The sequence below is a fragment of the Acomys russatus genome, chromosome 17 (genome assembly GCF_903995435.1).
Source record: "Acomys russatus chromosome 17, mAcoRus1.1, whole genome shotgun sequence".
Classification (NCBI taxonomy): Eukaryota; Metazoa; Chordata; class Mammalia; order Rodentia; family Muridae; genus Acomys; species Acomys russatus.
In genome coordinates, this window is record NC_067153.1 from 47,486,485 (window position 1) to 47,537,125 (window position 50,641).

Sequence of the window (50,641 nt, forward strand, 5' to 3'; positions counted from 1 at the left end):
CAGGACGGCCAAGGCTACAAAGTGAGACTGGCTCAAATTAAACACACAAATAAAACCCCAGGATATTATTATTTTACAGGAAGTGTTTGAAATATTTACATGGGGCTGTGGCTATAGCAGGAGCCGGGGGGTTGTGGAGGCTGCTTCTTCTTTCCGTCTTTTGAGGTGCTCTGGCATCAGTCACATTTGGCTAGGGATCTTCTCCTCATTAGTCCCCCACTCCTTTGAGATCAGCACCGGTGACCACCAAATGAACTTGCTGACACCATTGCTACTAAATATCCCAGCCAAGCACCAGAGTCCCAGCAGCCTTTGAAGAGGAGACTTGATTACAGACCCAGGGAGTTTCTGCTTTATTTATTTTGCTGAGTATGCTTGGGCCTTTGCCGATTATTATTTAAACATCCCCATCCCCCCCCCCCTCCGCAAGCTCTCTCCTTATTTGGGCAGAGGGGCAGATGAGAAGATGCTCTGTTTGTTTTTCTCATAGGAAACAGCCGGACCTGGAGAAAACAGGGGTTGCAGGCCATGTTCTCTGTCACCAGTGAACTCAATCTCAGGACCCCGTAGGCGCCCAGGTGAACAAACAACCACAAGGCAGGCGATGTCAGCCCCTAAAAACCCCACCCCTGCTCTGGAGTGCCAGTCTTTCTAGGTGCCCAGGGTAAGCTGTCCACCCTGCAGGTCAGAGCCCAGGGTTGTCCATCCCCGCCCCATGCACAGAAGGGAACAGAGGCCCGGAGAGCGGAGAACACAGGACTGCCCTCCCCACCGCCCCCCCCCCCCCCCCCAATTTTTTTTTTCTGAGAGTTAACCCAGAGTCTCCTCTGCCATCAGGCTACACACCCAACCCTTCCCCACCCCAGCATTTGTACACTGGAAATGTCAAGTCTGTAGAAATGCTGCAAGAACAGCAGTGTGTAAGCTCATATCCGTTTACAGCTGTTGACACAGGGAACGGCGCACTTCCTTTATCCTCTTTCCCATCTGGGCTGACTCGGGGCTCTTCACCCCTGTGTTCTCCCAGCGTGCCCTCCCTTTTGCACAACCACATCATCACTATAGAAACTGAACTTCTTTAAAAGAATAAAGAAAAAGTATTTTTTCCAGGCTAAGGCATGGTGGTGTGCGCTTTAACTGTGCACACCTTTGATCCCAGCCCTCAGGAGGCAGAAGCGGGTGGATCTCTCTGAGTTAGAGGCCAGCCTGCTTTACACCACAAGTTCTAGGCCAGCTGGAGTCCCATGCTGAGACCGTCACATGTATTTATTTGGAGTAAGAGGTATATATGCTTGTGTCACAGTAGTATTGTGGGAGGAAGTTCTCCCCTTTTACTGTTACCCCAACAAGTCAGACTTAAGCACCTGTCATTCATAATCATCTAAAGCTGGCAAATTAATATCAAAAGGCAGAAACTGATATTTATTAACATGACTGCAGTGAAGGGGGTGGTGGTGGGGGCTGGGGGGGGGGAGATGCAGTGGCCCCAGACTCATCTTAGGGGTCCTGAAATAAGGTTAGAATTTGAGTAGAATTTAAGTAGTAGCTAATCCTGTGCAGATCTAAGTAGTCTAGGTCAAATATGGCCCCTCACACCATTGATGCATCTTGCTCTTCTATAAGACAGGCTGAGACGTTATGAACCTCTGTCCTGGAGAGAAGTGTCCCCTGTGGTCAGCCCAGGCTAAGGCTTTCTCATCTTCCAGCATAAGATTCCTGGGGGAATTCCGGTTTCCTGGAGTCCATTGTTCCAATAGTACTACTGTCAAAGTGAAGGACACAAATCGCAACTTAGAATTTCTGCATCTGGCTTGGTGGCGGCGGTGGTGGTGGTGACAGCGGTGGCGGTGACAGTGCAAACCTTTAATTGCAGCATTCGGGATGCAGAGGCAGGTGAGCCTCTGAGATCAGCCTGGTCTACTCAGAACAGCCAGGACTACACAGAGAAACCCTGTCTTAAAACTGCCAGGTGGTGGTAGCATGCGCCTTTAATCCCAGCACTTGGGAGGCAAAGGCAGGAACATCACTGTGAGTTCGAGGCCAGCCTGGTCTACAAAGCGAGTCCAGAACAGTCAAGGCTACACAGAGAAACCCTGTCTCAAAAAACCAAAAAAACCAAAACCAAAAACCAACCAAGTCTCCAGTTCCCAAGGGGACCCCCTCCTGCCAGAAGCAAGACCTATAGGTTTTACTTTTGTTTTGTTTTGGTCCTTTCTCACGAGACACAAGTCCCTGGCATGTGTATTTTTAATTAAAATGAGAGCAAGTGCAAAAAGAAAACCAAAACCAAAGAATAAATAAATAAATAGCATACCTGCATCCCTGATGGGCCCATTTCATCATTATACAGATCCCGGGAATCAGACTCTGTCAGGCTTAGCAGCAAGCACGTTTGCCTGCTGCTCAAGCCATCGCACTGGCCCAGACATTTAGTTTCTCTGCACTACTGCTATCTAATATGCGTTATCTACTAGTCATTTCCCTTGGTACATCTGTGTGGCACCAGAGGCAGACCCAGGGCCTTGTATGTGCCAGGCAAATGCTCTGCCACTGAACTACAGTCCCAGCCTCTGGATTTGGAGACTCAGGCAGCCCAAGCTTGCCTCAGACTTGAGATTCTCCTAGTTTCTTTTCCCAAGTGCTGGGACTCAAGTGTGAGCCACTGGGCCTGGTTAGGCCACTTGTTATTTTGATGAATAAAACTAGAAGTTTGCTTGGTGTCTGTCCGCACCGGGCACCCTCAGTGCCTTTTAGTCAGCCTCTGTTCTCAGCATCTGTTTTGGTTCGTCCTTTGTCTTTTGGGACTGACACTTTCAAAGCAGTGTGACCCTGTTGTGTGGAAGACGCACCCTCAGTTTGGATCTGTTCGCTCTCTGCCAAGTAGACCCTGCTTAAACTTTGGGGACAGGACACTGCATGGCACCTTTGAGTCCTTGTTGCTGTGAGTCCAGGAAGCCAATGCAGTCTGTCCATCTGGGGACACCCGGCTAGGTCACTGTATTAAGCTAGTATCTCTCTCTACATCTCTGTGCTGAATCAGCATTGACTCACAGACTTGTATTTTATCAAATGGGGTAAATGTAAAATATTACTGCCTTTGTTTATTTTGTGCTTAAAGTTCTCCAGATCAGGTGGTGGTCAAGCCGGTCTAGACTGGCTCCTTTGACATGTGCTTACCATTCCTTTTTTTTTTTTTTTTTTTTTTTTTGGCTTTTCGAGACAGGGTTTCTCTGTGTAGCCCAGGCTGTCCTTGATTTGCTTTGTAGACCATGCGGGCCTTGAACTCACAAAGATACAATTGCCTCTGCCTCACAAGTGCTGGGATTAAAGGCATGCACCACCATGCCCAGCTCGGCTCACACTTAATCATTCTTTAGCGGATTTCAAAAGTCTCGCTCTTCCTGCTTTGCCCTTCCCAGCCTGGAGTTAGCCCCTCTCCAAGGGGACAAGGGACCTTTGCCAGAAAGTGGGTTTTAGAATGTAAGTGTTTTACCTTTGCTCTCTGCAGGGGTAGGACCTGGAAGGTAGGAGTGGTAAAGCAACTAGGCTCTTTAAGTGGTCAGAAAAAGTAGAAACATTTTGCTAATTTGTGTGTGTGTGTATGTATGTGTGTGTGTGTGTGTGTGTGTGTGTGTGTGTGTGTGTGTGTGTAAGCATGTACATGTGTGTTTGAATGTGCGGGCCAGAGTTCAACATCAGATGTCCTCCTCTATATACCATTTTGTTTTGTTTTGTGTTTTTGTTTGTTTGTTTGTTTTGAGACAAGGTTTCTCTGTGTAGCCCTGGCTGTCCCAGACTTTCTTTGTAGACCAGGCTGGCCTTGAACTCACAGAGATCTGCCTGTCTCATTGCCCTCTCCTCCTCACTACCACCAACTTACCAGTAAGATCTTGGCTTCCGCCTCAGGACTCAGCTTGTAGAGTTTTCTCCAAGAAGGGGCTGAGACAGCTGCCTGCATATTCACCCAGATCCAGTTTTCACACAGATGATCGTATTATCCATTCCACACTTTATTAGTTTACTGGTCCCCTACCCATGTGTGTTGATTCCTATGTCTTACATATAAAACTGATTAAGATGCATTTGGAGATGTGCATCGAGTCCTGCCATTGGAAGGAACTGATTAATTTAGGTGAGGGCCTCACCATCTTTCTTTTCATTTTTCAAGGTCTTAAAGACTTGCTTTTCACTATATTCAGACTTAGACATAGAAGCTCCCAGCGAGGACAGCCTACGTCTCTTGGCAATCTGTTCCCGGCGTTTTTCTTTGGCTTCCTTCATTCTCTCGCCCGAAAGTTTAGCACATATTCTGCAGTCACCTCCTTGTTTTCCTTAGTGTGTTTGTTTCTTTAGTGCAATACGTCGGCGTTTGTGTTGCAGGACACGTAGAGTGACAAGACACTGAGTCTCTTGGGTCCTTTGGTCCTGGGTTTCTTACCTTCTTTGGTTAAGGGCTTCCTGCCAACATGTTAGCAGGGATCATCCTCTTTAGCGAGATCAAAAGTTGGCAGATTTTGCTAGCTTCTTTGGGCCCTAACTGCAGAATCACTGTAGTATCTGTCAGTCCAAAAATAATATTCTCTCTCTGTCTCTGTCTCTGTCTCTGTCTCTCTCTCTCTCTCACACACACACACCAAGTTGAGAACATTCAGATTGGCAACCTTCCACAAGCTATCTGCGAACACACTTGCGAGTCCTCTCTCGCATTCTCCTTGGTCTATAAAGAACGGCCCTTACTCAACAGCAGGAGCCCTCTGCCATGGGTCAGAACGCCTTGCTTCATGGGAAAATCTTGTTTGTTGTTCCCACCTCTGAACAGAAGCCCGGAACCCTTCCACCCCTCACCCAGAGCATACCGAGGGCATTGGCCCTATTTGTAGGGCCATGTGTTTCCCATAGGACCAGTGAAGTGTACATTCATGATCTACTTTAATGAGTTCTGACAGCACTGGGCTGGGTAGATGGTCAGCTTCATCTTGAAGGAGCCATTAGCTTAAGAGGCGGCAGGAAAAAGGGCACAGGGCAGAGGAGTGGGAGTTCTTCTATTCCCTGCCCCCTTCCCCTGCCCCCCCCCCCCCGTCAGTTTTGCTGATGGGACCCCAGGGTCTTACATGGCCTAGGCAAGCATCTACCGCTGAGCTGCACTCCAGTCCACCGTCACTATTGTCCATCTCCTCTCAGGAAGAGGTTCCTGCCCCTTCTCACCCTCCCTGGGCCTCTGTTTTACATGGTCTGTGAACAGAAAGAGCCATCATCCAGGACTTCATTTTTCCATGATTCCTAATTTTACCAGTATATGGCACGTAGTACAGGCTCATGCTTGTCAGAATTAGCATCTCTACTTTACAGTGCGGACAATGAGGTACCAAAGATTGGGCTGGCTCAGATGACATTGTGAAAACATCAGCGGGGCTTCAGCACCCAGTAGGAGCTTTGCAGAAGGCTCAGAGGACCTGCACGTTGGTTGTTAGTCCCTAGCACAGCACTGGTGGGAGGAGGCCAGGGCGGGGCTGTATACAAATATAGCACTGAGAGGTTTCTCATTGGTCTGCTCAAGAGGGGCGGGGCGTGCCCATTGCTGGTGGCAGGTGCAGGGGCTGCAGGGGAAGGCCAGGTGCTGGCTGGAGCTTGTCTTGGAGGCTCAGCTCGGGCAATGCTCCTGCTCTGGGCCCTATTGGCCCTCGGATGCCTGCGGTGTGGCTGGAGTAAGCGGGGAATGAGAACTCCGGGGCCGTGTCCAGGGAGGACCAAGAGGAGCGGAGCCACAGAATGGCACTGGGAACCGCATTTAGGGGCCCAGGAATAGGCGCCGGCACTTGGGGACGCAGATGTTAGCAACTGTAGCCATAGAAAAAGGCAACAATTTATGCGTTTTCTCCCATGGAAATCCCAGAGCCCACCCATGGGCTGGCTTCAACCTTGTGAGGGCTGTTGCTAGAGAAAACCACACAGGGGATGCAGAGAGCAGACCCAGTTTGGTGGTGACCCCTGGACTGGGGGACATGGGGGGGGCAAGTTCCTGGAGTGGGAGGGATGGCCTATCCTGGGATTGGTTTGTTGATCCTTGTGGCTGAGGTAAGTATGGCGTGAGGGGACCTGCAGGGGTCAAAGCTGAGAATAGACAACGAAATGTCCTGAGTTTCTGGACCTTGCTGCCTTTCCCAAGGGACTGGACTCCGTGGGAGGTCGGTGGGGAGCCGCAAAGGGTCCTAGAAGAAGGAAAACGGATGAGGTTTGCATGTTAGGGTAGAGGGTACAAGTGAAGAGAGCAGGGTGGGTGGGGAAGGGCCCCATGGGGCAGAGAGACCTTATAGACACAACTAGAGGGCAGCAGCTGTCTGACTGGGACGGGGTAGGGATGTGTCTGGCCAGGACGACCAGCAAGATGGGCACAGGGCCATTGGTTATCGCTGAGGGACGTTCATGAGACAAAACCCAGTGCTCAGTTACTCTTGTGCCCAGGAATGTTTGCCCAGAGGTCAGCTCCTATCCTCATTGCCTTCACCAGCTGTGAATCTCCAGCCCCAACTGGCCAGTGTGACCTTTGCCACCAACAACCCCACCCTCACCACCGTGGCCTTGGAGAAGCCTCTGTGCATGTTTGATAGCTCAGAGCCACTCAGCGGCACTTATGAGGTTTACCTCTATGCCATGGTCGACTCAGGTAAGGGACTCGCTTCCCTCCAAAAGGGTCCTTGACAGTCTACAGGGAGGAGGGTGGAGGAGGGGAATGGGCTGTCGCATGCCTGTGAAGGTCTAGGACCCCCTTGCTCATCACTGCCCATGAATACCATTGACACCGCTGTGCCTGCCGCCTCAGACCTGCCCTTGCCCTGACGTCCAGGTTGGTAGGAGGTGACACCGGTTTCTGAGTATCCACCCAGCACCTGCTGCCTTGGCCACTTCATAGCCAATGTCTGCAAACAGCATGCAGGATGCTATGGTAGAATAGGAGATCAAGACAAGGGTGAGGGTTCCTCGCTGGGGCTCTCACAGCTACATTCTGATCTCACCGGCCTTTAAGCCCGGGACTGCTCCCTCTGACCCAGCTCACAGCCATTTGACTGTCTCGAGCTCCTGCGTTTGGAGATGAGGTACCAAGTCACAGGCACCTACCGTTTTCAGCATTCCATTCTGTCAGGCAGGCCTCTACAGCAGCCTTATGTATGCCCAATCTGTGGGCACCCTGGGGTATTTTCTACTATTCCATAGAAGTCCAGGTCAAGTGATTGGTCCAAGGTCACTCAGGTAGAAAAGAAGCCCAGTATGGGTCCAGCCACATCTACCTTAGCGTTATAGCATCCCTTTCCCTTTTGTAAGGCAAAGAATCCAGGGCTTAGGCTTAAAAAAAAAAAAAAAAAAAAAAAAAAAAAAAAAAAAAAGCTGGGTTGTGGTGGTGCAAGCCTTTAATCTCAGCACTTAGGAGGTAGAGGCAGGAGCATCTCTGTGAGTTCAAGGCCAGCCTGGTCTATAGAAAGAGAGTTCCAGGACAGCTAGAGCTGTAACACAGAGAAACCAAAAAAAAAAAAAAAAAAAAAAAAAAAAAAAAAATCCAGGCTGCCAGCTACAGGTGGCAGAGGTCTGTTGAGCTGGGGATTAATAGGAACACCGGAAGGCAGAGCGAGTGAGAGGTGAATCCAGCACCTCACAGGGAGGTTCTCCCAGGCCAGCTGCGTTGTTACTGAGCTTGTACATGCCAGTCATCCTAGGGTCCAGCACCAACCTGGGCAGACTTGGGCTCAGGGGTGTTTGGTGGGTGACTGAGTGGAAGCCACTGAGTTGTAGTGGCCAGGGTCTTGACTCTCCCCACACCGTCTCTGCAGTGAGCTCCAGGAATGTGTCTGTGCAGGACAGCGATGGGACTCCGCTGAGCACCACCTTCCGGCAAACCCAGGGTGGGAGGTCAGGCCCCTACAAAGCTGCGGCCTTTGACCTGACCCCTTGTGGTGACTTGCCCAGCCTGGATGCTGTTGGAGATATGACCCAGGCCTCAGAGATCCTGAACGCATACCTAGTCAGGGTGGGCAACAATGGGACCTGCCTTTGGGACCCCAACTTCCAGGGCCTCTGCAACCCACCCCTGACAGCAGCCACTGAGTACAGGTGAGTGTAAGACACAGAAGGGACAAAGTAGAGGAAGTGCACTACTCAGAGTGTTGGCTCAGGGACCAGTTATCAGGCAGGGTGGGTTTCCTGGGCTGCAGGCGGTCCTCTGGCATCCATCCTCTCTTCCCTTCCCCCTTTCCTCCCTTCCTCTCTCCTTCCCTCCCTGCCTTTCTCTCTCCCTACCCCCTCTTCTGTTTTGAGACAGGCTTTCATGTAGTCCAGGCTAGGCTGGAACTCCTGAGCTGCCTGGATCAAGAGCATGTGTGTGTGTGTGTTGCTATGACTTCACACATGCTGAGCATGTGCCCTTCCACTGAGCCACAGTCCCAGCTCCCTACGGGGGCTTTAATTTCAATGGTCACTAAACTACAGGCTGTAGATGAATTGGTCCTCACTATCCAGTCCATTGTCTTAACTGGGACTGCAGATTATCGATCTTACTGTCTCTCTCAGTCACATCCCTTCTGTTGAGCAGCCCTTGTTTGGGGATTCTTGCACCTAAAACAGCCATGATCCAAGGGAACTGGGGCTGGTGATGGATGGTATCAGGCTGGCTTTCTTTTTTTTTTTTTTCTTTTTCTTTTTTATGAGACAGGGTTTCTCTGTGTCATAGGCCTGGCTGTCCTGGACTTGCTTTGTAGACCAGGCTGGCCTCAAACTCACAGGGATATGCCTGCCTCTGCCTCCTGAGTGCTGGGATTAAAGGCGTGTACCACCACACCCAGCCCCAGGCTGGTGGTTGTCTTCTTCTTCTTCTTCTCCTCCTCCTCTTCCTCCTCCTCCTTCTTCTTCTTGGTTTTTCGAGACAAGGTTTCTGTGTGTAGCCTTGGCTATCCTAGACTTGCTTTGTAGACCAGGCTGGCCTTGAACTCACAGTGATCCGCCTGCCTCTGCCTCCCGAGTGCTGGAATAAAGGTGTGTACCACCATGCCCAGCTCAGGGAGGTTTTCTAATTCTCTTTGTGACCCCAAGGACCAGAGCTGCCAGGAGGGTGTGTGGCTTAACACACCCAGCATGGAGGTTACAGGTACATAAAGTAAAGAGGGGATGCTCCAGAGGGATGCTGAGCAACAACCCCAACTGTGAAGGTTTCCCAAAGCAGTTGCAGCCAAGCTGAAGAAGGGTCCAGGGGATGTATGGTCAAGTCTAGCATCCTTCTGTTGTCCTGACCTCACCCAGTGGCTGTCTCCTGGAAGTCTTCCTGTGTGCTCCCCATGGTCCTCCTCCCTCCTGTTTCCTGTGGCTGGTGGTGGGATAGGATGGGCAAAGGTTAGATGAAAGTCACTCTTTCTCCATCTTCTTCCAGGTTCAAATACGTCCTGGTCAACATGTCCACAGGCTTGGTACAGGACCAAACACTATGGTCGGATCCTATCCGTACTAACCGGCGTAAGTGGGTGCTTGCTGGTGGCAAGTCAGTTCTGGGCTACACCTTAAGGAATTCCACAAATGCAGGGCTGGGGAATTAATCAAGAGGAGAGCTGGTTATCCCTGGGGAAAGTCCCCCAAGCAACTGGCCACTGTGCTGTTTAATACAATGCTTCTTCAGATAGTTTAATCTGAACCACCTCTTCTCTCTTTCATGGGTGAGATGGAGCCAGAGTGGGTATACCAAAGTCTGGATTCAGAGCCAAGTGGCCCTGTGGATCCTTACAATAGCAAGCAACCATGGCCACACAGGAGGGTCCAAGACCAAGTGGAGGGACTCAGGAAGAGCTGTGTTTTTCCTTACTCAAAGCCTATTGTAGCCCTGAGGCAGGTGGCAGGGGCTAGGAGGCTGCACAGAGCCTGAGGTCCAGCGGGCATAATGTCTAGTTCCACCATTGTTTTCAGTAGGGAGCACAGGGTCACCTAGAACACAGAGGCCACAGAACACAGAACATCCATCCATGCTTTGCGGAAATGCACCAGGTGATCATGACTATGTGGGGTCCCAGCACAGACATTTTCTTCAGCCCAAGGAGGACCACCTGGGCCACATGGGGCTGGCAGGGGCTCCAGCAAGTTGCCTGTGCTCACACATTAATGAGAGACATGGAGGAATGTGAGGTGTCTTGGCAGGTGGATGAGTGTATGAACGTACGTGGCCGTGGATGTGACTAAATCATTATTGATGAGTCTGAGTGTGTGATGCATGCCTGTGTTTTGTGTGTGGTAGTGGGGCATGAGATGTGTGGCACACATCTATGAGTGTGTAATGAGTGTATGTTGTATGTGGGTATATGCAGCATGTCTGTGTTGCTTGGTGGCCCCACCCACACCCCCTCCCTTGCCACACTTCCTGTGGTGACATTCTTGTTTATTGTGGTGTCACTAAAATAGCCTTGAGATTCTTGGAGCTGAGTTCTGGCTCTGAGCCTGGCCTCTGTCCCTTACACACTAGACACCTACACCTCCTTGCCTGGCTAGTCTGGTGCAATCCCTCTAGGAGCCTTTGTGACAGCAGTAGGCCCAGTGTTCCTGAGGCCTGTCCTAAGGGTCGCCTCTGGAGACAGTGTGCATGTAGGATCACCTAGACCTGGGGTACCAGAGTGGAGTGTGAACTCAGAGTCAGGTCTCCAGGGATCTGTGCAGACAGTGCCACAAATCACTTGCTCACTGTAGCACCTGTCCACTTTATTCCCAAGGGTGACCATAGCCAGAAAGACAGAGAAACACACATCCTCTTTTTTTTTTTTTTCAAGACAGGGTTTCTCTGTGTAGCCTTGGCTGTCCTGAACCCGCTTTGTAGACCAGGCTGGCCTCGAACTTACAGCAATCCACCTGCCTCTGCCTCCCGAGTGCTGGGATTATAGGTGTGCGCCACCATGCCCAATTTACACATCCTCTTTGAGCTCTTTGCCCAACTTTATTTTGGTTAGAATATGCATGCCATCTGTGTTACCAGAAGTCTTGAGTGAGTGTATTACTAATCCTTATGCAAAAAAAGAGGAAGATACCAGAAATGTGTAGATTGGAAAAGGATGAGCAGCATTTGGGCCATTGGGCCAAAGCTTGGGAAGAGCAATTACTGCCCCAGGTACCTAGGTCACCCTGGATTCCAAGCAGCCAGGGCAGGGGGGGATATTGTGTCTGTCCCTGGGAGAAGACCCAGGGTGGGGCATTTTCTGGGAGAGTAAGTGTGCTGTGGTCCCCTGCAGCCATCCCCTACTCGGCCATCGACACGTGGCCCGGCCGTCGGAGTGGAGGCATGATCGTCATCACTTCCATTCTGGGCTCCCTGCCCTTCTTCCTGATTGTGGGCTTCGCTGGAGCCATCATCCTCAGCTTTGTGTGAGTCCTGCCATCTGGGAAGGCTGGAGCCTGGGGACAGGGCGATACCCTCTCCAGGAAAGACTCAGCAGCCGGGTCCTCTGACAGGGCAGGGAGTGGAAGCAAGTGGCTGCTTGCCTTGTCACTGGTGAGGAGAGCAAGAAGAGTCCTGAGATTTGGATTTTAAGGTCAGGTCATTCAACTGGCAAGGGAGGGATTAAGGGGAAGGAAAGATTCAGGTGCATCCCAATTTGTGGGTAGTAGGCCCATTTCAGATCTCAGTTCTTGGGCTGGGAGTGTAGCTCAGTGGTACAGAACTTGTCAAGTACTTAGAAGGCTCTGGATTCAGCCCTAACACCCCACAAAGGAGACAAGCGTTAGCTGTGATGGAGTTGTGTGACCTCAGCAAAGTGTCCAGGTCCTCAGTTTCCCCATCTGGAAAAAGGAAGCAATAGTAGTATCCACAGCAGAGTGGTAAAGGTCACTCGGGATTTGCTCTGTGAAGCTCTTTAACCCACCCATTGTCCGTTCAGGTTGGGAAACTGAGGCCTGGTAGCTAGGGGAATATTTCAAGATCAAGGCCTGGGCCCAGAACCCGAGTCTCTGACTGCAGTAGTCTCGGAGGGTGGGGCAGGGCGTGCACAGATGCTCTCTTTTCCCACCAGCCATGCAACAAGCCTGGAGTATGCCCTCTGGGGAATCCAGAAGCAAAGAGGAGAGGGCTTGCTGCTGCTGCTGCAGCAGCAGGCTGGCTTCCTGGAGGGAGGATTCAGTAAGGGCAAGCTCATTGCACAGGAGTGGATGCCAGCCCCATGCAGAATGTTGCTCAGCCCAGCTGTAGCTAGCTGAGGGAACTCAGAGGCGCTCTGGAGACTGGCAGGGGTCCTGAGTTGGGGAAGCAGGTGGGAAAGCTTGTCTCGGTAGGTGAAATTAACTGGGTACCTAGAAACTAGCCATCCTGGAATGAGCTGGAGGTAAGGGCGGAGAAATCCGGCTGTCCCCTAGCATTTAAGGTAACAAAGCATCTAAGATGAATGGCAGCAGGAATTGATGTCTGGCTGGCAGCTGGACCGGGCCTATGTGTTTCCCTCCTTTCCTATTTCATGCATGTGCCTCTCTCTGTCTGTGATGCTCCTTCAGGTTCTGAGTATCTGACCCCTCCTCCAGGAAGCCTTCCATCTAAACCTTGTCCACTCTGTGTGATCACTGTTGACTGTGATCTGTCTTCCCTGATGATCAGGGCACTTTAAGGACCTGAAGCAATGGCCTCCAATTCTCCAGTTCACAGATATGAAACTATATAAGTTCAAGAAGGGTGACACTCCCCTTATTCCCAAGGCCGACCACACAACAAGGGCTTCAAAAATACTGGCTTGTTGAGATTATGTCCTCGAAGGCAGTGTGATGTCTAAGTTAGGGCCCCGAGCAACTGGAGGAGTCTGGGTTTGTTCTGCTCTCCTAATCCTGGCTCTTTCTTGATCAGGGACATGGGAAGCTCTGATGGGGGAACGACACACGACTCGCAGATCACCCAGGAGGCTGGCCCCAAGACCCTGGGGGCCTCTGAGCCTTCCTACTCATCTGTGAACCGGGGCCCACCTCTAGACAGAGCCGAGGTGTTCTCCAGCAAGCTCCAAGACTGAAACAAAGCCAAGCCCCAACCCCAGGCCAACGGCCTCCTCTTGGCCTGGCTCTGTGGTCCACAGTGATGGTGTTTATGCTTTGACTGGACCAGAAGGGAAATAATACATGCTGGTCCAACTTCATGAAACGGCTAAATAAAATCTTAAGTGACAATGTCTAGATTGAAAGCACTAGCACAGCTTGGACACTGGGCCTCAGGAGATGGAGACACAGTTTTCAAAACCTTGGCGGTGAGAGCTGCCTGAGGACACGTGAGTTACTCAGCCCTGAGCCCCTGTGTCAGTCTCCCCATCTGTTATATGGGCTGCTGGATCTGGGTTGTTACAAGGCTAGCCTGACCTCACTTTCTAAACAGCTTTCCCTGAAGGCATCTTCGTGGCTGTGTTCTGTGCCTTCTGGAGAATGTTCTCTGGTTTTGGCTTAGAATGAGTGGGTTTATTAAATAGACAGCAAGCCCAAGTAAAAGACTGAACAGCAGGTGGATCACTGTGAGTTCGAGGCCAGCCTGGTCTACAAAGCCTAGGACAGCCAAGGCTACACAGAGAAACCTTGTCTTGAAAAACCAACCAACCAAACAAAAAGACTGAACAGCAAGAGGTAGGTGTGTAGGCATAATAGATGATAGGTAGACAGACAGACAGATGGATAACTAGATAGGTAGACAGAAAATAAAACATCATCAAACCAGGCACTCAAAATACCCAGCAGATGCAAGGCATAGTGGTGCACGCCTTTAATCCCAACACTCCGGGAAACAGAGGCAGGCTGATTGGTGTGAGATCGAGGCCAGACTGGTCTACAAAGTGAATACAGGACATCCAGAGAAGCCCTGTCTTGAAAAATAAGACAAAACAAAAAAAGTTTAAAATATACAGCAAAAGGACTGGAGAGATGGCTCAGTGGTTAAGAGCACTGACTGCTCTTCCAGAAGACCTGGGTTCAGTTCCCAGCTCCCACATGGCAGCTCATAACTGTCTATAACTCCAAGATCTGACATCCAAAACATACATGCATGCAAAACACCAGTGCACATATAATAAAAGTAAATAATTAAAAATATATACCCAGAAGAAGCTGACTACGGAAGCCCCTTAAGCAGCAAGCCTGAGTGTCCCATGGAGAGCCCTGGGCAGAGTGGAGGACCCGATCACGTGAGGCTTCCACATGAAAGAAGAAATAGTAAGACATACAGAGAGATGTTGTCATCATTTTGGGCCCTCACAACATCCAGCAGAAACTGACTGGGGAAGTTGAGGCAGTCAGCTAGTGTTCCCATCTTGCCCTTCTCTCCATGGCTGAGCTTTCACCTTCCTTTTCCCACTGCAGACATTTTCATACCTTGGGATAAACCCCAGTCAGAATGGCTTATGTCCTAGCTGTTTCATTCTTCCTGTCACAGTTAGAGGGACACCCTGTCCCCAGACAAGGGTCCTTGGAGGGCTCTGTAAACAACTGTGCTCTAGTCTGAAATGGGATGGGGATGAGAGCCAGCATCCAGAGTCAGCCTCCTAGTGAGTTCAAATAGCACATGACAATTGAACATGGATAGTATAGGTCCCCGGGCCAGCAGGAAGATGAGGAGCCAGTGAACAGGACTATCATAGAGCGAGCCCAAGAGGCTGCAGGACATACAGGAAGCAGGGAGGGTGGCAAGTCTGCCTGTGCTCATGCGTACCTGTGAAGAAACTGTCCCTGCCCAGGGTTTGAGTTCAAAAAGACTCATTTCTCTTTTCAGAGCCACATACCAAGATGCTTCCCCTTTTGGGGTGTGCAAAAATGAGTCCCTGGGGGTTGTTTACAGTAGAAAGTTCCTTACAGCTGAAGGAAGGCAACACACACGCACACATACACCCACACACATATGCATGCACACACAAGCACACATGTGCACACACAGACAAGCTAGTGGTCCCAGTGACTAGATGTCTTCTCAGGGCACTACAGAACAATACATGTCTGTGCCCCTCCCCCTCATGTGTTGAAGCCTTGACTCTCAGTGGGCAATATAGGATGGGACTTTCGAGAGTGACTTGTGTTGAAGGTGGGGTCAAGGTCCTATAAAAGACCCCAGAGCTGGTGTGGTGGCACAGGCTTGTAATCCCAGCACTCAGGAGGAAGAGGCAGGAAGATCAGGAGCTCAAGATTGTCTTAGGCAATATAGTACGTTTGAGGACAACCTGGACCACATGGGAGACCTGCTGAGAAAGAGGGTTCTAAGGCTGGGGAGGCGAAGATGTAAGGGCCAGCCCTGACAGCTCCTACCATGAAAGGATCTAAGGACCGAACCTCACAGCCACCCAGCCGTGTGGGCACCCTGATCTCAACTTCCCAAACCATAAGAAGTAGGGTTCTGTCACTCTTCAGATACCACGGGTGTGACAGCTTATCATAGCAGTCCTGAATAGGTGATGGTCCGCTGATGAGTGTGGACCATCAGGTGTGGACCAAGAATGAGTGTGTGGAGGGCAGGAAGGCATCAGATTCATTTCTATGCCTCCCTGTGCCCCCACATCCCTCCCCACAGTGCAAGGGCCGGAAGTAGTCTGCCAACAGCAGTCCCTGGTTCATTGGACACCTGCTATCTACAAGAACGAAGCAGAGATAACGCTTTGTGACTGTTTGGCACCCTCAAGGTCAGCAAGAGGGTGTGGCCTAATACCTGAGAGACTTGAGAAAAATGAGGTCAGTGTGCCTGAGGCCTTGAGGCCTTCTGCTGTGTGGCAGTGGCTTTTTAAAAAAAAAAAAAAGATTTATTTATGTATTATATGGTGTCTTGCCTACATTTGTGCCTGCGTGCCAGAAGAGGGCACCAGATCTCATTATAGAGGATTGTGAGCCACCATGTGGGTGCTGGGAATTGAACTCAGGACCCTTGGGAGAGCAGTCAGTGCTCTTAACCTCTGAGCCATCTCTCCAGCCCAGGCAGTGGCTTTTATTCTGAGAGTGATAGCAGACCATGGAACAGCTTCAGGAGGAAAATACGCTTGACAAAGCCCACGTGGCTGCCCTGTGGAGGATGGTGTAGAATTGAGTTTTCTGTTGCAATGACAAAACACCCGAGGAAGACAACTGAGGGGAGCAAAGTTTTAGTTTCGCTAGGGTTTCAGAAGTCTTAGCCCATGGTTACCTGGCTTCAATGTGAAGAGCCAGAATGTCATGGCAGAGAGGACATGGTGGAATATGTGACCTCATTCATGGTGACGAAGAACTGTTGGGTAAGAGACAGAGAGACAGGGGAGGGGGAAAGACAGTGATACTAGGGACAAGGTGTGGTCCCAAAGAACACGCCCCCAAAGATCTACTCCTTTCAGCCACATCTCACTTCCAGCATTGAGTCTGAGTAGCCCACCACATTATGGACACACCCATGGATCACTGCACCCATCAGGTCAGGGCCTCCTGAGCCAATCATTTCCCAAAGCACTGCCTCTGTTTGAGCCTCAAGAGTTAACAATAAGACTTTGGGGGGACATTTCTAGATTTGAACCATAGTAGAAGTTTTGGGACCGGGAGACCCCTGAGGCAAGTGTAGACTCTGCATTAACCCAGGCAGGAGGCATGGACAGCTCTGCGTGGACTGGGGCAGATGGGAGCCAGGTGGAAGTGTAATTCTGACTGAGGCTGAAGAACGTGCTGATGGTCTGGCTAAGAGGTGGCCAGGAAAGGGGTGGGAGTCATGGGTTCAGGGCCAGCCCTGTGTAGCCAAGGCTACACAGAGAAACCCTGTCTCAAAACAAACAAAAAGCCAAAACAATCAAATAAATAAATAAATAAATAAATAAATAAATAAATAAATGGTGTAGACCAGGTTGGCCTCGAACTCACAGAGACCCACCTGCCTCTTCCTCCTGAGTACTGGTGGAGGGGCTGTACACGTGGCTCTGCAGTGGCTGGCTTCTCTAGCATAGGAAACTCCGGTGACAGCCTCTCACAGGGCAGGTTTTGATGAGGTCTCAGGCTGTGGAACTCTGTTGCCACGCCCAGCAGCTTGCTTCACAGCAGGTGTCCCACTTGGCGTGGGTTAGCCACCTGCCCCCAGGATTGCAGAGGGGCAAGGAGCTGACAGCACTTCTCATCTTTCTCTTGCCGACTTCACCTGAACTTCCTTCTGTGCACCCCTGCCACCCGATGGAATCATTTACCATGTCTTGACAATCAAACAGGCACAGCAAAACGTGCTAAAGGCTTCCTGATGCTCAGAGCAAAGATGGAACTGGCTGATCCTGCTCAGGTCAGGGCTGGAGACACAATGAAGGTGACCCTGATATCATCTGTGCAGACATGAGGGGTGAGTGAGGATGCGGGAGAAAATATTGGAAAGCCCAGCCCTAGCCCCAAGCCCACTGCAGGCCCTGCTGTTCTCAACCTGTGGGTGGAGACACCTTTGGGGTGGAATGACTCTTTCACAGGGGGTGCATAACAGAAAACTTGCATGTCAAATATTTACATTACTATTCATAAGAATAGTAAAATTACAGTTATGAAATAGTAACGAAAATAATTTCATGGTTGGAGGTCACTACAACATGAGGAGAGGTCGCAGCATTAGGAGGAATAAGAAACACTTTTTTTTTTTTTAAGATTTATTTATTATTATGTATACAGTGCTCTGCCTGCATGTACACCTGCAGGCCAGAAGAGGGCATCAGATCACATTATAGATGGTTGTGAGCCACCATGTGATTGCTGGGAATTGAACTCATGACCTCTAGAAGAACAGTCAGTGCTCTTAACCTCTGAGCCATCTCTCCAGCCCAAGAAACACTGTCTTAAGTCATCACGGTCCTTCTCTCTACCACCTCTGAAACGGAAGAACCTATGTCCGGGCATGGTGGAGCACGCCTTTAATCCCAGCACTGGGGAGGCAGAGGCAGCAGATCTCTGTGAGTTCAAGGCCAGCCTGGTCTACAAAGTGAGTCTAGGCCAGCCAAGGCTACACAGAGAAAGTCTGTCTCGAAAAACCAAAAAAAAAAAAAAAAAAAAAAAAAAAAGAAAGAGGTCGCTGTGTGCTAACAGTAGCATAAAAAGAGCTAAATTTGGATTTGGGGCTTGGCAGACTTATAAGCAGTTCTCTACACGCCTTGACTGTTGGAGTAGAGTGGACCCACTGGTGGGGAGAAGTGGAATTCTGGCATGTGGTTCCTAGGCCCTGTGGGCTCAGGGGCTTGCTTACCGTAGCGTGCATGTGGACGTCAGAGGTCAGCTCATGGGAGTGTTTCTCTTCTTCTAGCATGTGGATCCTAGTTATCCTCCTGCCTGATAGCAAGTGCTTTGATACACTGAGACAACTCACTGGTCCATGGGTGTCATTTATTTATTTATTTTTCAAGACAGCGTGCCCGAGGAGGTAAGAAGAAGGCATTGAATCTTCTGAAACTAGAGTTACTGGATGGCGGATGGCTGTGAGCTGCATGTGGGTGGCTGGGAACAGAACTCAGGCCCTCTGCCAGATCAGGACGCCCTCTTAGTCCACTGAGACATCCCTCTAGCCGTAAAAATAAATACCATTAGGTTCACAGGAATTTGGAAGAAATATACAAGGATGTCACGCTTGTACCCAGCTCCCACCCATGCTAGTGTCTTGTGACGTTGCACCATAATTATATCGAAGAATGGAATTCATGCCGGTCCTAGGCAGAGGGGTAACTCAGATGCTACCAACTTTACCCGCACTCTGGTGTGTGTGTGTGTGTGTGTGGTAGTGCCATGCACTCCCATTCCATCTAAATTTGTATGTCCCTCTACTACCACAGTCAAGAGTTCCTTACCAAGCCCCCTGTATTGGTTAGGGCTTTTTTTTTTTTTTTTTTTTTGAAACAGGGTTTCTCTGTGTAGCCCTGGCTATCCTTGCTTTGTAGACTAGGCTGGCCTCGAACTCACAGCGATTCGGCTGTTAAGATTTTTTTTTTATTTTTGAGACAGGGTTTCTCTATGTTATCTTGACTGTCCTGGACTTGCTCTGTAGACCAGGCTGCCCTTGAACTCACAGTGATCCGCCTGCCTCTGCCTCCTGAGTGCTGGGATTAAAGGCGTGCGCCACCACGCCCCGTGGTTAGGTTTTTTTGTAAGCTGGAAAGGTGTGTTTTGCGTCACAGATCTAGAGCTTGCGGTCCACTGTCTCTGGCTCTGTTGGTTCTGGGCATGTGGTGAGGGAGAATATGACAGGGTTAGGAGCATGAGTAAGAGGATGTGGAGGGTGTTCATCTCATGGTGGACAGGAAGTAGGGAAGGAGTCAGGAAAAGATAGAGCCCAAATGGACATGTCCCAGTGACCTACTTCCTCCATGGACCCGCCCCCTTATGAATCCAGCGAAGGAGTCAATCCATGCTAAAGCCCTCACCATCTAATATTTTCTGGAAACACCGTCAGAGACATGCTTACAGGTGTGCTTTAACTATGCTAGATATTTCTCAGTTACGTTTATTTCTCACTCCACCTAAGTTGTCAAACAATTCACCATCACAGGTGATAGCTCAGTGGTTATGAGCACTGGCTGCTCTTCCGGAGGACCCAGATTGGAATCCCAGAACACACATGGTGACTCACAGCCATCTGAAACTCTAGCTCCACGGGGTCCCATGCTCTCTTCTGGCCTCTGCAGGTACCAGGCATGTACATGGTACACGTATATACATTCAGGGGAAATACTCACACACACGATTCAAAATATGTCAATCTGAAAGTCTGAGTTGCATCAGTGGAATCACAAAGTGTATACCCCCTCCACGCAGCACAAGTTCCCAAGCCCCGCTCCATCATTGCCTGCAAAACCTTTGGGTCAGTGGGAAGTGTTTACAGAGTAAACGGAGGTTTGTTTGTTTATCCATTCACCAAGGGAGGACATTTGGGTTATTTCTGGTTTGGGCTGGGCTGTTTTGAATTTTAGCTGCTAGGTGTAAGTGTATACAGGTCTCCACACACAAGAAGTTTCACTTCTCTGGGATAAATATACCTAAAAACTACAACTTCAGCTGTCTTGTTTGGTTTCAGTTTGCTTTTCCACATATATTCTGCAGAATTTTAAAAATTGGACTGTCGGGCTGGAGAGATGGCTCAGAGGTTAAGAGCGCTGGCTGTTCTTCCATAGGTCCTGAGTTCAATTCTCAGAAACTGCATGGTGGTTCACAGCCATCTATAGTGAAATCTGGCGTCCTATTCTGGTGTGCAGGTGTACATGCAGGCAGAACACAGTATACATAATAAATAAATAAACTTTAAAAAATAAAATGCAAATTGGACTGTTTACCTTCTTATTGAACTGTGAGAATTCTTTATAGATATTTTAGATCAGGCCCTTGGCCAGATGTGCCTTTTCCAAGTTTCTTGTAGTCTATCTTTCTCTACCATGACTTATTTTTTTTTCTCCATGGTTTTATTGTGCCCCACCCCACCCCTCAGTGTTGACAATCAGCACTACAAGGGCAAGGATAGTTTTCCTGTTGTGTCCTCAGCCCCTAGCACAATGGGGATATGAGCCCTTCTTATTCCGTGCCCAGCGTCCATTATAAATGCAGTTTGGTTCTTGTTTTTGTTTTTTTAAGGCTGTCCTGGACTTTGTAGACTAGGCTGGCCTCAAACTCGCAGAGACCCTCCTGCTTCTGTGCTGGAATGAAAGGTGTGCGCTACCACACCAGGCTTCAGATGCAGTTTCTTTATGGGCTAGAAGGATGCTAACAGCAAACCCAGGTAGAAAAATGGAGCTGGAGAGAAAAGTCCTAACAACTTGCCCGGGCAGGTGAACTAGGGAAAGGGGGTGGGGGTGAGTGGGTGGAGGAAGTGGGTTTTGATCCACCCCAGCCTTATTTAGAGTAAGGAGAGGTGTCATTGAATCTTAAGGTTCCTCAGGCTGAATGCTCCAGCGCAGAGCCCACCCACATGTGCTTTTCACCGTTCGGGGTGGGCACTGAGTTCATCCAGATTGACAGTGCGAAACGTGGAGGCAGATGCTCAGAAGTCCCTGGACCTGCTCAAGAGGAACCGCTGGGCACATCGGGTGGGTCAGACGCCGGCTCTAGCACGAGGTGGGGGAGATGGTCACTGCGGGAAAGCAAGCTTGGCCGGGTAGGGGCACGGGTGGCGTAGCACGCGCCTTGAGCCCGGGCAGATGGAGCGAGCTCTAGTGCCCGGCTGGACACGGCTGCCGAGAGGCGATTCCAACTGACCTCGACGCCTTCCGAGTCTTCGCAGGGAAGCCCTGCCGGGTGCTTGTGAGTCTCTAAGACTCGGCTCCGCATCAACCCAGCAGCGCTGTCCACTGTGCCCTGGATTAGCCTCTCTGGTCGGCCCCGCCGGGGGCGGGGCTTCCCGTTGCCGCGGGGCCGTTGATTTCAGGGCGGAACGTTCGCGCGGGAAGTGCGCGCGCGCGCGGGGGGAAGGCATTGAGGGAGCGCTGCTGGTTCGTCTGAGCCCGCTCCGCGTGGTGCGCGCGCAGCGCCATCCGGCGCACCGCCCGGCGGCTCCACCCAGCCCGAGGGGCGCGGCCTGGGTGGGAGGCGGCGAGAGCGTGAGCGACACTGGCGCCTCCGCGGCGCGGCAGGTGAGAGGGTGGGTCGGGGTTGGGTGCCAGCGCCCCGCATCTCCCTAGCCCTCAGGACCGACCCAGGGCGCCGACACCTTAGTTCCCTCTGATGCTCTGTGTAGCCTTGTCCCGCGACATCCCTAGGGCTGCCCGGGTCCGCCGCCACCTGTGGACTGCCTCCCACACCCGGGACTCCGCAAACCCTTCAGATTTTCCCTAGACTCAGCACACAGAGGATCTCAGCGGTTCAAGGCCCGAGACCCTTACACCTTCTGCTCCAGAAGCCCAACAGATCCCTCTGGTCCTGCTCCAAAGCATCCTCAGGTCTCCCGGCCCGTGGACTCCCAACCTTTCTTGGATAGAGGCCTTCAGAGCCACTTCCTCAGTCCGTCCTTCCTGGGATCTCCCGTCTCTCTAACTTGAGGTCCACAAAGCCTTGCAGCTTCTACTAGGGTGTTCTTGAGGTCTGTTAATTTGTAACAGGAAAACAGAAACATCTTGACAGGTCAGCGGAGGTGGGATGTGAAGCTCTCTGCTTGTGCGGTTTGTGTTCACAGTGCATTGGGGGCCAGTGTGGGACCGACTCATAGGATTCAGAGAGGGATCTCTGGGAGTCAGGGAATTGGGCAGACGAAAGCTCTTCGAGGTTGCGCCCCTCAATGAGTGGTAGCTTCTGCTCTCACACACAGCCTATGGGACCCAGTCCAAGAGAGCAAGGCTTGATCACAGTGGCTTAGTTGATGGGAAGATGGCAATTTAAAGGGCCAGCCTTCCGGGATACTGATTTAGGAACGGCTTACAAAGGAAACGGAAGTCTGTGGCTGTCTTTCCCGGTGTACAGGATTGGGACCAAATGGTACACATCTTCATCTTTCTCGGTGCCGTAATCTCTCAAAGAAATTACCATTCCCTCAGGCTATTGCCACTGATAAACAGTTCCTGACTTACTACCCAGTGGCAGTCTGGTGCCCTGAAGAAAAAAGAACATATTTGACCCAAAGACAAGGGTCAGGCTTTTATTTTTTTATTTATTTTTTGTTATTCGAGACAGGGTTTCTCTGTGTAGCAGTACTGGAACTCTCTTTGTAGAGCAGGCTGGCCTTGAACTCACAGGGATCTGCCTGCCTTTGCCTCCTGAGTGCTGGGATTAAAGGTGTGGAGCTACCACGCCCGGCTAGGGTCAGAAATTTTAAAAGAGGAGTGGGTACTTAAAGGCAGCCAGGATGGTTCGAAGCCAGCCTGGTCCACAAAGCTAGTCCAGGACAGCCAAAGCTACACAGAGAGACCTGGTATCAAAAAACAAAAACAACCAGGATGGGATTTAAACATTTTAAAAATATATTTTAATTTTTATTGATAGGGATTTTCTTGTGGTCCTGGACTCGCTTTGTAGACCAGTCTGACCTCTTAACTCATCATCTGCCTGCCTCTCCTGAGTGCTTGGATTAAAGGCATGCACCTGACCAGGGTGGGATTCTTGAGACTAGTTACGGAGAAGGGGGGGAAGCGGACTCAGACGTTGAGAAGTTGTTGAGGGTCGTTTCCTGCCAAGTGAGAGAAGGATTAACAAGTCAGAGAGGCAGGCCCAGCATACCAGATCTTAGAGATCTTGTGGTGTGGCTGGCAGAGCTGTCCTGACCAGGAGCATGAAGAAGATAAGTAGCCCTCATTCCCATGGGTGTAGGCTCAATTTTTTTATTACGAACTTATTAGACGAGCCTACCTCCCTAACAACCCGACTAACCCAAACAATCGGAAAAGGAGATTAAAGAGCACTATAATGAAACCTTAAGGGTATCAGTTCCGAGGAATGATTCTCCTGGCATAGCCAGCAGGATTTCAGCAGACCAGCAATTCCACCAAAGTTGCTGCTGGAACTGGGAGCAGTAGCTGGAACTTCAAGCCTCAGCTGGAGTCCAAAGCCTTGAAGCCTTCCCTGGAGCAGTTCTCTTTAGGAGCCTCTTGAAGTGCAGGGATGAACAGCCAAAAACCAAGACCCAACCAAAAGCTTCTTCTTCTGTTCAGAGATGTTTTGCACCAAGCTCCCTGACAAGTAGTTCAGCTTCTCAGTGGAAAAACATCCTGCTTTCTCACATCTAAGTGGTAAACATCCTGCCTTCTTCTCCATCCCATACTTGGGATCAAAACAGAAATAGGTTTATTTCCCCTTCACATGGGCCTTCTTCACTGACTGATTACTTAGGGTAGAGAGGGGCCCTACCTGGGAAGGAAGGGAGGTCAGATGAAGGCCAGTGAGGGGAGTGTTCCCAGTTGAGACCATGATGGGAGAGATAGGGAAAGGTAGCAAGAGGGCCTGAGCCAGAACGTGGCATTGAGTTTCCTATGCTGAGTAGAGCCTGGGTGGTTTAGGGGAATACGAGGCCATTAAAGGGTTTATGGAAGAGTAAAGTAGCTTGTATTTTTGTTGTTTGTGTTTCTGTGTGTAACATGGGGGGGGGGGGGGGGGTGGGGTCAGGGGATGACACTTCTGTGCATATGGAGGCCAAAGGACAGTCTTGGGTGTCATTCCTCAGGCCCTGCCCACTATGGTTTTTGGAGGCAGGGTCTCTCACTGGTCTAGAACTTATCAATCAGGCTAGGCTGGCTGGCCAAGGACCTGCCTGAATTCACCATCCCAGCAGTGTACACCAACAAATGTGGCTTTTTTTTTTTTTAAGTTAGTTCTGAGGATCAAACCCAGGGCCTATGTTTACAGGTCAGATGATTGCTGACTGAGCCATCTTCCCAGTCCTGGCTTACATATTTTTCCAGTGGTCACTTTAGCTATGGCAGAGAGGCTTGTTTGTAAGAAGCAAGACCACAGAAGGTGGGAGTGACTTAGATCCAGGTGGTGTGTGTGGTTCAGTAGCCCTCCAGGGCTTGACTAAGTTTCTGAAAGCTCAGGCTCAGAGCCTGGAGCAGTGACATGGGAACTTTTTTAAGGTGAGATCTTATGTTTGCTCATAAGTCACGGTCACCTTAGAGCCTCACCAGGGTGGCTGTGGCTGCTATCCAAGTAGAGGACACAGTGCTTCCAACAGGAGGGAGAGACACTGGTTACAGTGTCAGCTGGGAGTCTTGAAGGCACTATCCTCTGTGTGACTGGAGGGGCTGAGGCTGCCTGCAGGAGGTGTCAGCGTCCAGACAGGTGAGCACTTTAAGGTGTGACACACATTGTACACAGTGTGGCTTAGGGATTATGAAGAAGAATGGATGAAGCTTGGATTTGGGAGAGGCAGAGGAAACTGGAGAGAGCCCAGTACAGGAGGACTTTCTCTGGCCACCACAGTACTCTGACACCAGCCACACATGGTTGACAGGCATTTGGAGGATGCCTGCAGTGATAGGACTAGGTTTTTATGGATTAAAAACCTAGCCTGTGCAGCCGGGCATGGTGGCACATGCCATTAATCAGGAGGCAGAGGCAGAGGCAGAGGCAGATGGATCTCTGTGGGAGGCCAGCTTGGTCTACAAAGCAAGTCCAGGACAGCCAAGACTATACAGAGAAACCTTGTCTTGAAAAACTGAAAAAAAAAAAAAAAAAAAAAAAAAAAAACAAACCAAACCAAAACAACAACAAAACCCCCAAAAAACCTAGCATGCGCTGTAGGTTCCTCTGTTATGCCACGGATGGCCTCTGGCCACCTGGAAATGCACACTCTTCCTTTTTCATGGGTCAGAGAATAGACATGTAAGCAGCACAGCACACAGCACACGTGTGTCTGGCCCGGCCTATTTGTGTATCTTTCCTTCCTTCCTCCACACCCTGAAGCCTGGAGCCTTCTGCCTGGAGAAGTGGCCACACCCCGTTTCCTTTAGTGCCCCTTATCAGTTCTGCTAAGGTTACTGCAGGCAGAGTAGTCAGGGGCTGTCTTATTCAGGCCCCTCCCCGCCACCCCCATGTGTGTACTGGTGTGTGTCCCCACTTCCAGAAGGCAAAACAGCAGCCAACCTTTCCCCGCCTTCCCACTGGTGTGTGTGTGGAAATGAACAGGACAGGGAGACTTGGGGCTGCAGAGCCTGGGATAATGAAAGGAGTCTGGGATGCAAACCAGGACTGAGTTAAAGTGGTCCCTAATGCCCGGGGAGACGTTGACCAGATTACTAGAGTCTCAGCTTTTGCCTCAAACAAACAAATAGACAAACAAAAGAGGGCATTTGGTATTATAACACTCCCCCAACCCTAAAGTTCTATAAGTTTTATGCTCTACAGATTATCCCCTCTGCATCTTCCGGGGCTGGGCGGGTGTGTGTGTGTGTGTGTGTGTGTGTGTGTGTGTGTGTGTGTGTGTGTGTGTGTGTGTGTGTGCGCGCGCGCGCGCGCGCAGGTCATTTGGGCCCTTGTCTGTGGTGGTGAATGGCTCCCACAGGCTCCTGTATTTGAAATGTTAGATACCAGCAAGTGACGCTTGGCTCTTTGAGAAAGACCAGGAGGTGTGTGGTCTTGTTGGAGGAAGTGTGCCACTGGGGTGGGCTTTGAGATGTGAAAAGCCCATGTGAGGCCCAGACCCATCTGTCTCTCTCTACTGATTGATCAGATATACCTCTTAGCACCGCTCCAGTGCCATGTGTGTGGCCGTGCTCCCGCCATGATGATAGTAGACTAACTCTCTGAAATTGAGCATATAAGAGTTGCCTTGGTCATGGTGTCTTTATAGCAAAAGTACAGTGACTAAGACAGGGTTCATTTTAATTGCATGGATAAAGTTCAGTCTATTTCCAGACAGTAGGCCCTGTTTCCTCCAGCAGGGGGGTTATACACCAGTATGAGTGTGGCACTGTTTATAACTGGCAGCAGTGACACCTGTGGTCATGGTGTCATTATCTGCCATGCCCCCTGTTCTGGGGCTTTCAGGAGATAGCTCATTGCTGGCCACACCAGCCCTGTCTGACTGCAAGGAGTCCTTTTCTCCTGTTGCATTTTGGCTGACTGTAGGTGAGGTAAAGTCTGTACTTGGTTATTGTGATGCTGGGCATCATGTGTGCTAGGCAAACTCTACCAGTGAGCTACATCTCCTGACATCTGAAGGTCTGTCCTGGGGGTACTACACTGCCCACTTGCTGTTTAAATGTGATGCCTGCCCCTCCTGCTGGGAAAAGGGAGTAGGCTTTGAGTATCTGCTCACCTTTCCTTCAGTGTGATCACACTGCACATCCATGACTTTACATCTTCCTGCAGGACTTCGTGTGTAGAGTGCTGGAACCCAGGGCTTTGAGCCTACTGGGCAAGCTTTGTGCTACTGTGCTGTAACCTCACCTCTCCTGCATCTGTTTACTTAAACCCTCTACTTTGGTGTAGCATTGGTTGGCCTTGAACTCACAGTGATCCATCTTCCTCTGTCTCTCAAGTGCTGGGATTGAAGGTGTGTGCTACCACGCCTGGCAGAAGTCATTTTTAAAGCATAATTTCCAAGGTCCCCATAGACTTGGATTCTTCTGTTTGCCATGGGAGGGGAATAACTTATTTGTTATGTCACTTTTAACAGTCAGTCCCTCCTTCCCAGCTTTATGGTGACTCTCATGCTGTCTCTGACTTGTTCTTTCTCCTCTTATCTCTGTGGCAGTGTAGAACCCTGGTGGCAGCCAGCCTTCCATACAAGGGCTGCTTGTATAGCTTGGGCTGGGCCTGGCTCAGCAAAGCTCCTTCAGCCACACTGGCTAGCTCACACAGTGTTCTTGGACCTGAGTGGTTCAAGGTAGCCTTGCTCCTTAGCTGGATGATATTCATTCTCCCAGGAGGCTGGACCTGCTGTCGGAGTTGCAGAGGGCCGGCTGCCCTGTCCAGTGCTTGTCAAGCTTGCACTTGTATCCCATTTGTTGGTGTGCTGGTGGCCAAAGAACTCACATGACTAAGACCAGAGTCAGCTCATTCGTAAAATAGTTGTGATTTCTTATTCTGGCACAAAACATTCTGCTAAGACTGTTGAAGGTTTTGGATAAAAAGGACAGTAACTGCTTTTCAGAATCTGCTTTGGGTCTGACTCTACATTTAGGAAACACTGGCAGGTTTTTATGAAAAATGTGTTGCTATGATGACTTGGCTTTGAGTCTGCAAACTGGTGACGACATGGTCACCTAGGAAACGGAAAGCTGCAGCATCTGAGAGGCCTCCGAAGGGTTTTGTTGTTGTTGTCTGGCATCTGATTGGCTTAAAGGAGTGGCGGTTGAGAAGAGACTGCTACCTCAGAGGTAGAGTGACCTCTAGAAACTTCTAGGCAGAGAACAGGCTGGGCAAATCTCCCACTTGGGCCTTGGTTTAAGACAAAGGGGAGATTTGGGGCAATCTCTGGATAATTATGAGGGTTGGCTCTGATCTTTGGGCTACTGAAAAACAGGAAATGAGGTAATGTCCTTAAGCATGTAGTGTTTATAAAGAACTGTAAATGGCTAAATATGGGCAGCTTTGCAGCCCATCACAGCGTGGTTCCTGGGCTGAGTGCGTCCCCTGCTGGTTGCTTTGATCCCTAGAGGTCCACAGCAGTCTAAAAGCCCAGAGGCCTCCCTCCCTGTTGAGGTGGGAACCCTTGTGATGCCGTGCACTGTGCAGGCTGCAGAAACTTCTCCAGACCCCCAACCTCAGGCTGAGGCAGAGCTCAGCAGGACCCAGCCACAGCACGCCTGCCTGCTCAGGGCCTGGCACTCTCCTGTTCTGTGAGAGTCTTTCGTTCTCCTGAGGAACTGAAATCACTTGCTTTTGTGTTACTTTGCCGAGGTGTAAGTACACATTTTGCATTTTAACTGTGATACCTATAGATGTTCGGCGAGCGAGAAGCAGTTGAACGGTAGGAAGAAACTAGACATTTTTCAAGTTCTTACGTGGTGCCAGTTGAGGCTGTGTCATTTCTAAGGCACACTGCCTGCCAGTGACTGAAGTGCTGGCTAGAGCAGGCTGAGACGAAGGGCTTCCCCAGGCAGGAAGGCATAACCAACATGGAGTGTGCTCATGTCAACTTGAAACAGGAAGTGCAGCCGGACCTCTCAGTGCTGTCCTACAGGGCCCGGACCCTAGGTCTCTGCTGTGGGACACAGCCTAGCCACCTGGTTCAGCAATTTGCTTTGCAGAGCAATTTCCTTCCAGAGAGGACTGAGCTTGGAAGTTTGGCCAGTTGGCAGGGATCTGCGCTTTACAGTTGGTAACAGAATCGATGAGTGTGTATGGGCTCATTGGACAGTTGGGGTGGGATCCACAGGGCTTCTGTTTGCATTGGGGGTTATGTGAAATAGAATACTTGTAACTTGCCTTAGAAAAAAAATTTTTTAGATAATTAAAACATTTTTATTTTGTGTGCATTGGTGTTTTGCCTGTATGTATGTCTGTGTAAGGGTGTCAGATATTGGAGCTACAGACAGTTGTGTGCTGTCGTGTGGGTGCTGGGAATTTGAACCTGGGTCCTCTGGAAGAGCAGCCAGTTACTACTCTTAACCACTGAGCCATCTCTCCAGCCCCAGACAAATTCTAATAGATTATAAAACCAAAAGACTTGACCTTGAATGGTGACTGCAGTGAGGTATGCAGTCACACTCCCCTGGCCTTCCATTGGGCTGGTGGCATCCTCTGCCAGCTTCATGTTTTGGCCTATGGACTGGTTTCTTAGCACCGAGGAAAGATCAGGAACCTTTGGGGGATTTGGTGGAAGCTGTGAGCGCTTCCTTCCACAGTGGGAGGGTGGATGCATGCAAATGTTTTCAGGGGTGACTGCAGGATCCCGTTTCTCCAACCTGAAGGTGCAACTTACAGACCCATTGAGCTTTGTGGTCGCTCCTGGATAATTATTTTTGATGACCTAATTCTAACTAAGGAGTAAAGATTAGAATTTGGACCAGAGTTTTCCATCTGTGTGGTGAGAGTGTGGGAGGCCTGGTATTCCTCCCACTGCTGAGCCCTTGCGAGTGCTGCTGTAGAGTGAGATGCGACTCGGGACCCCTTTCTCATTTGTTTTGAGATGAAGTCTCTCTGCATAGCCCAGGCTGGCCTTTAACATGGGATTCTTTTGCTTCTGCCCTTCTGATAGGATCATAGGGTGCTCCGCACGAACCTTTATCTCAGCGGTTCTGCTATCCAGAGTGTGATCCTTGGTAGAGGGGGCCAAAGTGATTACAAGTTGTGCACACAAGCTGCTCACCATGCCACTAGCATCGTGCACTAGTGAAGGGCTATTGGTGAAGATGGTGCACCAGGCAGGGTGTTAGAGCCCCACGTGGGTGCTTACTTTTAGTTTTGAATAGTTCCTAATAACACAGGGAGACTAAAATTAGGATATATAGTAGGCTCTCAAATGAGATGAAAAATCAGTAAAAAAGCTTGGTAGAAAATGAGAAAATGGTACCATCCTTCTCAGTGATAGTAGTATGGAGCCTTCTTACCATGTTCTTTGCGGAGTTCCTCATTTATAGTAAACATTAGTTCTAGAATCAAGGGAGAAGGGATTGGAAACTTGTAGATGGTTTTGTCTTTTTTTTTTTTTTTAAAGATTTATTTATTATTTGTACAGTATTATGCTCACATGTGTGCCTGCAGGCCAGAAGAAGGCACCAGATCTCATTGTGGATGGTTTGTGAGCCACCATGCAGTCACTGGGAATTGAACTCAAGACCTTTGGAAGAACAGCCAGTGCTCTTAACCTCTGAGCCATCTCTCCAGCCAGATGGTTTTGCCCTAAAGAAGCATTCCCAGGGTGAAAAACACACACCGTGGAGCTGGTTTACCAGCTGCTCAGCCTGGCTGCTGTGAGAATGTTTTCCTTTCTATCTGGCATGAGATGCCTGAGCACCTCATGAGTGGGAGCTAGGCAAGGTTAGCCAAGGCAGAGGAACCGTTTGTGTGTTCTTTTCATAGATGGCATTTTTCAGGTTTTCTAATTAAGTGGAGGGTCAGGACCTCTGGTTTCAGCTTCATCCTTTGCTGTCTTCCCGGGTCCCTGTAAAAGCCTTTCCTGTGGGAAGTAGACGCTCGGCTAATGTGTTTCTCTCTAGGATTCACAGATGGAGTCAGTGGAAAAGACAACGAACAGAAGTGAACAGAAATCCAGGTAACTCAAGTCATTTACTCACGCAGGCTTTTTTCTGACTTCGCATAGCACCTGTCATCAGGGAAATGTAGATGGTGGTGGAGGGGAACCCAGGGCTGTGCACCATGGTTCGTTCCAACACAAAAACTGTCCAGAAACAGGCTTTCTGCTCAAAGAAGCCATCAGAGCCCCATCTCCAAACAGGCAATGTGGAAGTGGAGGGTGGGTAGGGCCGTAGGAGTGTGAGTGGCCAGCAGGTGGAAAGTGGTGCAGAATGAACTGCCCCCGCCCCAGAATGCAGAACACCTGCACTGGGTCAGAAATTCTCTTGCCTGCTGGGTGGTGGTGACAGCACACACCTTTAATCCCAGCACTCAGGAGGCAGAGAGTCAGTGGTATCTCTGTGAGTTCAAGGCCAGTCTGGCCTATAGAGCGAGTTCCAGGATAGCCAGGGCTACACAGAGAAACCTGTCTTGAAAAACTAAAACAAAAAACAGCAACAAAAAAATTCTCTTTCCTGTCAGCACGGCAAGATCACTCTGTTTTTACAGTGTGTATTTACCATCTACTTGCAGCTTCAGAGGAGGAGAGAGGATAAACTTTTTGTTCACAGATACCTGTAAACATGCTTATCACTGTAGGCAACAGGGAATTTGTCTTCTGGTAGCGACTAGAAGGGCAAGGGTTTTTGACCTGAGCATTCCAGATGCTTCCAGACCAGAAGCTTGTGGTACTTCCAAGCTGACTGTTGTCTTTCTCCTCCCTTCTTTTTAAATAGAAAGTTTTTAAAGAGCCTAATTAGGAAGCAGCCCCAGGACCTGCTCCTGGTCATTGGGACTGGTGTGAGTGCAGCAGTGGCCCCAGGAATCCGCGCGCTTTGTTCTTGGAGGAGCTGCATTGAGGCAGTCATCGAGGCTGCAGAGCAGCTGGAGGTTCTGCACCCTGGGGATGTTGCAGAGTTCCGGAGGAAGGTGATGAAGGACCGAGACCTGCTGGTTGTGGCCCATGATCTCATTCGGAAGATGTCACCTGTGAGTCTCAAACACTTGTTGGTTTCATTGGGCTCCACCGCCTTGGACTCTAGAACAGGCTGAGGGAGTGTGTGAATTGAACACTACCCCTCTGCAAGCAGATGCACTCAACTGTTAATGCTCAGCCTATCAGGATGCTCGCCTTTTGAGCTTTTTGTTTAGCTTTGTTTTTTGTTTTTCTGATTTTCAAAATAGAGTTTCTCTGTGTAGCCTTGGCTGTCCTGGACTCACTTTGTAGACCAGGCTGGCCTTGAACTCACAGCGATCCGCCAGTCTCTTGCCTCCCGAGTGCTGGGATTACAGGTTTCTGCCACTATGCCCAGCAGGATGCCACTCTTTAAAACCCTGACACTGGGCTGCCTGCAGGCGCTAGAGCAGCTTGTAGTAAGGGCTCCTGTAGACTGGCTGGCTCTGGATGCTGTCATGCTGCCATTTATAATGTGAGGTTTAGGAGATGCTGTGAAAATGTTTGGTTGAGTTATCTCCAGATAACAGCCCACCCTCAGAAAACATTTGAAGGTGGGAGGTTAGTGTCGGTCTGGCAGTAGAAGTGACATAGCAGAGAGTAGCATAGTTGGTGATGCAGGGGACAATTAATGAGACGCCATAGGCAGATTGTGGGTGGCTGTGTTGTCTGGGGCAGGTGCTGAAGGGAGAAGCTGGAGGAGGCTGTTTCTCACTGGCCTTGTGTTGGTGGGAGGTGTGCAGTCGGCATATAGAGGAGGCACAAAGAGACTTGAGATGTGTGCTCAAGGGAAGAGAAGAACATGGAATGGTCAGCAGGAAGGGCAGGAGCAGTTTTGGGGTCACCAAAAGACCAAAGAGACCCCAAATGGCATGGTTTCTTTGTGGTAGTAACTGATTCCTACACTAAAACCTGGGGAGGCAGCCCAGGGGCATACAGGAGCTCAGTGGTAATGGGGACCTGGGTTCTGCCATCTCAGGTTGATGTTCCCTCTTTGTTCAGTTAGCTGCCTGACCTCCCCCACCCCTGCTCCTTCTAGTGAGCAGTGGGAGATGGGGCTGTGAGCCTTCACTGAGTCACTAGATGACTTCTTCCTTCCTTCCTTCCTTCTTTCCTTCCTTCCTTTCTTTTCTTGTTGTTGCTGTCTTTCTTTCTTTCTTTCTTTCTTTCTTTCTTTCTTTCTTTCTTTCTTTCTTTCTTTCTTTCTTTAAAAATAGATCACTGTTTTCACCCCAGTGCTGCACCTCACCTTACTAGGCTGGGGATGTTTTCATTAGGTAGCTATGCTGAATGTGGGTGTTCTGTTAATCAGGGACAGCTGCCATTGTAGGCAGGGCCTGGTCCAAACCTGACCTGCTAGCTATCTATAAATTGTGTTGGCATGTGCCCATACCCTCTTGTTGGCACGTTGTCTATGCCTGCTTTCATGCCAGAGGTCAGCTTGAGTAGTTGCAGTAGGAATTGTGGCCACAGGCCTAACAGGTTTACTCTCTGGCCCTTGGCAGATAAAGGGTGCTGATGCCTTGTACAGGAAGATGAGGGCTAATCCTTGGGCCAGGGAAACCTGTGGGATGGCTGGGCAGCACGGAGGGTGTGTGGCTCACGTAGGGAGAGACCATTATGTTGATGATCACTGTCGGTCAGGAGACATCTGAAACTCCACCTGATGCTTCTTAGCCTTGTGCCCTGTTCCACCCTCTCAAGGAGAATCAGGTGAGGTTGTCAGCAGGCCTCTCCCTGGCATGCTGGCAGGTTTGTGAGCCGGAGTTGGTTTTATTAGGGGGTTCTGTGCTATAGGTAAGGATGAGGGCCACCGGGCACTTCAGGGGAGTAGCTTCAGTATGAGGCCCACACAGCCTCCTAGGAGAAGGAGGGTCTAAGGGTGGCTTGCCTGGTGGTTTTGTCTTTACTTGTGGGCCGTTGGTGTTGTACTAACTGTGAGACTGAGTGCTGCTGTAGGAAGCCAGGGCTAGGAGTGTTCTTGGGGAGCGTGTGGTCTCTTGATTCTTAGGCACGTCCCATTCAACCCATTGCCCTGGTTCCTTCAGCGAGCTATCTGCTGTCAGCACTTCTCCCCACTCACCGCCCTCAGCTCCCCACCTTCTCTGCCCCACTGCAAAGTAGGGGCTCTCCACAGTGCCTTATGCCCTGGTTTTGGGTCCCCTCCTCTTCTAGCCACACCCAGGCTCTTTGCTGACCTTGGACTCATTTTCACTAATACTGCAGCCTTTGCACTTGCTCCCGCCTGCTTACAACAGTCTTGAGACTCCTTCAGGTCTCTGGCTGGACATTGCTTTTCAGAGAGACCTTCATGGGCCCTTGACCTGCCCACTCTCACCCAGCAGTAACTACACCCCCTTCCCTCTCTGCCTTGCATTTCGCATCATGTTCATTGCTGCAGTGTTATGTCCTTGCACTTGAACTGTGCTCCCCTGAGGCTGACTTCATTCCTTCTTTTTGTAAGAGTGAGCCATCACAGGCCGTCAGCTTAGTCACAGCAGTTACGGAGCTCTACTGTTCCTCTCTTCTTGTCGTTTTTGAGACAGGATCTCTCTACGCAGACCTGGCTGGCCTGTAGTTCACTAGGTAGACCAGGCTGGCCTCGAACTCACAAAGGTACACCCACCTCTGCTTCTGCCTCTGCCTCAAGTACCATCACGCCCAGCATGTGCTGTTAACTCTTGATCTACCTCTCCATAGCGTACAGGCGACACCAAGCCCAACTTCTTCCAGGACTGCCTGATGGAGGTGTTTGACAGTCTGGAGCAGCACATCCAGAACCCTGTGGTGCTGCAGTCCATCCTCAGCCTGATGGACAGAGGCACCATGGTGCTCACCACCAACTATGACAACCTATTGGAGATCTTCGGGCAGCAGCAGAGCAGGCCCATGGAGTCCCTGGACTTGAAGGACAAGACGAAGGTATGGGCTAGGTGGGCAGGAGGCTCAGGGAAGTCATTGGTGTGGACACGTTACTGGTGCCTGCCCTGAAACAAGACCTTGGGTTACTCCCAGATGCCACACAGCCATTCCTTCAAGCAGCCAAGGAGTCCTGCCCTTCCCCTTGTGTCATGCCTCCAATGCCCTGCAGACGTTTCTCACGTACATTTACTGATTAGACATCACATGGGAATATGGGCAATAAAGCAAGCATAAAAGAAAACACCTACAATCCTTAGTGTGGATTTTCTCTTGTACAGTTGGATTGCAATGTATGCAGGCATTTCTGTTTTTAATTTTTCCCCTTTAATATTTATTTTAGAGACAGGGACTTGCTGAACGGCTCAGGCAGATTTCCTACTTGGGATCCACCTGCCTCTGCTTCCAAGTACTAGGGTTACAGGTGCACACCACTGGGCTTTGTTTCCATTAGCTATTTTTGTTTGTTTCGTCAGACTTGTTTATGCTATATAGTTGTAAGCTGGGCTGCAAGTCACTAGATAGACCATGCTAGCTTTGAATTCATAGCAATCTTCCTGCCTTTGCCTCCCAAGTGCTGGCACTACAAGCATACTCCATGATGCCCGGTTTCATTAAGCTATTTGTCTAAGCTACTTTTCTGTTGTTTTGACAAGACACCATGGTCAAGGCACCTTGTAGAAGAAAGCATTTGAGGCCTTGCTTACAGTTTCGAGGGTGAGTCTGTGACCTCCATGGTAAGGAGCATGGCAACAGGCGGGTAGGCATGGCCCTAGAGCAGTAGCTGAGAGCTTACATCTGATCCCCACATTGGAGGCAGAGAGAGAGAGCGAGAGAGAGACACACACACACACTCACTCTCTCTCTCTCTCTCTCTCTCTCTCTGGGCCTGCTGTGGGCTTTTGAAACTTCAAAGCCCATCCCCAGTGACACACCTCCTCCAATAAGGCGACACCTCCTAATCCTAAACAGTTCTACTGATTGGGGACTAAGTATTCAAATATATGAGCCTATAAGGGCCATTCTCATTCAAACTATAGTATTTTTATTTTTTAAAGAGTAAACGTAGATTTATTAAGTAGAAGTAAGGAAGAACTTCTGAGTGTGGGTTCTGAGGGAGAAGTGCCCCCAAGAAATTATTTGAAGTGACTTTGGCCTTCATGGTAGTGCCTGTAATTCTAGAGCTCTAGAAGGCAGTTGTATCCCTCCTGGCCCCCCAGCTCTGTATGGGAACACCTGTTTCCTGTTCCTTCCTAGCAGTGGCATTATTAAAAACAAAGCAAGCCCGCATGGTGGTACACACATGGGATCTTAGCACATTGGAGGCTGAGGCAGAGGATTACTATGAATTTGAGACTACTCTGAGCTACATAGTGAGTTTGAGGCAAGTCTGAGCACCTGTCTCAAATAGAAAACAAACCAAAAAAGCCAAGTGTATTCCTGTCTGGGAGGTGAAAATTCTTTTTTCTCTTTTATTGCCAAGGTCGAGCAAAGTTTCACTGTATGAACCATTTTAATTTTTGGCAAGTTTGCTTTTGTGATATGCTTGTGTTATGGGTGACTGGTGATTCACATGCCACCTGTGCTGCTGGCCACTGCGTTGTGGCGCATGCTCTGTGTGGTAGCTGGTCTTCAGTTGGTTGTGGGCACAGGCTGTGGCTGAGCATGACAGCACCTGTGGAAATGAATAGTCAGGTGTGGGTAGGAATTGTCTGCTAGATCCTCTACACTAGAGTCTCTCTGTAGAGCCTGCAGATGGAGAAGCCCCATACTGAAAGACAGTTGCATAGGCATGGAGTGTGTTCTGCTTGGCTCTGTAAATTTGAACTGAAGTGAGTGTAGGGGGCTGTTTGATAAATGTTCCTTTTCTGTATCTATTTCTACTGGTGTGAAAGTGACAGAGCTGGCACTTTAGCTGGGGGGCAGAACACTCATCTAACACATGTGAAGGACCTGGGTACCACAGAACACAGAAATGGAAACAAACCCAGCAGCAGCCCCACAACAACAGAGCCGAGTTAACCACAGGTGACTTAAGAAGGCCCAGCTCCCGAGCATCACTTAAGTTGCTGGAAGAGCAGAGCCCCTTCCACACACTCTTTAAAGAAGACCTCGCTGAGGCGCTGGGACAGGGTACTGCAAGCAGCAGTTTCTGTGGTAAAGCTGTAACCATGAGTGGGGACGTTTGCTTTTTCAGATAGTTTTCTTCTTGTGTCTGGTTTGAAATAACAGGAGGCTGTTTCTTTGTCTTGGTTTGGTTTTTGATAGGTCCTTCAGTGGGCCCGAGGCCACATCAAGTATGGAGTTCTTCATATTCATGGCTTGTACACAGATCCCTGTGGGATGGTACTGGATCCCTCGGGCTATAAAGATGTCACTCAAGATCCAGAAGTCATGGTAAGTCTGTTTTCACCAGGCCTGGGGAGCCTGCTTGGGGAACTGATGGTGGCAACCAGCCATCTGGCTGTAGTCTGAGTGTTTCCCAGATATTCTGGTCCTCTAGTTGATCTTGTTCCTCACGGCTGCTGGGTTCAGGCCATATTTTCCTGTTGACAGCTATGTCTCTAGGCCCTGGTATGGCGCTGCATTCTGAATAGATGCTCAAGGCACACCTGCTTGAGGAGGAAATGCGTGCTTCCTTAGAAAGAGCAAACCTCTCTCTTGGTGCCATCATTAGCTCACAGGGGCTTTCTTGCCAGGGACTGGCAAAGTCTGTGGTCCCCTCTCTGGTGGTCTCTTTTCCTCAGGTCTCCATGTTTACTCAGCTGTCTTCTCTCTGTAGCTCTTACCTTCCTTTACCCAGCAGTGTTTGGAGCTTCTCAATCCTAGTTTTAAAACTAGGTCTGAATTGCGCTCTGGCTGAGCTCTTGCCTAACATGTGCATGTCCTTAGTTCATGGGAGCGCAGCAGACAAAACCAGTTAATGCCTGATTTTCTGAAAGATTTTCTTGACTATTTTATGATAGGCTTTTTTATTTTTTTAAATCAGGGTCACCCTACAGAACTCTTGCTGTCCTGGAACTTGCTTTGTAGACTAGGTTGGCTTTGAACTCAGAGATCTGCCTGCCTCTGCTTCCTGAGTGCTGGAATTAAAGGTATTTGATACCTTTGATACCTTTTTCTTTTTCTTTTCTTTTTTTTTCTCCAGAAAGGGTTTCTCTGTGTAGCCTTGGCTGTCCTGGACTCACTTTGTAGACCAGGCTGGCCTCGAACTCACAGAGGTCTGCCTGCCTCTGCCTCCCAAGTGCCACCACCACCCAGCTTGCCTTTTTATTTTTTAAAAAGAAATTTGTGTGTGTTGTGTGTGTGTGTGTGTGTGTGTGTGTGTGTGTGTGTGTGTGTGTGTACACGTACCTACACGTATGTATGCACCCTTGTGTGTGCATGTACATAGCGAATGCACTTGCCCACAGAGGCTGGAGACATTGGATCCCTTGTTGTGCTGTTGTGCTGCGATACGCTCAGGATCAGGATCTGCTCCCTCCCCGAGCTCTTCACTGGCCTCTGTCATTAGGGATGGTGTCAGGAGATGAGGACTGGCAGTTATGATGCTGTGGAGACCCTCGTCATGAGCAAGCGCTCTGGTGGTGCTGGCCTTGCTGAGGGGCCTTCATGTCTGAAGCAGTGACTGCTGCTCCTCTGAGTGGCCCTCAAAGTCTGTGCTTGGGTTACTGTGTCTGCTCCCCTTCCCAGCTCTCTGGCCTTCACTTCCCAGGATTTCTCTACCCTTTCCTACTGCGGGATCCAGCTCACTGTCCACTCCTGCTTCCAGGGTGTTGTATGCAGACAATTTTGAACCAAGACAGAGTCTCAGTGTGTAGCCCCAGTGGGTACTTGTTCTGTAGATTAGGCTGCCTGGAACTCACACAGTGACCCACCTTGCCTCTGCCTCCATAGTGCCAGGGTCAAAAGTGTACGCCACCACGCCCGGCAGAATGCAGAACATTTTGATGCTCTTGTTTTATGCCTTAGTGAGTTAAGGTTGTACTTAAGTCTAGGCACTGACTTGGGTGAGCTGACTTGGTGAACCGTAGGTGTAACACAGGCTGTCCTCACTGGGAGGCGCATTCGTGCTGGGCAGGCTGGCCAGCACCCTCCTCTGCTCCTTCCTCCTTGTCCTAGTTGAGAGGCGCCTCTCAGTAAGCTTCACCCTAGCTTGGGCAGATCACAGCATGGGGTTGACCTGAGTATGTCAAGAGCGCACGGCCTTTCAGAGCTCCTCAGAACGGCTCTTGGGGAAGGCTGGTGAGTACAAGATGGGATATAAACAAACACATAGGGCGCTTTCTGTGAATTATGCGCTCCTGCTCTCTTTCACTGAGGTGTCCTCCTTTGTTCGTTGGCTTTCTCTAGGAAGTCCTGCAAAACCTGTACCGCACCAAGTCATTCCTGTTTGTGGGCTGTGGAGAGACCCTGCGTGACCAGATATTCCAAGCTCTCTTCTTGTACTCGGTGCCAAATAAAGTGGACTTAGAGCACTATATGGTAGTGCTCAAGGAGAACGAAGACCATTTCTTTAAGCATCAGGCAGATATGCTTTTGCATGGAATTAAAGTGGTGTCCTATGGGGACTGTTTTGACCTTTTCCCAGGATATGTGCAAGACCTTGCCACGCAGATCTGCAAACAGCGAAGCCCAGGTGTGGAATTCTGTCATTGCCTTCTGAGCGTAATTCCTGGGTTCTTCTGTTGTTCCTCCTGTGATACCAGAAAACTTACCAATGTAGTTATTTTTTAATGCCTCTGAATTTAAAAGTAGAAGATGGGGCGATTGGTCTAATAGTGACAGTATGCAAGTAGGGCACACTGATTATGTTTCAGGGTTACCACCCCAGCCAAGGGAAGCTCTCGGCCAGCTTTATTGGTTGTGATAGTTAAACCGTAATCATGTAAAAATCATATACTATCGTCCTGTCACTACTTTTTTTTTTTTTTTTTTTGAGACAGTTTCTCTGTGTAACCTTGGCTGTCCTGTACTCACTTTGTAGACCAGACTGGCCTTGAACTCAGTGATCCACCTGCCTCTGCCTCCTGAGTGCTGGAATTAGAGGTATGTGCCACCATGCCCGGCCTGTGTCACTACATTTTTAAAGCTAAAACTAGGAACACACAGGAAAAATTTGACGGTATTGATTTTTTTCTCCCTTCAGTGCACATCTCTGTGCAGTGCAGAGCACAGCATACTTCTCATTTGTGCTCTTTGGCCGTTCTGGGGAGTCAGAGCTCTGCCAGGAAAGACCACAATAATGGGAAATACTGACAGAGTCACCTTTACATAAGAGAATTAATGGCTTTTGATTTCAGTGTCATAAAACATGAATGACAGCATGCATGGAAAGTTCTGTATTGACTGGCCATTCATGGTAACAAGAAACCCAGAGCCTCACCACATAGTGGAATAAGGTTAGCAGAGACTGGTGAGAGGCATAGTATGGCAGCCACAAGTTTCTACCACCGTAGCACTTTAGCTGCTAATAATAGTGCAGTTGGATTATTTCATTTATGAGTAAATATGTAATTAGGGTAGTAGTTTATTACTGGGCGTGGGAAGGTGAATTTGTGTTGTAGAGCTGTGTCATGCACAACTATAAATTTTGCAATATTATTATTGTTGTTGTTGCTTTTGTTTTGTTTTGTTTTTGAGACAGGGTTTCTCTGTGTAGCCTTAGCTGTCCTGAACTTACTCTGTGGACCAGGCTGGCCTTGAACTGCCTCTGTCTGCCTGAGTGCTGGGATTAAGTTGTTGTTGAGCCAGGGTCTCACTATGTAGTTCTAGCTGTCTTAGAGCTCACAGCGCTATCTGCCTGTGTCTGCCTCCCGAGTGCTGGGATTACAGGTGAGCACACCATGCCCAGCTGCTCTTCATTTTTAATATCAGTACCTGTTGTTACCTGGATGATTTTAGAGGTGGCATCAGCTGAGAAAGGTGAATGTTTGCCCAGTGTGTGCCGGGACTTTCAAGCTGGAATTTGATCCTGGACTAACACAGACAGAAATGTCTTGGCCTCCCTGTGTGCATGTGTGCATAGATCTTCAGAGGCTTTCCTCATCCTGCCCGCCTCTGTCCTGCCCAGTACCTCGTCAGACTCTCCAGCCATGGGCACCTAGAGTAAGGGGCTGACCTGCTTCCTATCCCCATTGATGCTCCTTTTCCAGGATCTGGCAGCTGAGTGGACTCAGCAAGGTGCCAGAGGACTAAAAGGTCACTGGGGTTTCCATCTGTGCTTGCCATGAAAGACATTTGTATTTGTGTTCTTTCCTAATTGGCAAGGATGCCTACTGACAATGAGAGTGACATTAGCTGTTGTGGATACTGTACCTCACGCCATGTGCAGACCAGACCCAGAACCTTCCTATGGGCATGTAGTGACTTCTTGAATCCATCCTGCCAGGGGAAGAAGGGAGTGACACAGGCAGGGTTCATTGGCTGGCATGCGATGCATTTGGTGCAGAAGCCTGTCCCAAGCAGTGGATGACCTCGGGGTGGCCTTTGCCATCCTTCCAGGCCTGAGGAGGAGGAGCACGCCAAGTCTTGGCTTTGCTGACTGTGTCCTTTCTTTGCAGATGCTGAGCGAGTGGACAGCACCACTTTACTGGGTAAAGCAGATCTTTACTTTGCTCACCTGATTTTTGCTTCCGTGTTCTACTCCTCACCATTGGTAAAATTGTGAATGTGTTCCTTACATTCAGTAATTTGCCTTATTAAATAGGAAAGAGAGGATAGATAGCTATACCTTCAGACAGTCCCCACCATGGTAAAGGTACAAAGTCCAGTTCTGTCTGCTGACACCAGAGAATAATTTCTGCCTTAGAACCAAGAGTTACAGGAAACCAGAGGAGTGTTCTATTTGGATTATGCTGTCAGCGAAGGATTCAGGAATCTAGGGTGACCTTTGATTTTATGTGACCTTTCATATATATATTTTTTTCTTTTAATACTTGTTTGAAGTGTGAATGTTCTTTCTGGCTTTGATGCTTCCAGTTTGTAAACAGATGACTCAGCAGTGGGCAGGGTAAGCAGGATGTCTCTGCTGCCTGAGTCAGTCACTCTAAGGGTTTCTGCACAGCCTGCTTGTTGACCAGTGTGTCCAGACAGGATGAATGCGGCAGTGTAGGGACAGTTAGGACCAGTATATGTCAGTATGTGTCAGTGGTGGAATGGCTCAAGCCAGGACTGGGAAGAACTGCTCTCTGCTTTCCATGTCTGTTTTTTTGTTGTTGTTGTTTGTTTGTTTGTTTTGGCTGTAGATTTTCTCCTTAAATGTGAGTCCTAGAATAATACTTTTCCTTTGAAAGCAGTGGTAGTTTTCAAAGGAAGATAAAATAAGCAGTATATTCAGGGAAACTTTGGCCAGTGCCGCAGTCAGATTCAGAAGCTGACTCCTTGAAGTAGATTCTATGCTAGTGTGTTAGTCACTTGCCATCACAGTGGCAAAATACTTGAGGAAACTTGAGGAAGGACTTATATGGTTTCAGCCATGGTCACACAGCTCCCTCCTGTGCATGGTAAGGCAGAGAAGAGTACAGAGGAGGAGCCAGGAACATGACATACCTTTCAAATACGTGCTTCCAGTGACCTGTGTTCTCCAGCCAAACCCTACCCAGTAGCCCATTCAGTACAGACTTCCTGCAGAAGTGAGTTTTAGGATGGGCTCTGCAGTGAGAGTGCGTGGTGGTCTGAAAGAGACGACCCCACAAGTCCTGGGCATTTGAATACTTGGTCTCCAGTGGGTGGTGCTCGGTTAGGAGGCTTAAGAAGTGTATCATACTTCGTGGCACAAAGTACAAGGTTGACCTCAAATGGTTGAGGTAGCTCTATCCCGTGGCCTCCTGGGCTGGCTCTGCTTGTTGCTGGCAGCTTTTTTCCTGCCATTTGGTGCTTGCATCACAGCATTGGCTTCGCTCAGCTTCACGCATCCTTCCTGTGGGTGGTGAGGGACCCTGGCCCTTTATATTGTTTGGCCTCTTTGGCTTCCTTATCAGATATGGGTAGAAGCCTCCAGGACTCCACAACTTGTGCATCCCATTATCTGCAAGACCAGACAGGAAACACTGTTGCCAGCAGGAGCAGTAACCTGGCCCACAGCCGCAGGAGCTTCTGTGTGCCTACTGGGCGGATGAGGCATCTCTGAGCAAACAGCCCTGGAGCTCTTGGGTGGAAGCTCCAGCAGTAACATGAGCCTGTGATTGATAGCCCTAGCCAATTTCTGGGAGATCTTCAACTTATCTTACCTGTTGTCATGATACAAAAGTATGGGGCTTGGTTTAAATGGTGCTGGCCCTAATTGGCATCCACACTGCCCTTGATCCTAACTTCCAGTGACCTATTTTTTTGGCCAAATTGCAAAGCTTCCTAATTTTTTTTTTTGTTTGTTTTGTTTTTCGAGACAGGGTTTCTCTGTGTAGCCTTGGCCATCCTGGACTCACTTTGTAGACCAGGCTGGCCTTGAACTCACAGCGATCCGCCTGCCTCTGCCCCCCAAGTGCTGCTAATTTTTTCTTCTTTTGCTTTAACTCTGTGAAGCTGGCGAAAAGCAGCTAGTAATAACTGTTGCCACCGCCTGAATACTACTATGCAGCCTTGCGGTTTTCTTCACGATTTAGTCTGTCTTTTTGCTTTTTTTTTTAAATTTTATTTTTTAAAGATTTACTTATTTATTATTTATTTATACAGTATTCTGCCTGCATGTATGCCTGCAGGCCAGAAGAGGGCACTATAGATGGTTGTGAGCCACCATGTGGTTGCTGGGAATTGAACTCAGGACCTTTGGAAGAACAGCCAGTGCTCTTAACCTCTGAGCCATGTCTCCAGCCCCTGTCTTTTTGATTTTTCAAGACAGGGTTTCTCTGTGTAGCTTTGGCTGTCCTGGGCTCACGTTGTAGACTGGGCTGGCCTCAAACTGACAGTGATCTGCCTGCCTTTGCCTCCCTGAGTGCTGGGATTAAAGGTGTGTGCCACCATACCTGGCTTAGGGCATAAGCACAATGTGGACAATTAATTCTTTCTTTCTTTTTAGGATGTGAAATGAATGGCCTCTAGGCTAAACCCCTAGAGTCGTCATTTTCACCTGGCTTGTGAGCAGCCCTTACTGTTTGCATTCCCACCAGCATCCTGGGCGTCTGACTACTCAGCATTTCTTAGCTTGTCATAACGTGTTTCTTTAAACTGCTGTAAATCTCTCCTGCAAACTAGTTCCAAAGGCTTCTGGAGAACATGTTCAGTCATGACCTCACTTGTTGGCACCAGTTTCAAATTGGCCTTTCTGTGCCAAATTACTGGAGAAATGCAACTTAAAATAGATATTTGGCTCTCAGGCTTGAGTCCTTAGTCACCCGGCTCCATAGTTTCTGGGCCTCTGACAAGACAGACACAGCAGAAGAAAGCTGCTCACTTGAGAGTAGCAAGAGAGGGAGAGGAGTGTGAATGTAGGAGGCATGGTGCTCTACAGGGCATGTCCCAGTGACTGACTCCTTCCAGCCAGGCTTCTACCTTCCAGCAATAGCGCTGATTAGGTTAGAGCCCTCAGAATCTAATCACTGCCCCCAGGAGCCTAACTCTTGGGTTCTATATTGCGGACCTTTAACCATGAGGTTTTGAGAGATACTGCATATCTATACCATAAAAAGCAGGCAAACTGTATTTTGATTTATTTTGGACAACTTCAAGGATCTACAAGGATGTAAGTAGATTCCTAGAGGGTAACTAACCCCATTTCTTACCCTCATGCTGCCTTTATTTTAATGTAAAGTTTTAAAAATTAATTTTTATAAATATCTTAATGTTTTAAAATATTTTTTTTTCTTTAAGGTAATGCATGTCAGGATTGTGCAAAGAGGAAGTTGGAAGAGAATGGAATTGAAGTTACAAAAAAAGTCCGACAGTCAGACAGCGGTAGGTATTACTTGTTTCTGTGGGGAACTAGCTTAGCTCTGTAGGTGTCTGTAATTACTCCTTTGCTCCAGCAGCCCTAGTCTGTGGGAAGGATCTCACAGCCCTTCACACTACTAGCTAGAGGTCCTATATTTTCCCAACATTTCTAGTTAAGTAATGGAGTGGAAGGAAAACAAGGGAGTGATGTTGATGTAGCACCAGCTCAGTGAGTTTTCACGAGCAAAAGACACCCACTTGTTCATACCAAGTGAGCAAGCAGAGAACACTGCGTGAGTGTTTCCCCACCAACTGCAGTGCCCACATTCATTAATCTCTAAAGAAACCACTTCAGGCCAGGTGTGGTGGCGCATGCCTTTAATCCCAGGCCTTGGGAGGCAGATGCAAGTGGATCTCTGAGTTCGAGGCCAGCCTGGCATACAAAATGAGTCTAGCACAGCCAGGGCTGTTAAACAGAGAAACCCTGTCTCAAAAAAACCTAAAAAAAAAAAAAAAAAAAAAAAGAAAAAGAAAGAAACCACGTTAGATTCTTGCTTTTTGTTCTCTCTCCCACTGAGGTGTATATAAACTTGTAAACTTTCAGCTGCTCATTTCAGTAGACTCTTTCCATCGATATTAGGAAAGGTGATCTGGCTAAAGACTCAGGTCTCTACCCCTCCTATAATTTCTCTCTAAGGATTTAGTACTGGGTTTATTTAGTTTCGTTTGACTCTGTTGATTGAGCTCTGAAGGGCTTTTCCCTTCCTCTCTCTCTTCTCCTTACTCCCAAGCTCTGGCTCTTAACACTGCCACTGTCAAGCATCTAGATGCAGGATAAAAAGGAAGGAAGGCCTCCACTATCTGTGTCCTAAAAGGTGGAAAATAAAAGAATTTACTTTATCAAAGGCATCTGTATTTTCTCCTTTCTGCTTGTATATAGTGTTAGCAGACCAAGGCTGTAACTTCTTATCTATGCTCAGTATCAGCTAAATGATTGTTTTCTGAACACTCCATTCTTCTGCCTTTGATTGTCTCATATTGGCAATTTAATTATTTATTCTTTGCATATTCTCTGCCCTCTCATGTTGGGAAGCATGCTAGCTGGAGTCTCTTGGATTATTATCTTTTAAGTTTTCTTTAGTGCTTCTTTTTTGTTTGCTTTTAAGACAGGGTTTCTCTTTGAAGCTTTGGCTGTCCTAGAACTCACTCTGTAGACCAGGTTGGCCCCGAACTCACAGAGATCTGCCTGCTTCTGCCTCCTGTGTGCTGGAATTAAGTGAGTGTGCCACCTCTGCTTCGCTCTTTAGTGCTTCTCAATTTTTATTTTCAATCTTCATTAAAACACATTGAGAGATTCTCTGTATTTTAGCACTAAGTTAGAATTTTATTGTTATTTTTGAGTATCTGGAGTTGGGGATATAAACCAGGGGGCTTGTTACATACTAGACACAATGAGCTTCACCATCAGCATCTAAATTTTGGGGTTTTTTGAGATGCGGTTCTCACTATGTATGCCTGTCTGGAACTCACCACATGTAGGCCAGGCTAACTTCAAACTCAAAAGATGTCCCTGCTTCAGCTTCCCAAGTGTGTGCCACTATGCCCAGCTTAAAATTCTTTCTTTTATAGTGTGACTTCAAGTCTCTTATTTGTCCTTGCTCCGTTCATCTGTTGTGTACTGTTGTGAGAAGCCTTTTCAAGTCTGAAGCCCCAGAGGCTGCTCTGATCATCCATTACCACTTCATTCCTGAAGCACTGGGTAGACTTGTGACTGTAGGAGTTTTCCTACTAACAGAAGCAAATCTCAGCCTTCAGTGTCACGATCATCTCTAATGAACCCTAGCACATGTGTGTTGGGGCAGGAGTACCATGAGATTGAGGTTAGTTTGAACTATATAAGAGCCCTTACCTCAAAACAACAGAGAAGAGAAGAAAAAGGAGTTGGGCTGGGGAACCCAAGTATGTATCTGAACTACTACTCTTAAATACCTGTGCACCTCTTCTCCAACAATTTTCCAGAGTTTTGGAAAAGTTAGCATGTTGATGACACACTGAATATCCAAAGCTAACTCCTCAGTGGGTGTCTGATCAGTACTGTGACAGAGCTTGAGCATTCATAATGTAAAATCAGAGGTTTTGGGTTTGGGGGGAGATGGCTTAGTGACTAAGAGTGTTTGTTGCTCTTGCAGAGGACCCTGAGTTCAATTTCCAGTGCGCATGTGCCTCACAACCACCTGTAATTTCTAGCTCCAAAGGATTTGATGCCCTATTTTGGCCTCTTCAGGCATCTTCTCTCTCTCTCTCTCTCTCTCTCTCTCTCTCTCTCTCTCTCTCTCTCTCTCTCTCTCTCTCTCTCTCTCTCTCTCACACACACACACACACACACACACACACCAATCAATAAAAATACTTATTTTAAAGTTATAGATTTGGAAACATTCTAGATTTCCAATTAGGGATGTTCAATCGCTTAAATTCTATGTAAAGATTCCCAAGCCCCTAAAATTGAGAAATTTGAAGTGCCTTTGGGTCCTAAACACTTTGGATGAGGGATACTAGTGCATTTTGGGTAAGCTATATGTTCCAAGAACAAGAGCATGAGTTGCTTAATTCATCTGTCATTGATAAAGAGTTAACAATGAGGCCAGGCGGTGGTGACGCACGTCTTTAATCCCAGCACTTAGGAGGCAGAGGCAGGTGGATCACTGTGAGTTCGAGACCAGCCTGGTCTACAAAGCGAGTTCAGGACAGCCAAGGCTACACAGAGAAACCCTGTCTCCAAAAAACAAAACAAAAAAAGTCACAATGAACAAAGATTGCCTAGTCAAATGAAACGAGACGTTAAATTTTATCTGCAGTGTGAATTGATGAGTTGGGACAGGAGGCCGTAGAGGCTTAGTTCAGATGTCTATCAGGGGAGTGAGTTGAGGTCCTTCTGGGACAGTAGCTGGGAACAGCTGCTGCAGACTACATGCTCCTTCCAGATTTGTATAACTTCAGTACATTTGGTACTTGTATCTATCAATTTTGTGTATGGACAAAATTCTTTGGCTCTTTCATTCGGATTGTGTTTTTAGTTGGCAAGTACATGTATAACTAAAATAGAGCAGAGTAGTTCCTCAGCTGCAGCCTCTGGGTAGCACTGTCTGTGCTGCTTTTCTATCAGTCTCCTTCATGTTCCTGGTTTTCCTCATATCTGAGCATCTCCACAGTTTGCTGATGTGTGAAGTCCCAGTGATTGTTTTCAACAGGCAATTGTGGGTTGGTTTTTCATTTTCTTTTCATTTTCCTACTGTCACCTGTATACTAGGCTTTACATGTTCATGATCTCTATGAATGCTGTTGGTTCAGGTACCAGTGCTACTACCTGGTAGACAGTGCCATAGAGCAGTGGGCCAGGGATCCTCTTTGATGCCCAGAAAGAGCCTTGTCCCTGAATAATAGCAACTGAGTCAGCCTTGCCTCTCCCCAGGTAGTCATGTCTGCTTGAGGAAATGCCTCTGGTCTCTGATATGCAGAAAGCTTTGGTCTGTTCTGCATGTGGATGAGAAAGGCCAAGGGCCACATTCTTAGTCCTGCTGGCCACACTTGGAGCCTGAAGATCCCCTGAGGATTGGTGTTTCTATCCATGTGGCAGTTGAATTGTGTGTTCATTCTGAGCCTTCATTTCTTATCCATACTTAAAACAGGCTGTCACTGCATGTATGCTAAAATTGCTCTGTCTTGATTCTACCAGAAAACAGCACTGAAGTGCATGGGTAGAGATTCCTGTAAGTCTTTACAACCTATATTATACCTGGTACTTGATAGTATTGATAGCTCTAGATAGTGGCTACTGTACCTGTTATGGAAAGTCTTCAAAATTTTCAGCAGGTGAGGTAGTTGCTGAAACAGAAATCCTGATATACTTTTTTTTTTTTTTTTTTTTTTAGCTGAACTGAAATGCTTTGATATTTCTTTTGCTCAAACAGATGATGCTGGAGGGTCTTGAAATTTTTAAAACTTTGAAACTTGAAAACCAGCCTTCTGTAACCACAGTGCCATGCCCAAATGATGAGGAATGTACAGAGGACTCCATATGGAACTGTCACATACCGCAAGAGCCTGTGGGTGTGTGGCCTTTGAGGTTGAATGACAGAGCTCCACTGTGTGCTTAGCTGCTCAGGAGGTGACATGGACACACTTCAGGTATACTCTGTAAGGACTAATGGACAGCTACCTCAGGGACCAAATTGGGGGGTGGGGGTGGGATGTGCCTGGCATTGTTCCCTTTTCCCTTTTCCATGTTTTCTTATGTCAGGGTGTTATTTTTCCTAATACATGGAGGAGAATGAAGACTGTCCAAGCAACAGTAGTTGCCAAAGAGAAAATAAGACATAAACATTTATATTTTATATCTTTATGTGGAAACATCTTTTGTTGTAGAAAGTTTTTACAAGATGTGTTGGTTAAATTGTTAAGTACAACAGAATAAGTGGATAGTAGAGGCACTGACTCCACTAGTGAAAATGGTCATTTTTAAAGGGATGACTAGATCAATTGGGTTTCTTTGAAATTGTGCTATTTCAGTAAGTTCTGTTCCAAAGAAATGGTAGATTTGTCTGTCCAGAGAGACTGAAGACCATTTTCAAAGTCTTTATGTGACTTACAAGTTAAATGTGAAGCACAAGACTAAGTTGTAAACTTTCAGAAGTTCTAAGCTCTCTAAGTCTTATTTCTCGAGGATACGGCCTGTCCTGTCTGTTCTCCTCTCTTCCCATGGTTCATATTAAGATTTACATGGCTGGGGTAGGCAGTGCTTTGAAAGGGCTTGATTCATTTTAACTACATTCAAGGTTTACTTCTGGGGAAACACCATGCTCGGATCACTGCACATGCCCAGAGCTCTTCAGATAGCTCCTGTGGCAAAGGCTCTTATGTTATGCAGAGTAGTCCTGAAAGATTTCTTGGAAACAGGCCCTGCATGGCTCATTTGAGGCTACCCATCTTTGATATGATACCAAGCTCTTTGATATCTTGCCAAGCCCTGCCTGTGACATTGCACGGATGGCATTGTAGCTCCCAAGGGGACAGGGATAATTAAGAACAAGGAACACAGGCTAACAACCCTCTACCCCTTTTGAAGTGTGGAACAACAAGTCTTTTATGTCACTGGTTATAAATAAAATTTTAAAGTCAACCCTGTGTGCTCAACTTTTCTTTAGCTATGACAACATGTAGATATATGTAATACGAATGTTTAGTTTGAGTTGCCACTGAACATGAAATAAAATGACTACTTTTGAATGAGTTTAATGAAAAAAAAATACATACATTTGTGAAAATTGGTTGTTTTTTTTTTTTTTTTTTTTTGAGGGCTGGAGAAATGGCTTAGCAGTTAAGAGCATATACTACTTCTGTAGAAGACCCAAGTTCAGTTTCCAGCATCTACATCAAGTGGCTCATAACAACCCCAAGTCATCCTCTTCTTGATTCTGTGGGTACCTGCATTCATATATGCAAAGATTCCCACAGAAAGAGATTTTTAAAAAAGATTTATTATTTATTATTATGTATACAGAGCTCTGCCTGCATGTACATCTGCAGGCCAGAGGAAGGTATCATCACATTATAGATAGTTGTGAGCCACCATATGGTTGCTGGGAATTGAACTCATGACCTCTGGAAGAACAGTCAGTGCTCTTAACCGCTGAGTCATCTCTCCAGCCCGAAAGAGGTTATTTTTAATTATTATTGGTATTTTGAGATGGTCTTACCTTGTAGGCCAGGCTAACTTCCAACTCACAGCCATCCTCCTGCTCAGCCCGTTAAGTGTTGTGATTACATGATTACAGGCTCATCAGTGGGCTTTATTTATTTTTTCCTCACTTTTAAAAACACATTTACCAACTGCTTTCAGGAGTAGATAGGTAAATATTAAAGTTGATCAAATAATAGAAAAATCACATTCTGCTGGCTATAAATGCAGTATACAAGTGTCAGTGTCACACTGAAGGATCTGAGTTTTTTTGAGACAGGGTTTCTCTGTGTAACTATTCTAGCTGTCCTGCAACTTGCTCTGTAGACCAGGCTGGTCTCCAACTCACAGCAATCAGCCTGCCTCTGCCTCCCAAGTGCTGGGATTAAAGGTGTGCGTCACCACTACCCAGCTAGATCCGAGTTTCTTGCTGTAATGAATTAAGTTTATAGTCAATCATCTTTTTGTTATGGTGAGTGTAGTTTTCACTCCAGTGGTTCATTTACTAGAAGGTAACAGCCACAGCACAAGGGATTTGCTTTTTGCTTTATCAGTGAGAGGCATGAAGTTAGCTGACAAATGCTTGCCCTCTC

At 48.4% G+C, this 50,641-nt stretch overlaps 2 protein-coding genes across 3 annotated transcripts; both read left to right on the plus strand.

The window, feature by feature from the left end:
• The first annotated feature begins 5,569 nt into the window (after positions 1-5,569).
• Upk3a (uroplakin 3A) lies at positions 5,570-13,123 on the plus strand. Its single transcript, XM_051159416.1, has 6 exons — positions 5,570-5,705; positions 6,509-6,664; positions 7,824-8,103; positions 9,413-9,495; positions 11,247-11,379; positions 12,842-13,123. The coding sequence occupies exons 1-6, from the start codon at positions 5,654-5,656 to the stop codon at positions 12,999-13,001; spliced, it is 864 nt and encodes a 287-aa protein (XP_051015373.1). The 5' UTR covers positions 5,570-5,653; the 3' UTR covers positions 13,002-13,123.
• Positions 13,124-20,669: 7,546 nt separating this feature from the next.
• On the plus strand, positions 20,670-49,108 carry Fam118a (family with sequence similarity 118 member A). 2 transcript variants are annotated; one of them, XM_051160136.1, is made up of 9 exons: positions 20,670-20,689; positions 30,495-30,550; positions 31,308-31,560; positions 34,226-34,447; positions 36,713-36,841; positions 38,798-39,083; positions 41,008-41,040; positions 44,252-44,335; positions 48,283-49,108. In XM_051160136.1, exons 2-9 carry the CDS (start codon positions 30,504-30,506, stop codon positions 48,300-48,302), a joined length of 1,074 nt encoding a protein of 357 aa, XP_051016093.1. In that variant the 5' UTR covers positions 20,670-20,689; positions 30,495-30,503; the 3' UTR covers positions 48,303-49,108. The 2 variants fall into 2 exon arrangements, with proteins under 2 accessions (XP_051016093.1, XP_051016092.1); XM_051160135.1 differs by lacking the exon at positions 20,670-20,689 and adding an exon at positions 21,425-21,539.
• The last annotated feature ends 1,533 nt before the right edge of the window (positions 49,109-50,641 follow it).

Bases quoted from the DNA above. Each gene is read 5' to 3' on its own strand.
- Upk3a (XM_051159416.1), top strand. From the start codon at position 5,654: ATGCTCCTGCTCTGGGCCCTATTGGCCCTCGGATGCCTGCGGTGTGGC. The intron at 6,665-7,823 runs GTAAGGGACTCG...CCGTCTCTGCAG, and splicing joins CTATGCCATGGTCGACTCAG to TGAGCTCCAGGAATGTGTCT. The intron at 9,496-11,246 runs GTAAGTGGGTGC...GGTCCCCTGCAG, and splicing joins TCCTATCCGTACTAACCGGC to CCATCCCCTACTCGGCCATC.
- Fam118a (XM_051160136.1), top strand. From the start codon at position 30,504: ATGGAGTCAGTGGAAAAGACAACGAACAGAAGTGAACAGAAATCCAG. The intron at 30,551-31,307 runs GTAACTCAAGTC...CTTTTTAAATAG, and splicing joins AGAAGTGAACAGAAATCCAG to AAAGTTTTTAAAGAGCCTAA. The intron at 39,084-41,007 runs GTGTGGAATTCT...CTTTCTTTGCAG, and splicing joins CTGCAAACAGCGAAGCCCAG to ATGCTGAGCGAGTGGACAGC.